The sequence below is a fragment of the Ruditapes philippinarum genome, unplaced genomic scaffold (assembly GCF_026571515.1).
Source record: "Ruditapes philippinarum isolate M1 unplaced genomic scaffold, ASM2657151v2 ctg1505_1_1_1_1, whole genome shotgun sequence".
Classification (NCBI taxonomy): Eukaryota; Metazoa; Mollusca; class Bivalvia; order Venerida; family Veneridae; genus Ruditapes; species Ruditapes philippinarum.
In genome coordinates this window covers 117623-189711 of record NW_026856412.1, presented here as the reverse complement: position 1 = coordinate 189711, position 72089 = coordinate 117623, and the positions used below count along the sequence as shown (strand labels likewise).

At 31.2% G+C, this 72089-nt stretch overlaps 1 protein-coding gene across 3 annotated transcripts; it reads right to left on the bottom strand.

Annotated features, from left to right (window-relative positions):
* Positions 1-21137: 21137 nt before the first annotated feature.
* On the bottom strand, positions 21138-53188 carry LOC132746426 (uncharacterized). 3 transcript variants are annotated; one of them, XM_060735555.1, is made up of 2 exons: positions 52897-53161; positions 21138-25470 (listed from the first exon to the last, which is right to left on the bottom strand). In XM_060735555.1, exon 2 carries the CDS (start codon positions 25467-25469, stop codon positions 23370-23372), a length of 2100 nt encoding a protein of 699 aa, XP_060591538.1. In that variant the 5' UTR covers position 25470; positions 52897-53161; the 3' UTR covers positions 21138-23369. The 3 variants fall into 3 exon arrangements, with proteins under 3 accessions (XP_060591538.1, XP_060591537.1, XP_060591539.1); XM_060735554.1 differs by lacking the exon at positions 52897-53161 and adding an exon at positions 33262-34054; XM_060735556.1 differs by lacking the exon at positions 21138-25470 and adding an exon at positions 48770-52055 and having other exon boundaries at positions 52897-53188.
* Between the last annotated feature and the right edge of the window lie 18901 nt (positions 53189-72089).

The window sequence follows — 72089 nt, the reverse complement described above, 5'->3', positions numbered from 1 at the left end:
GCATCTGTAAGCAAATATCCCTTTGTCAATCTAAACAGTTCATTATTGGAGTTATATCAAACAATTATTTTGTTGGTTTGAGGGTTTGTGTGTTTGTTTCTCTATGTATTTATACCAAATTTGGATATATCTCGGTGGTAGGTCCACCAAACCGGCTTGTCTTGATAATAAACTTATAATTACCAACTTCCGCACAAGTGTTGAACTAACTGTGTGAGAGCATTGACCATTCCACTCAATGTCCGTGATCAAAGAGGATCTAACCAGCGACCCATTGAAGATTAATCCGATCCTTTTGCCTATTTTGCTCAGATGGCGGCTTTTAACAAACAAGAATTTTAATAAGTAAACTTCAGACTTACTATGCACTATAATCATGACATTTGTTAATATTTTTCAAGATTTCTTCCGTCCTGTTTTTGTGTAGTTAATGATTTAGTTTTATTAAAATGATGACATAATTCATTAATATATACTATTGTAGAGCATTGATAATAAAATGATAGGGAAGTAGGTTAAGTAATTTCCTTCCTTGTATTAACTCTTGTATTCATTTTAAAATGTAACAAACAGTTTTATACAATAGTGGGAAAATAAATAAAAATGAACAAAACCATATAATTAAAATTAAATTATCAAAACTATGTATATGATTTGTATTTTTAATATGGTTGAACATTATACTTTTCTCCCACTAATGCGGAAGAAATTAGCCATTATGTTCTTTCTTTATACGAGTCTTTGTGTTCAACGTCGGGTACGGTGTCATATCATGTGATATAGACAATTCAGCAATATTGTGCAAAATATACCTTTAACATGATTATCTTAGATTGTATGATTATATAAAGGTTATGTTTGGATTATCTGTTATAGATACCAAGCGTTAAGATAGAACTATTTTGTTCTATTTCATTTTGTTTACTGACAGGAAGGAAATACGTTCAATAAATACATGAAACCGAAAGTAGGAATTTCTGAAATTAAGGACACGCAAAAAAATCACATTGAAAACGAATGATTTAAAGGGAGACAACGTTTTAGTTAATTCTATATGTACTTAAATTACATTACCTTCCCGCTTTACTACATGTGTATTTAATAAATATATTGAGAAATGTACAATGAGCCCAAGTACACACACACACGAAATATCTGTATCAGCATAAATGTATAATATAACAAGTTATGAATTATGACGGCGTTAAGAAATCCGTAGACAACTGATAATTCCGATAACTGCAACGTACGTGTTATAAAAATAACTCTTGAAACTTTTAAAGACGTCATAAAACTGCGAAAAAAAGTTGTTTGTGGGGACGGAAGTGGGAAATTCATTAAATGATTCATATGCATTGACATTTTCCAAACTTGTTAATGTATTAATGATTTTAAATCTCTCACGCTCATAGATATAACAAATGTGTTGAAACAAAACTTTAGGATATATTTTATTGAACTGAAATTAAAATAATTTAACCAATTGTATGCGTATCTTTCATCGATCAGTAATTTCAAATTCATTATACCAAAATTATTTTAAACATTAAAGATAACTTTTTATTTTTGACACATTAACAAAAATTACGTATTTTTGTACTGTTCTTTTTGTTCTTTTGTAACAGGTTCTTTCAAATGAATGATGGGATCAAATTAAATGATATTGTCACAAACGATTTAAGTATAAATACCTATTCATAACATTTGTTTAACAAGAAGAATGACACTGTTTTAATTTTATTGCAAAGAATCGAACACATTTTATATCATATGATCAAGTAGCGATATAATACCGTAATATTTATACAGCGCACATAATATACACACAACAAGGATTTAAAGATATTAATGCGTTTAGGTATGGTTATGTGTATAGTCACAATACGTTTTACTTAAAACGCTTATACATGGTATTGTGTAGTCACTCATTATGCTCAATATGTTTTTGCTCAGTACGTTTATATATGGTATGTTGTAGTCACGCATTATGCTTAATACCTTATAGATTAATACGTTTATATAAAGTATTGTATAGTCACATATTATACACAATGCCTTAATGCTAAACAACAAGCACATCAATGTATTTAATGCTTTTATGTATGGTATTGTGTAGTCACAATACGTTTCTCAATACGTAAAAATAAAGTACTTGTATTGTGTAGTAACACATTTTTCTCTAAACGTTTATGCTCCAAACGTTCGTATATAGTACACTTTTTATTATGTTGTCACTAATTATGCTCTGTACATTTAAACTCCATACGTACATTCATAAAACGTATTGTGTAGTCACACACTATGCTCAATATGTTTATGCACAATACGTGTTTATATAGTATAAGGTAGTCACAAATATGCTCAATCATCTGATGCAAAACTAAATAAACATGTTTACTGCAAACATATTGCAATTTTTCAAAAATCTTAAATTTCTAAAATTCATGATTAATGAATAATTTATGAGAATTGAAACTCCAATATAAAATAAATATCAGAAAAAAACAACATAACTTCAAACTTGCATATGTAGAGTATATTGTCTTTTGTATTTATACTAATGATTTAAACGATAGAAATTCATAGGTTTTGCTCATACAATGAACAATAAAAATAAAAGTTTACGCTCATAATTAATAGAATCCTTTGTTTTCAACAACTTATCAATTCATAAATTATTGATTTAAAATTAATCACGTTGATGATAAGGTCACAAATACGTTTTCCCCAAATTATTCCGTCCTCGTAACTGCATTAATAGCAAACCTATTTTTTCTTTCAATGTTTAAATACACTGTTTCAAATTTAAAGGGCTGTATCCTTATTATGTTCAAAACTTGGTACACAATAACGGTTCTTGATATTGTACAAGTTTAGAATGGTGTAACAATTTATTTCCTTGAGGACGCTTTAGATTGATAATGATACAATATTTCTTTTCCTGTAAAGTAAGTAAATACTAGTTATTGATCAATTTGTTTAACAGCTTACAGATATGGAGTTTTGCCGAATTATTGTGTCTTCTAATCTGAAGGGAAAGCGCATAACATTTGAAAGCATTTTCAACATTATTTTCTTCTTCCATACACTGGCCTAAAAAATTGAGTGCTGTTTCTCTATGTCCGAGATTTGGTTCAACATCAATGGTTCTGGCAATGTTAGAGAGAGCCTTTTGTTTATCTTCTTGTTTTCCAAGGCGGGAATATGTCTTGTACTGCAAGAAATAGAGGTAAGGGAGAGAATCTACAGCAGCAATGTCCATCCAATTATCCCATTTATCATCTTCACTTCTGTAAGCAAAACCTTCCTGTGCTGACCTAAACATATCATGTTGAAGTTCCAATGGACAACAGTTTATTTCACATCGAATAAAACAGACACATGAAGCTGTTAAATGTTTAAGTAGTGTGCATTCCTCATTTGATTCATAACATAATCCGTTAAATCTTTCTTTTCCTGGGGCATGTTTGTAATCGTAACATTTACACACTGGTTCAACAACACTTGTATCATAACACTGCTCGATATTTTTCAGGATGAGTTCAGTCCTCTCAATATCTCCGTTACAATAGAACATTGATGCTAGTTTCAGTTTACCAGATGCTACATCGGAGTCAAGTCCTAATGACATGAATGAAAGTGCCATCTTGTATGTAAAATGGTCTTGTTGGTTTATGTTTGAAGATGCTAGAACAGATCCAAGTGTAGTACATAAATGTCGTCTAAGCAAACGGTAAGCTTCGTTTGTAAAAACGCCATTATTGTGATGTGACATAAATGTCAAAAGTGTTTTCATCATAAGTCTTGGCGATAAATCATTCATTTCAAGTAGGAGTACTTTGAAAAGTGCATTTATATTTTGGGCTGCGTCACTTAGTAATAGCCCAGCAATGAGAGTTTGTTTAAAGTGTGCATTTATTAGTACAAAACCGTTTAAACTTGACTGCACAGATGAACCAAAATTGTCGCATTCAATTTCGAGAAATGCCCTTCCATAACTTTCGATTACATATCTTAGTTTTTCAAGTATAAACGGTTTCATTTCCGGAGAGAAATTCCCGCTCATCAAGTTATTTTGTGTGATGATAAAATGAGGACAGTATTCATTTTGAACACAGTTGTAAAGTGTCGATAAACAAAATGATATACAAGTAAAAAGGGTATTTTCCTTCCATGTATCAGATCTTGTAAATGAAATACAGTGCAACAAAACTGTTTTACACATGAAACTTGAAATACTGTCGGGATATCTTTGAGTAATAAATGTTTTCACAATCATTTTCATCAAAACATAACATTTTATTTGTGTTATATTAAGATTAAACATAAAACATCTCTCTGCAAGTGATGTTGATATTCTCCATTCAAATGCTTCATTTATACTTCCCTTTCTTCCAACGCCAACAAGAAAACACCCTGTGTTCCTACAAAACTGTATCATATCATTTGTAGGCCAATGTCCTTCCCTATGCTGATTTAACCAGTGTGGTAAATGCACTGATCCTGACTGACTCACTACAAAGGCAGGAACTAAATCATTATCGCTTGATCCAGGAAGGCCCTGTATAGTTTGAGCAGGGCCGTGTAGCACACAGTCGTACCCGGCATCATTAAAACATGTATTTTGTAACAGTATATTCCCCATTCTGTCTCTATATGAATGACTTATAGCTTCAACTACGTGCGGTTGTGGGACATCAGATCTTAATATTTGTAACAAACAGTAACCTGGTGAGACATTTTCATCTTGTATCATCAACAAATTACATTTACCATATTCCCATTCACTCCAGTCTTGTATCACATTGAATGTGTTAAAAGATATAAGACTATCTGCGTCAGAATTTAATCCTTGTGTTGTTGTACCTTCTATTTGACTACCGAAAATGAAGCAATTCGAATCAATACCCTGTAGATGTATAGATAATGTAAATAGTGATTCATTCAGAAGCAATACTTTTCTTCTTTTTATCACTATCTTCTCATTAACACCAATCTCATCCATCACTTGAGACATTTTAAGTGATAAATTTTGATCGTAATCTGGTATTCTCGACATTCTGAAATAGAATAAAAATTAAACAGTGTTATATAACTTTAACTTTATTACTTCATTCTAAATAAACTTTATGTGTTTTTATATGTTTTCACAATAAATATAAAACAATTTTATGTTGATATGAATCAAACGTATTTGTCCCAGTAAAACATAGAATTGGCATTTTCAAATAATGTATTCATAAAGTACAAATCTTATGAGTGATTAAACTTTCTTTATTTAATTTATAATGTCAATAAAAAAGGAAATAAAAGTTATAATTTTTACCTTAAGTTTAAAAATTCACAATATTCTAATGTTTCGGACCTTAATTTGGCTAGACTTTGTTTAACATTTTTCATATTTTACACAACACTATCTCCTTAACATTTATTAGTTTATGTTTCTCAGATTACTTCTAGGATTATGGTTAAGGGTTGAAGTTGGTGTTTTAGGTTAATTCTAGGATTATGAAACATGGATTTTGCTGCTGTTAGATTTAAAAAGCGCTCACCTAATCATATAGGTTAAATGGCACTAAATAGTGGATCAACAAAGTACTTGATATTAATCTTATCTTACTTTGTGGTAAAATTCGACCTTACTTGTGAGTTGAATCTTACACACCTTACACAAACAATTTTACAGAAATAGCTGCTCTATGTAGGCATTGTTCAGAGGATCAAATTATAATTGTTGGACACTTCCATATACAAGGTCTACAAACATGTACTTGTAACCTTAACATATATACCTGTATTTAAATTATTTCTTTTACGTGTATTTTTACTTTGAAGACAGAAACAAGATTATCAAATTACAGAATGACTCTTCATATGTAAATAAAGAATGTCAAACCTTTCAGGCATTAATTATAAATATTGTATCTACATTTGATTGGTTGTATACCTTTAGTACACTACGATATTTTCATAGTAACGGGTGTTGCATTTCGCGCGTACACATTCTACCTTAGGCAAATAAGCAATAACGAAATATTACATTGTATCAGTACTCAAAATCTTCATAAACAAACTGATAAAATCTAAAAAGATGAACCATTAGTTTTGAATAGTTTATTTTGTTTAATAACTGGTAAAGGTGTACGAAGGTTTCCAAGCGATATTATTAAAGCCAAAAACACTTAAATAAGAGGTCGTGAATATGAAATTAATGGGCAATATTCCCTTTCTATTGTTATACCTAATGGCTTTAAAGGACATGCTTTTAAGTAATGTCACTGGAAAACAGTACTTTTTGGAGGACTTAAAGCGGTATGTGCGAAAACGTGAATTTATATTTATAGCAGATATACAAAAATATGATAATACATGTACTAATAATTCAATGATCAAAAAGCGCATACAAAAGTCCTCTGTTTAGGCTATCATTTGACGATTTTTTTATCCGTAATTCATAACTGAAACAGCAGGGTGTTAAAGATAAATGTTTATTGACCCTGTATTACATAATATTACACAATTGGTAATGTTCTCTTCCTTTGATTACCGGTATGTGGATTTGGAAGGAGGTAAGTGTCAAACAGATTGACAAGTGACCGATTGTTTTGGAGCTTGATTACAAAATCATTTAACAGGGAGTTTTAGAAACATAATATCGTTAATCACTACAATCAATTAAATATATAACAATCACATCGATATTATAATTAAATTATAAAACATTGATATCAACCAAGTGTATGTTTCGCATTAAACATAGAAGTGGCATTTTTAAACAATATATTTATAAAGTGTTATTTTTGTAATTGAGTTAACAATGTATCTTAGTTGATAATAACAAATGAAGACAGGAAGTAGAGATAATAGTTTGACCCCCTAAATAAACAAGAGCACCGCTAGGCTGAGCATTATATGCCCAGAAAGTGTTAGCCTTGAATAAATAAACAAAAAATAATTGAAACTTCTGTAAAACGCTGTCTTTCATTGTACCTATTTATGAAGGAAATACAATGTTTACATAAATTAAAGAAACTGATACATAAACACATCAAAATAAAGTATTATCTCCTTCAAAAAGCAATCCTCCTTTATAACTGAAAAACCTTGATATATATATTCAGTTCCTGTTTCCAAAGCACCACCATCAAGTTGTTATCTTTTAAGAAAAATGCTAAGACGGGGGTATAACATAATATAAACAATTGTTTAAAGGCAAATAATTAATGGACTCAATATAAGTTATCATCCTATGAAGTTTGACAGTTGGTAAACTGTTTACAATATAAAGGTCATTTGATATTGACCTTTGACCTTGTGACCCCATTATAGATATGGATCTTTTATTCAATATATGCAATCATTCTATGAAGTTTGATCACTGCTAGTCAAATGGAACTGGTTTAATGCTCCAGAAACCACTTTTTTCAGTGTTAAGGTCTTTGTGATCCTTACCTTTGACATTATGACCCTCGGAAAAATAACGTCATAATGGGCGTGACCTATCTTCTTAATATCACATTATTACCCTGATATTTGTAAATAAAAATGTATCAGGCAACGGTTTTTCAGGCAGTAACCATTGTAATTGCTTGATAGTGATATCAATTTTAACGAAACACAATATCTTTTTCACTTAATCAGAAATATTGAAAATATTTCTTTCATTTTGATACAATTGAACATATCATGAAAAAATATAGAGGTTGTAAGCACGATTATATGATATGATTTGTTATATAGAAATTATTTTCTTTTGTATTGAATATATGGATACGGTACCTAATTTAAAACCTAAAACTCTACCTTTAAAAAAGATATGATTAAAAATAAAACTCGCTTTTTCTTCCTTTAGATGTGTTTAAGGTCACGTTAACCGGAAATTATAATGGCCCAATGTTTCTTTTATATAAATAATTTCATGATATTATTATTTAAATAAAAATATAGATTAACATGTTATGTCTTGCTATTATATGATTTGCCAGCTCGCCAATGCACAATTATGACTAAACAATTAAGTTTTTATTTCAAAATACAGAAGTTCCGATTGGTTGAGCACTAATGAATAAAGTGTATTTGTATGACGTATAATCACCAGTAGCGGTAATAAGATCTTCTTTCATTTAGACATGAAAGACTTTACCTTACTTTATGCAGTAGTTACAGAATATTCCCGAATTTATTTGTGCACAAATATTTATTTTCCTCTAAACCTTTTGTTAAACGTGAAGAATGACACTGTTTGCATTTTTAAATTTTGTTTTTTCAAAAAAGAATATATTTTATATCCATTCAAAGCAAATCACAATTATTAAGACTTAAATTTTCAATTATTTAAAAGAAGCATTTTCTTTAATTTGGGCTTCCAATTTAGAACTTTTTTTTATTTTTGCTCTTGTAAATATTGAAAACTTCTAGGCTTGATTTTTGTGAAATATATTCAATGGTTTCTTGAATGTACATAAGATTTTGTTTATTATTTAAGAAAAGTTAAAATAACAACAGTATATACGATTATTATTGAAAAACAAGATATAGTATAATACTGGATTTTGATGCTTATTTCTTTGAACGTAAAATGAAAAATGTTTTCAAAGAATAATTTGCACTTACTTCCCTTATAAAAATTAGGTAACTTTAATGTTCTATTTAAACTGTGACTCTTCGTTTAAACCTAAAACGCCTTCTAATGTAAATTTTGTGATTAAATTGTATTGAAAAAGTTTAGGTAGAAAAGCGTGAGCAAGTAAAAGAATAGCCATCTGCCTAAAATTGAATGCATTTAGAAGTAAACAGGAATTGTATAGTACTTTAATACTGTTAACAACATTTAAAAGTAAATGTCTCATCAATTCGCTTGCAATCGACAATATTGATAGGATCACGACGGAACTAATAAGTCGCAAATAAAGATTTCACGAGCACATTGTTGAACCTATGACTGATTATTGAATTATTTCCACTGCCATTTATAAATGTATTTGAGAGATTTCCAACACATGTAACGCATTCTGTATAAATGTTACTGAAAATCGAATCAAAAGTAAAAGTTCATCTAAAAATATATATGTCAGCAATGAAAATGCACAACCCACATTATTGTAGAGGTCGATTTAATGCCGAAATCATTAGAACCAGTCTACAAAAAATGTTCTGCACATGCTCCGCTTCAAAGTACAACTTTATGTGAAAAAAAGATTATTTTCGAAGTTAATAAATTGGTACAAAGAAAAATAGGAAAAAATCATTCACGTTACTTAACAATACGTTATTACTATAAACTGAATAAATCGATAATTGTTTTCTGAATAGCGTTTTACCATTTCATGTTCCGAAAAATAGTAATAATGAACATTATAGCTATAATATCACTATGCCCTATTATATGACCAAGTGAACCTTGTACCGAAATTTTGCTGCTTTTTTTACTTTTGAATCGGTATGATTAAATTACGCAACGGAGATTTTTTGGGGGCAAATGGCACAATTTTTACTCAATTGAAATTTTCTTGAAATATTGTGGTTTGGGCAGCTTTATATACTGTTTATTCCAATCAAATGATATAAACATACTGTAAATCTGGGACTTCAAATTGTTTACTTTATGCCCGAAAAATCTTTGTGGTAGAAAAAGTGTGTCTATATACTTACCAAAACATTAAACGAAAATTTGATTTTTGAATTTTATAAGAAACTTTTATTTTGATACTACTTTTGATATACATAATTTATTTTTTATTTAGTTTGATGACATAACATAAATTGTTCCCTTTGTAGAAAAAAACATCCATGATGCGCCAAGAAAATGTCCATTTTTCCGGTATATAATCTTTCAAAACATTAACAAATTTGAAGTGGTAAACAACATTTCATTGTTATACTATATTCAATTTATACAATAAATTATATTTCGTTAAATAATTGTAACTTATAAACATTCATTGTGTCTTTTATGCAACACTATCAAAGAAACAAACTTGTATTGCATTACAGGATGAAAACACTTCAACAATTTTGTGCAAAACGTATTTTTAAAGCAGAAAAGTATTTAAAGTTGTATAATAAAAATTGCACTGTTCAATTATCTGTTGCAAGTAGAAAATGTTTGACAATCGTTTACAGGACGGTAGTTTGAACTTGACAGTACTGTCAATGAACAGTCTCAATCAAATCGAGCCTGCAACATTTTTAACTATGCCGTTTTGGCCTTTCTTTAAGGATTCATATTTTCAATATTTTCTGTTATTTATTATACAGGCTTACCAGATATTTGAGCATGACATAATAGTATTTTCTGCCTACTGTTTGCTAATATTGGCATCAATTATTATTTTTTACAAAAATGTAAATAAAGGGAGGTAATTAGAAATTTATTTTCTATAAATTCTAAGTCAATTCTTTCAATAAGAAATGAATGCATATAATTTATTGATTACATATAATGTGCACAAATATTTGCAGTACATATTTTACATATTCTTCGATGTTTGAAACTTGTTTTATTTGCATAATTATATACATATCACTCTCTCTCTCTCTCTCCCCCTCTCTCTCTCTCTCTCTCTCTCTCTCTGTATATATTTATATGCATTAATTTATGCTATTAGAAATTGTGAATTAAGTCGGTGTTGAAAAACATTATCAAACAAACAAACAAAACGTAAAATACTCTAAAACCCCTCTTATTAATACATGTATTTTAAATCAATTTAATTCTGCATACAAAGAGAATGAAACTGTATACACACGTTTTCAACATTCATAAAAAACATGGTCATTGATTTTTGATTACTGAAAGCTGCTTATTACAAACACTTTGTAAAATTTGAATAAATATATCTAAATGATATATATTGTTTTGAACACTATGTATCATTTAAAATTACAAAATACTGCTTTACATATCATTTCATAAAATAAATGAATTCATGAAACATGTATGAATAAACGAATGAAAGAATAGATGGATGGATGAAAGAATGAATAAATTGATGATGCATTTATGGATCACAAATAAGAAAGAATACACGAAAGCACAGATATAATATTGGTTAAAAGTAAGCAAGATATCATTAGCATTCCATTTATCATTTGAATATGAAATCAAGACAGCATTTAAAAGCCATTAAAAGGAAATCATAGGCAGCATTAAAAAGCCATTAAAAAGAAATCATAGACAGCAAATTAAATGAGGAAAAGCCAGTTTAAAGAACTTAACCGATTCTGACTACATAAACTTGTCTCTTTTTGATAATATCCTAAAATTGCTTGCACAGTTCAAATTAAAAAAAATATCTTTGTGTCTTTGTCCATGCAGAGTTGCAGAGTATAAAACATGTTTTACAATATAAAAACAGTACTCGTGTAATTTTTGAAGATAAAAAATGTAAAATTTGATATATTTTAAACAGAATAGAACAATTTTGATTTTAAACTAAGCATATACAGCTCGCCTTCATATACAACAATAACGCAACACAAAAACGTATTCATAAAATGTAACAACACGTTTATATCCCCATCCCATATAAAGACATAATGGATCATTATTTATCTTTATTGCTCTCTGCCATAGAATGTCCTGTATTAATAGATTTATATTATCTGATAAATAAACGACCCCCCTGTCAGAAATATTTTTGAGACCAAGAATACAGATGAACCTAAAATGTCAGAATTTTGTAAACTTTTGATTGTTTATGATACTTTTGTATAAACAAACAAAGTCAAACAGTTTGTGATTTTAAACTATTGAGTTTCTGTGTAAGTCTATGTTGGCTCTGTGCATGGATTTACGTTTTTGCAAGTCTCAGAACCATAGAGTCGAAACTAAATATTTGACATACTCTTACTTTTTTACATATAAAATATTCGCAAAAGACTAAGTTTATGTGCAAGTTCCTGTAATTTTATTAGACATGAGTTTTCAACAAGCAAATATTTTACAATGTCCCTCTTAGCTGTAATTTGACATTTTAAGAGTTTTTAAAGAAGCAGTATAGGCCAGTGTATCTATAAAGATAATATAGAAGTATTAAAACAATCTACAAACTATATTTTTTTGAATTTGTGTGGTGTATCTTAGTGCGTGCATGCAAAATGAAGTTGCTATATCCTTTTAAGGCGATAAATAACTTGCTTGTGTATCGTACTTCATTTCTAAAATTTATAATCAATGTTGTTTTTTTATTTCCAATAATTTGCTTGTGTTGAATAAACTCAATGTTTGTTATGACATGAATTAATCTTTTAATAGTTCAACTGAGTAAAGTTTACAACTAAGCCAGTGCCGACTTGAATAACCTGGCGTCAGTTGGAATATAGACGTCATACCTGGCATCATTAACAAATAATTCATCGTTCCCATTTAATACACATACGACACTTACTCAACTTTGTCCATACGCCAATCATAGTAAAAATACCGTTAACAATACCAGTAATCAATCGAAGATAATAGATAAACAACAAAGAAGCATGACAAAAATATTTTATTAGTATTGCCGGTTTTATTCCTCATTATGTAGCACATATATTGTATACATGAAAATTCTGTCAGCAATTAAAGCATCGGACACGGTCATAAATGTAAAAGGAAATAAGATACTAATTAACATTTACGAAAACATATAAGGACGTCTAAGGCTAGCGTAGACTAAGTACATTGATGTGACACACACCCCCCCAAAAAAAGAAATTTTGAGTCGATATATAGAAAAGGCGGAAAAATACTGGAAGGGTAATAAAAATATACATAGTGTTTGCCTGTAAATATTCATTATTAGTTAAAATGTTTATTTTTATTGTTTAATTAAAACCGTTGATTTTAACACCTTTAACCGTCAAATTATTTAAACAGAACACACAATTGCATTAAAGTAGTTTTTTTGGAAAATAATTAAAGAACACGCACAGCGTGTCAATGATTGTTACAATACACATGGCTTTTGGAATATTTTTCGTCATCGATTTGATATATAATAGATGTAAATTTATATCACAATTAAACCGATATTATGTTTCGAAAAAAGGAGATATTCCAATAGTGTATTTCATACAATACATACGTATTGATTTGTAAAGAGATAAAAATGGGACCGCCGATCTACTTCAATTAAGGATCGTTGAATAACCAGGGTCGAACTGTATTAAATTTCATTCGACGAGTTAAAGATATTGTTACAAAGACAGCTTAGGTACATATCGTACATTTCATTATAAAATACCATTTAAACTGACTGTACATTTATTTATAGTATTTAATTTTGGGTCATGACCTACCCGGTACATTTACTGTGTATTTCTTTGCAAGATTCAGACAAAACCGAGGTCCGCCGCTCAATGGTCAAAATCACACTTGGGGGTTCAGCGCAAAACCCGTGGCCGGAGCGTAACTTCTACATGCATGGAAGGATTCATATATAACTCGGGATAAATATTCTCCATAGTGACCTCTGTCGTAAAAATGTGGTTCCCGGCTTCGATTAATTATGTCAAAATTATTACGAGAACAATCAAATTTTGCTGCAATCATTTTTATGTGGATGATTATATGTTAGATAATGTTGGACTTCATATGCATATCTTTTCTGGAAACGAATATATGTCTGATAATGGTTTTAAAAAGTTAGCAAAATATATTTGTCATGGTTGTTAAGATTAATTGCATATAACGCACATTAAATCAATTATAACTCAACGATTTTTATATACTTGGCATAATAAGCAAATCTAACCCTTAATAATTATAAATATATCTGCAATAAAAATTTTTAAAGGGGAAAAATTATAAACATCAAAAACTGGTCGTCAATGCAAAAAAAAATATTTTTAAAATTTAAAATTTTGAAAATTTCCATACAAATAGGGACAAAGCATTTTAAAAAAAACCAAACAGGGGAAAAATAAATTTGCAGCGTTAAAAATGACATGGAAATTTGAATAATAATAAAAATAAAAATATAAAGGTGGCAGATATCCCCTTTCAACAGACAGTTCTTTTAAAATAAAAAATAAATTGTATTCATAATGCATGTGTAAGTACAGTCGACTCTCGTTATCTCGAAGTCATCGGGACCGTCCAAAAAGTATCGAGATAACGAAATGTCGAGATAAACAAATTAGGGATTATATAAGGCAGAAACTGATTTATACAAAAGACAAGTGCATACCTTATGTCAAATAAACTATGATATCCCCATGTCTTGGTTTCACAGGCCTAATCAATATTTTACAAAGAAACATTAGCGGATGTTTACTAGCGACAATACGGGTGTCTGTGATAAAAACACATAGTGAGGTTTACTCAGTAATACACCAATATAGTGAAAACATTGTTTCAGGGTGGTTGATCCGGATATCCTTCCTGGTTATTTATCGGAATCTTTTCTCGAGATTGTTCGACCCCTGATTGATTTGGTGGTGATGTTGTGAAACAATATTGCAACGATAGCGTTTCTATACTTTCACTATTTCATTTGCATTTAAAGTCATTAATGAAATACAGTTTTCGAATATTTTTATAAAGAAAACTTAAAATTCACTCATTTAGACACAGTCAATCAACACGCTAAATAGATTAACTTTTATAAAATCAGCTAAACTTGTAACAAACATAATCATCATTAAGACACGCGCTATTGAGCAATTATCGTCTAGTTTGTGTTTTTCACACGTCTGAAGGGAACAGATGAACGAAAACTATTAGTCGAGATAAACAAAGGATAATAGTGTGAAAAAAACTGTTGGGACTGAAATTTTACATCGAGATACTGAAAATATCGAAATAAAAATATCGAGATAAACAAATATTTCCAATATAGATAAAGAAGGAATTAAATCGGGACTTTCAAAATTTCATCGAGATAACGAAATATCGAGAAAAGCGATGTCGAGATAACGATAGTCGACTGTAGTTCGTTTTATGACAAAAGAGGTTTATTGAAATAGACAAAGTGTGGTTTCTTTTAACATGCAGTCGGCAGTTGTGTGTGCTTAAGTAAAGAAACTTTATAATTACTAAAAATTAGCAAATGAATTAATATCGCATATAAATTAAACCAGTCTGTGACTCTAAGGTTTTCATTTATGTTTTGTCGAGCATTCAAGTACATAACTGAAACACACACACACACACACACACACGCACACACACACGCTCACCAACACCAACACTCGAACGCGTACACGCACGCACGCACGCACACACACACACCAGAAAAAAACACAAACAAAAGCAAAACCACTTAGTCTTATGTTTCCTAAAATTAGGAAGTGATTATTACGTCGTTTCGAGTAGCTACTGCTATTTAGCAAATAAAATTTTGCAACTATCTTTTTTGTCGGATTAGGTCTATATCTTTGTTTTAAAATACCTTTTGATGTCCGTAGGTCAGTAACTATGTTTTATTTTTGAAGATATTTTTCTAATAAATATCGTTAAAAACAATGACATCAATATTTGAGGCAACATCTTTGAGTTGCATTCCGTAATGGACGCCTATATTCAATTTTTTTTAAACAATTCCCAACAATTTTGATATGTTTCTGCACTTCAGTTTTTTTCCAGAAATATTAATATCTTAATAATTTATAATACCTTCGTCTGGAATGAATAAATATTTACTTCAAAAAAAAAAAAACTAAAAAAACTTAATTAAATTTTTTTAATTAAAAATAATAACAAACCACTTCCAAAAAGGCTAGATAATCGCTTCTACTTAATAATTTTGTTTAGAGTATAATAAAAATGATACTTACCCCACCTTATTTAACACATTTTTTTTAGCTTTTTCGTGCTAGAACATACGACCGTTAGTTTCAATTTAATTGACAGTATTAGTCTGCTTAAATACAATTCAATGCGGGGATAATCTTTAAAGAGTGTTATACATTAAAGTCTATAATTAGTCAATGTGTTAAATGGCTTTGAAGGTGTTGACTTAGGTAATTTAAAGATCTTTTACTGTTATATGCAGATGCTATAGTGTTTATGTCTGAAACAGAGAGGAATGAGATTACTAGGAAAATATGGTGACAGGTGGCAATTAAGTGATAACTGTACAAAGACAAAGGTTTTGGTTTTGTTGCCAAGTCTGATATTTAATTATATTACATTATATTATAACTAATATTTTTATAGAAGATACAAATATTCTATAACAAAATAATTTAATTTATCATATAAATGCCATAACTAAATCAATGAAAACTTAATCTTTTTAAACATTTTTTTTTAATAATATCCAAATGTTAATTTTTTATTGTTTGTTATTTCGAAAAAGTATGCTTCATGAACACCCCTGAAAACTGCAAATTTTAGTTTTCTAAGATGCTAAGGTACAAAACATATCAATTTACACCTGAAATAATTATTCTTTTTTTATTTTGAATTTCGTTGCTTTAAAATTTAAAATGACTTACTTAACATTAAATAATTACCTTGTTGTTTATCTTCACAAAATATTTACCGCTGGTATCACATATTACATCTAAAATTAAAAGACATAACTTTATTACTGCAAAATTCCGTCATTTTCAGTGTGATATATCTTTTACATCTTTTACAATTAAATTATTGTTTTTGTATTCGCAACTGTTCAATACTCCACCACCACCAGATTTAAACCTATAAAACCTGTAAATAATAAACTGTATTCTTCAGTGTCTGTTATTTTGGCATTGACGTTTTGTATAATGATTTGAGTCTGTCAAATAAATGAATTTAAAATGAAGAAAGCGTCCGTCTATGAGTGAAGTATTTACTTAAACCGTTGTTAAATACATATTTGTTTGTAATTCACCAAAGAGACCAAAGAATTGAATAAAATCATTATGCTATGCATAACAGCTACATGCAAAAGCCTTAATAAAAGCGGAACTTAAGTCAACATTAAACTACTTCATAGTTGCGTGCTAACATTTATAAAAAAACAACATTACATCGGATTAGCTATTATATTTACTTTAACCCTTGTTGAAAACATATTTGTTTGTAATTCACCAAAGAGACCTTAGAGACCAAAGAACTGAATCAAATCAATATGTTATTGGTAACAACTACATACAAAAATCTAAATAAAAGCGGAACTAAAGACTACTTTATAGTTGCGTGCTAACATTATAAAAGAAATATAATTACATCGGACTGGCTATTATATTACTTGCAGTGATAGAAAGGGCTTAAAACTTGAACTGTAGAATGATTGAATCATTTCTTTCAAATATCTAATTGTACTACACAGTTCATCCTTTGATTAAACTACAAAAAAAAAGATGTTTATTGAACACTCTTTTGTGCTTGAAGATTAATATACTTTTAATTTATAGCATTTCATCTCCAAAAAAGAAGAGTTTGCTGTTGACTATTTAATACATTTTACAGAGACAGCTTTATAGGTTATTCCTTAAGACTAAAATACAACTTATTTTTGTCCCTTTACACTTCCTTTGAAATATACAGTAAAACTTCATTGGCTCGAACTCAATCACTCAAATAACACCCTTCGCTCTCGAACTCATCGCCCAGTCTTCCTCGGATCGCTCGAACACCGATCGCTCGTACTCTCAAACCTGATCTCTGGTGCCTTCGGTAGGAATATAATGAAACTCACACCTTTGGATGCAAATTTTGGTGCAAATCTATTAAACAAACACATATTCAGCAGTTCAATGGTTAGATTTATTGAATAATAAAAAGTATACACAATATAGAAACGCAAAGCCAGAAGCAAAAGTAACTTTCACTTTCATAGCATATCTGAAATATCAACATTGTTAAAAGGATATTCAGACAAATTAATAACTAAAATTTCAAATTATCTTATGTACTTAAATCACGCTAAAATGACATTTGTAAAAGTCTCAGAATGAATTTTGGTATAAATTCTTTATATTTTGGGTTTGAAGCGTAAAATTTATCTTTGTTTTTTTTTTTAAAATTAGCCGACGACAGAATCGCCGAGTAGTTTTAAAACTAGTCATATGACTTGAACAAACCCAAGAAGTTACAGTAACAGATTTTGTGGATATTGTATGATTAAAACAAACCTTTATCGTTCATTTGACGTGCTCTTTAACGTTTCCAGGGTTCACTGCGATAACGTATGTGAAATATTAAGGTTCTATCTTGACCCACGTGGATCAAGTTAGAAAACTTCCATTTTATTCTTTATAAGGAGAAAAGTTTTGTTCCTAAAACTGCCTAGTTCATACATTTTTAGGACATTTACAGATTAATTAATGAAAAATTCAAAACGAAAAAATGAAAATTTTGTCTGATTCTCCCATTAAATGTTCACTTTCATAATAAATTAATAATGATTAAATTATGAAAATCTAAAGCATGTTCGGACAAAACACTTATTCATAGAGCCACACAGATAATCTTAAATAGATAACTCTCGACCACAAGCATAAATTGTACAACAATACAAGTTGTTTCCCTCACATTTCAAACACATTGACATAATATTATATTTTTACGATAATTCAAAATGAACAATGTAACGTTTTGTTGTTTATCTAAATGGACACATGTTTTGTAAGATGTTACTTTCACACAGATAAAAATGTTACCGTATCTGATATGACATCGATATTACACCGTGTATGAAATGACAGTTTACCCATTACTTCATGAGCATTTTGTGAAAAATGGCTGTTTTCATTGAAAAGTCTCCCGTTATGTGTTCAAATTGCTATAAAACTATAAAAAACTGTTTCAATACTAATCAAACATGGCACAAGTGTTGACTGGACCATTGCCTTTGCAACAACATGCTCAGGCTTAAATTTCCTGTTAACATAGCAACGAAGGGACATCTCAAAATTGCCAAAAATTACTATTTTGCGTTGATTTTTTCCATCAGAATTGACTTCAAAGTGCTGCAACTTCTCAATGGATTGAGATACAGTCAAATGCTTTTCAGTGTTGGTTACACGTTACCCTATTATCGATCTGGGGTCATTTTTAGACTTTGTCCAAAATTGTCTTGGCGATGAGGGCGACTCCGCCCCCTTCAACCACCCCCCCTTACAGAAGGGGCACATCCCCCTTCTGACAACCCCCTGATGTATCTTTTGGTTGGGGGCTGCGCCGAAAATGTCGTCACTTTTTTTAACAACATTTCTCAAACAGAAACAAGTGTTGGAGGCCTAAATAATGCATTTTTTTCACCATTTGAGACACCAAAAGGGGGGGTGAAAAAGGCGTTAAAAGACGTATTTATCGAAATAATTGATGATTGGGGACATTTGCTTAAAGGTCCTGTAACACATTTTATTTATACAATGTAGTTTTATATAATAAATATGATGCTCAAATTAAAATTTATCAATTTTGAAAGTTCCAACAAAGCATTATTGATAAAGATATAAAGATATTACCGTATTTAACAATTCAGATCTGTAAACAATTAAAACCTGTATGATTTGATATTGAGAGCATTATCTATACCAAAATAACATCTGTACGAAAATAAGAACTTCATGAAAAAAGGAGTAGGAGGAGCTGACAAAATATGGTAAACAAGTCAGCTTGATGAAATAATATTGGCTTGAGAGTGGAATATAGAAACTTTAAGTTGCTTGAATAAATATGTTTCAACTAAGTCAGTTTTCTTCATAAGAAAGCGATATATGTTTATTTCGGAGTAAACATTACACCAGTTTTAGAGAAGCTGGAGACACATTGTGGGTTAGGTCATTCATTGTTGAAATGTGTTTGGAACATTTAGCATATTCGTTGTTGGCTATCCTGAGAGTTCAAAACATCTTTAAAACTTTCAAAGATAGCACTGAGTATTGTATTTCAAATTAAACAGTAAAATAAAGAGTATGCATTTGAAAACAATGCAGATTATCTGAATAGTGAACACCATTGAACAATATGACAGAAATAAAATCTGACAGCTGTAAAATAAGGCCACATTCATCATTTCCATGTTGTTATATTTATTTGTTCCACGAGATCATTGATTCTAACAATTCACAATTTGATATGTTATTTAAGCCTTAACCTACTTAAGCCAAAAGTGATCCGCCTTTTCCACTAGTATTGAACCAGCTAGCCTGCTGAAATCAAGTGTGATCAGCCTTTGGAAAGAGTCAGGCCAGCCTTCTGAAACAAAAAGTGATCACTTATTGCCACCAGTAAAGAGCTAGTCCAACCTTTAGTCAAAACCAAAAGTGATAAGTTATTGTCATTACGATAGAGCCAGGTTTGACTTTTCAAAAAAAGTGACCAGTTACTGCAAACAGTATAGAGCCAGTTCAGCCTGCTGAAATCGATAGTGTTCAGCCTTAACCACCAGTATAAAGGCAGTCTAGCCTCCTGAAACAGAAAGTGATCAGCCTTTGCCACCAGTATAAAGGCAGGCTAGCCTCCTGAAACCGAAAGTAATCAGACTTTGCCACAAGTAAAGAGCCTGTCCAGCATTCAGAAACCGAAAATGATCAGAAAATACCGCACATATAGAACCAGACAAGCCCGCCGGAACCGCAAGTGTTCAACCTTTGCCACTAGTATAGAACAAGGCCCGCCTGTTGAAACCGAAAGTTGTTAGCCTTTGCCATACGTATAGAGCCAGGCCAGTTTGCTGAAACCGACAGTGACCAGCCTTTGCCATAAGTATAAAGTCAGGCCAGCTTGCTGAAGCCTAAAGTTGTCAGCCTTTGCCATAAGTATAGAGTCAGGCCAGCTTGCTGAAGCCTAAAGTTGTCAGCCTTTGCCATAAGTATAGAGCCAGGCCAGTTTGCTGAAACCGAAAGTTGTTAGCCTTTGCCATAACAATAGAGTCAGGCCAGCTTGCTGAAGCCTAAAGTTGTCAGCCTTTGCCATAAGTATAGAGCCAGGCCAGCCTGCTGGAATCGAAAGTGATTAGCCTCTGCCACAAATATAGAGCCAGGCGTGGGGTATGACCAACCTCGATCTATGTTTGCATTTCATTTAGTTTCAAATGAATTGTTCATTATTTAAAGCAAGGTAAATCCATTTAACAAACACAAATTCAACAGTTTAAGTGTTATAGTTATTGAAGAACCAGAAAAATATACATTTACATACACAATATTAAAATTGAAAAAAAAAACGGACCACTTCTGACCGGAGCAAAAGTAACTTTCACTTAATTGTTTAATCATATTTTATTGCTATATACATGTATATACAATACAGATACAAATTTCATATGTATTCTAAACAGCAAAAGCAAACGGGTTGGGCCCAAGTTCTTACAACATTAGCGGTCGGCCCTCCCCTTCACTTTTATGATGTATCTGAAATATCAAAACTTTTATCCACAAGTAATGAAATAAATGATAAAATTGTGAAAATCTAAAGCATGTTTGGACAAAATACTTTATCATAGAGCCACACAAATAATTTTAAACATTATAACTCTGGAGTACTTGCATAAATTATACAACAACTCTTAATTGTGGATAACTGACTTTTTTAATAGACTCACACAGAAAATCAGTAACAGATCAATTTGGAATACAGAATACTTGATAGAACAGTACACGTTGTGTTCCTTTTATTTAAAATACATTATATTTTCAGTGCTGATAAATTATCAAACAGGAAATAAGTTGAAAAAAGTATGTACACTTATATTATGACACAATGTTAAAATATTGTCAACAAACTGGAGCTTAACAATGTCAATATTGAAAATAATTAGATTGAACTGTTTGTAAAACACAGATAATACAAAGGTAAACTAGCAATTTTATATGATTTCATAATTAACATCTGACACAAATACAAATACTGACAATAATTGGTAAATAACATTTATTACTTATATTTCTCGTTCCCCAGTGCCTGACACTACTTAAAGCTACATATTTCAAATTGGTTTGTCCTAAATCCTTCGTTGGTCAGAATATTAGTAACCATCTATTATGTGTAAAATTTCGCTGTCTTCTTTGTAAGAAATCCGTTACAATGCCAGTGCGTTACTTGAAAAAGTGAATATATTCATCTAATATTATTTATTTACTCATGATATTTATGCAACAATGTAATGGTTTGTTATTTATCTAAATGGACTTTTGAATTGACAGATTATTGGCAAAACACCCCACCATTAATAAAGCACTCTTGTGTTGCATAATAAAACACTGAAAGCTTATTTAAATTTAAAATGATAATAGAAAAACCATAGAAAAGTGACTAATATCAGATAGTTAATGGGCAAACATTGCGAGTATTAAAATGTCAATGCATAATACACACTGTACACGAAGGTTCAATGCTTATGTCATATGTCCTCGATGTCTATCAAAGTATTATTATTTCTCTGTTTATTGTTATATTTCCTATTTTATCCCACGATATCTTGTTTTGCAGAAAATAAAATTAACTAATTCACAACGGCCATTTACATCCAAAAGGCTTCTTCCCTTCTGTATGTAAAGTCTTTTTATGACAATCAAAGCATATTGCTTGTATATGAATAGTTTATCGTAACCATACATACGCTGTTGTTACGAAGGTAAGCTTTGTTTGCCCTTAAGGTATTAGGACCCTAATGGGCACTATCAAGGACTAAAAATATTGACATCATAGGTCAGATGTATACCTTAAAGTACACCTGTATGCAAAATTTAAACAAAGTTTACCGTACGGAAATCAAGTTATGGCCCCTTTTCTGAACGCAAGCTAGGATGTTATGAGGGCCCTTTTTAAAAATTATGGTTTCTACTTAAAATTTTAACTTAAAATCTTTTATTTATGAAATCTGTATACCCTACCCCACCCATTTTTTACCACATGTCTGACAATTTTTCTACTTAGGGAGCCTAATTTAAAAAATTCTTAAAATTTACCCAAATTAGTGCCTGTTTTCAAAGTTTCCCTAAATTTTTAAAAATGTATATTGGTTGATCTTGTAAAATATGAAATACTTTTACCGTCTAGTTTTGATTATATTACACTTTGAAAATATCAGGTACCATATTTATTACTAGATTTAGCATAATTTAGCCAATAAATACATATATCAATTAAAAAATCAAAATTAAACACTTTTTTCTTTCCAAATGGGACATGAGAGATACATAAATAATGTTAAAAGAAAAAAGAAAGAAAAAAAAGTTGACCCTTCTGGGGATTGAACCCATGACCCTCATTTTCAATGTAGTTAACAGTAGCTCTAGCCTTTTTGAATACTCTTCAAAGCGGAGGTAATGCATAAGGGTGCTAATACCTTAAACATATAACTTTTGGTTCTAATTATAAACGGATGCTAACAGTCTAAATATATGACACTTTGCGGAATTGGTCTACTTTGTATCTTTAAGAACATAAGGAAGCATTTCGAAGTATCTGCCTTGCGGTATTCTTGTTCCAAAATAAGTTATAACTAGTTATTGATCAATTTGTTTAACAGCTTACAAATATGGATTTTTGCCGAATTATTTCGTCCTCTAATCTGAAGGGAACGCGCATAATATTTAAAAGCATTTTCTACATTATTCTCTTCTTCCATACACTGTCCTAGAAGATTGAGTGCTGTTTCCCTATGTCCGAGATTTGGTTCAACATCAATGGTTCTGGCAATGTTAGAGAGAGCCCTCTGTTTATCATCTTGTCTTCCTAGACGGGAATATGTCTTGTACTGCAAGAAATAGAGGAAAGGGAGAGAATCAACAGCAGCGAAATCCATCCAATAATCATCTACTCTTCTGTAAGCAAGATCTTCCTGTGTTGATCTAAACATTTCATGTTGAAGTTCGAATGGACAAGTGTTTATTTCACATCGTATATAACGGACACATGATGCTGTTATTTGTTTAAGCAGTGCCCATTCTTCATTTGATTCATAACATAATCTGTTGAATATTTCTCTTCTTGCATATTGTTTGGAATCGTAACACCCACACACTGGTTCAACAACACTTAGATCATAACACTCCTCAATATTTTTCAGGATAAGTTCAGTCCTCTCAATATCTCCACAACAATAAATAACAGAAGCTAGTTTCAGTTTACCAGATGCTACATCGGTGTCAAGTCCTAATGACATGAATTCAAGTGCCTTCTTGTATGTTAAATGGTGTTGTTGGTTAATGTTTAAAGATGCTAGAACAGATCCAATTGTACAACATAAATATCGTGTTAACAAACAGTAAGCTTTTCTATCTATGTTTGAGAAATTCTCATTGTGGTGATTTGACATAAATGTTAAAAGTTTTTGAATTGTAAGTATTTGTGATAAATTGTACATATCACGTAACAGACATTGGAAGTTCACGCTTTTAGCATGGGCTGTATCTTTGAGTAACCGTCCGGCAATCAGTTTTGGTACACAATGTGCATCTATTATGTTAATACCGTTTAAACTTGACTGAAGAAATAAACCAAAGTTGTCGCATTCAATTTCGAGCAATGCCCTTCCATTACTTTCGATTACATAACGAAGAGTTTCAAGTATTAACTGCTTTGTTTCTGGAGTAAATCGCCCGCTCATCAAGTTATTTTGTGTGATGAAGAAATGAGGACAGTATTCATTTTGAACACAGTTGTAAAGTGTTGATAAACAAAATGATAGACAAATAAAAAGGGTATTTTCATTCCATGCATCAGATCTTGTAAATGAAATACAATGTAACAAAATTGTTTTACATATAAAACTTGAAATTCTGTCGGGGAATCTTTGAGAACTTATAAATGTTTTCAGAATCATTTTCATCAAAACATAACATCTAATTTGTGTTATGTTAAGATTAAACATTATAAATCTCTCTGCAAATGATGTAGATATTCTCCATTCAAGTATTTCATTTACACTTCCTGTTTTCCCAACGCCAACAACAAAACATCGTGTGTTACTACAGTACTGTATCATATCATTTGTAGGCCAATTCTCCTCTCTATGTTGACATAACCAATGACTTGCTTGAACTGGGTATAACCGAGAGGGAAAGGCAGGAACAAAATCATTATCATTGACCCCAGGAGCGTCTTGAACAGAATGAGCTGGGCCGTTTCTTACCACTTCATTATGTAAATCATTAAAGCATGTATTTTTTAACAATATTCTTCCCGTTCTGTCTCTATATGAGTGGTCATTAGTTTCAACTACGCGTGGTAGTGGAGCATCATCTCTTAATATTTGTAAACCACAATATCCTGGAGAGACATTTTCATCTTGTATCATCAACAAATTACGCTTACCATATTCCCATTCACTCCAGTCTTGTATCACATTAAATTTGTTTATAGATATAAGACTATCTGCGTCAGACTGTAATCCTGGAGTTGTTGTACCTTCTATTTGACTACCAAAGTTGAACACATTTATATCTTTACCGCGTAGCTGTTGACCTAACGTAAATAGTGATTCATTCAGTAGCATTGACCTCCTTCTTTTCATCACTATCTTCTCGTTTACACCAATCCTATCCATCACTTGAGACATTTTAAGTGATAAATTATGAGCGTAATCTGGTATCCTCGACATTCTAAAATAAAACAGAAATTCATTTTAGTTCTTAAACATTTCTGTATTTCCTAATAAAATACATTAGAACATATGTTTTCACGATAAATAAACATCAATTTATACTTTGAAATAAATCCCTTCAAAACACAGAAGTGACACATTTAAGCAATGTTTTATTACGTATAAATTTCATAAGTGATTTAACTTTTAATAAGAGGTCATAATTTTAAATGAAATAGGGAAATAAAGTTATATTTAATACATTAAGTTGCAAATTGTACAATAAGAAAACGAAAGTTGGAATTTGTAATGCTTCACACCTTAATTGGACAGATTGAATGGCACTAAATAGTGAATAAACAAAGTACTACTTTTTGGTGAAATTAAACCTTACTTGTAAATTGAATCTAACACAGACAATTTAAAAGTTATATTCTAACACTCCCGTGAATTTGTCACTATAGACAAAGAAGGGAAAAACCGGTGTTAAACTGCCAATAAACACTCGTTAGGGACTACTTGTATATGCGGCTGTTATGTTTTCACCCTCGATTATATAGTTAACAAAGGCTTTTAAAGCAACAATAAAAAAACATTTTTATTTATATTTACAGTTCTTATATAATGTTTTCGTTTCATACAATACCGAAATAATATCTCACATTCACTAACGCCACATATTTGATTCATATCAGTTAATAAATATTTTAACAAAACGGCGGCAATCCGTAAGCAGCGTAATGACGTCATACTAAGTAAACAACTCCTTCATAAACAAGCTGACGTTATTTCATACATACAAGAATGATAACTGGGGCACTGGTGTAAACCCAATACGACGTAAGTTTTAATTGTTGAAAACTTGATAAAATAACGTTTTCTTCTTATTATTTCTTTTGTTTAATAATTTCTATATCTTCGCAACAGTAGGGTGCGAAAATCGAACAGCGTTATACAAAAATCGGCACCGGAAGTTATTTCCGTTTGAAAAAATAACATTAGTGATCTTCCTTATTTTATCGTGTTAGAATCGAAATAACATCGGCCTGAGAGGTGTATATCGGCTATTTAACACCGGTTTTGTCGTTTTGATGCGAAAAAATTAACCACTCAGGCCTACGGCCTTCGTGGTCAATTCCTACGCATCAAATCTCCAAACCGGTGTTAAATAGCCGATGTTATTTCTTAAATCGCTCTATGGCGGCCATTTTCAGAGGATGAATAATATTGTTGGACTCTATCATATATAGTGACTTTAAAACTATTTCTTAAACATATAGAATCTAGACATGAATGAATACAAGTATTCTATTTCGAACTTGGATTAAAGAAACCAGATTATTAAATTTAATAAAGATTCTCATCATATGGACAAGGAAGTCAAATCTTTAAGGCTTTTATCATAAAATACTTATATAACTAATACTTATTATAAAATAACTTGTATAACTAATATACTAATTACTCAGATAAGTATGAAGTGACGAACGAAGCTGGATAAAAGTTCAAATAAATTGTTCTGTGGTTCTACAAGTAGAATTTAATGAGATGCCTGGAAAATCTGTAAAAATTAAATATCAAGTCTATGAACATTTGCCCTTTTATTTTATTTTACAAAATAGCTTATAACGCCTCTTATTGTCAGGACATCTAGCATTCATGTCAGCATGCAATATTGTGTTATTATTCCCGTACACTTTTGCTTTCTGCAAGCTTTTCCTTAATGGAGTAGCTTTCCGGACAGCACTTACAATATATCAGTCTTATGCAAGAGTTGTACGCCTAGACAGACAATCACTGTGTGCATCTGCTACATTTCTTTCAATTTTGTAACGGTTCCATTTTATTCAGATTCATTTAACTACGGGAAACATTCAAGGGTGCTGACAACCTGCTATTGAGCATACACCTTGTCAGGCATAATCTGCCTCTTAAGATTTTTATTCATTATATTGAATGCGTTCACACACGTTAAAATAAAAAATTCTAAAACGAAGCACAAAAATTCAGATATACACAATCAGCATTAATGCCGTCAAAATCTTGATTTTCGAGGTTCACAAAGTCGCCATAAGTGTTCAAATGAGGAAAGTCCCTCGCATGGTTGACACAAAACGCTTTAAACTTTATTTTGGTTCACCTGCTCCTGCTCATCCTAGTGTTTGAAATTGATTCTAACACTCACGTGATTTTGCCACTATAGACAAAGAAGGAAAAAACTGGTGTTAAACTGCCAATAAACACCGGTTAGGGACTACTTGTATATGCGCTGTTATGTTTTCACCCTCGATTGTATAGTTTACAAAGCATTTTAAAGCAACAATAAAAAGCATTTTTATTTATATTTTCAGTTCGTATAATGTTTTCTTTTCATACAATACCGAAATAATATCTCACATACACTAACGCCACATATTAGATCCATATCAGTTAATAAATATTTTGACAAAACGGCGCCAATCCGTAAGCAGCGTAATGACGTCATCCTAAGTAAACAACTCATTCATAAACAAGCTGACGTTATTTCATACATACAAGAATGATAAATGGGGCACTGATGTAAACACAATACGACGTAAGTTTTTATTGTTGAAAACTTGATAAAATAACGTTTTTTTCTTATTATTTCTTTTGTTTGATAATTTCTATATCTTCGCAACAGTAGGGTGCGAAAATCGAACAGCGTTATATACGAAAATCGGCACCGGAAGTTATTTCCGCTTGAAAAATAACATTAGTGATTTTCCTTATTTTATCGTGTTAGAATCGAAATAACATCGGCCTGAGAGGTGTATATCGGCTATTTAACACCGGTTTTGTCGTTTTGATGCGACAAAATTAACCACTCAGGCCTACGGCCTTCGTGGTCAATTCCTACGCATCAAATCTCCAAACCGGTGTTAAATAGCCGATATACACTCTCAGGCCGATGTTATTTCTTAATTATGTTTGTCCAATAGAAATGCAACATTTCTTTGGTAAATCGGCTAAATTGAATTAGTGTACTTAATGGACAGTTTTATAACAATAATATCAAACACTTCATCGATTAGTGTTTTTCCCGTTCTTGACAAATTTAACTTTGTAAATACTTACTTTATTGTTGGATCGTTTTCACAATACAAAATAGTATTCTGGAAAATAAGAGTGAGCGAATGATCTGAAATTTTGCAATAAACTGTTTGACTAAAACCTACAAACCATAAATTATTATTTAAATATCAAATTTTCACAGTAATGTCCGTTTAAGCAGCCGCAATTCGTGAGAATTCTATGTACAAACAAGAAGACAATGGTTGCCCTGGATTCAATGGTACCTGAGATCACACTGCTAGAAAACGTTACGTTTTTAAATGTCACTCTCATTTTGTCATTTTGTATATAAACATCATATTTTTTCAAATATTTATAATATATATATAATTATCTAAGATGTAGACATTGCAGTTTCACAGAAGACATACATGGAAATGTATGTTCCTATGCAAGTTATTATAAGCCAAGCAATCTTCGGGATGAGGTCAATTTTTATCTAAAGGGTCATGACTTTTATTACTTTCGTAGACGTCTACAAGCAAAATACGACCACAAGCAAAATATCGTTTGGGGTTGTAGTTGTTAGGAAAAATGTAAATTATTTTGTTTTTACAAAAAGAGACCTAACTTTATTTTCATATACAAGTCTGTATAAAATAAGTGACCTCAGGGTTGGTCATATGAGATCATTTATATTTGCACACTTATAAGATGCATAACACTTTGTTTTAAATGTTCTTTGTCAGAACACAAATCAAATATTTACATAAGGCAATGGTCAATTAATCAAAGTTCACTATTTTACCTAAAATGTCATCTTCAATTCAATTTCCTATTTTTTTTTTATCCCAATAACTTATAATGTAAAAGGCGATTATAGCAAATAAGCAGTAAAATTAAAAAAAAAAATCACGTCATTCACGAGTCAAGGCCAAATGTAGTTCGATTTTTGTCAATATGTTTAAGAATGAAGACAGTCAATTTATAGAAAACATATTATAACAATAAAAGCACAAATAAAGTTTTTTTATTATTTGACTTGAAGGCTGAATGACTAAGGTCATTTATGTCCAAACGTAACGGTAAATTTGATCTACTTAAAGGTTTTGCCTGTACATTGTTTTGTGTCCAAGAATAAAGACAACGCATATATAAATAAGAAAGCTAATGCCTGTTAAAGAAAATAATTTAAAAAAAAAAACTGAAAAATTTGACACTGAATGACCAGGTCATTTATGAATTAAAGGTCAAGTGAAGTCCGATAAACTTTAAGGTCTTGTCTAAAGTACTTAATTTATGTAACGAATTTGTGATTTCGTCCATTTGGAACAAGATAAAGTTATGAATATTTTGAAGCAAAACACATATAAAATAGCTCAACTATTAGTTTATGGACCTTTTCCAGAAAATAGTGACGTAATTAAACATAGCAAGTGCGATGGATAACGAATGCATTGCAAAAAGATAACTGCATAAAATAAAATAAAAATATTACCTTAAACCCACATTAAGTGCATTGGGTTTCTCTGACTTCCTTTATAAATCTTCGCAATGAATCTTAAGCAAACATTTTCTGTTTATTCAAATTCATCTTATTATCAGTTTGTGAAATTGTTTTATTTACCGATATCAGTGAAGTTTAAAGTAAAATTAAAGTTTGCATTTATCCATAGATAGATAGATTTTTTTTGTCGGTGTATATTACATATAGATGGACATTTAAGCAATATGTATGGTACTTATGTATGTATTTAACATATTTGGGAATAAATAATGACATGCACACCCGCAGCAAGGATAGCACAAAAAGAGATACTCCGTTGTGTGTTTGAGTGTTCAAGACTAAAGTAAAATTTGTTATTTAGATTAGTTGATTAAGTAAGGTTAATATAAGTTATGTTAAGTGAGACAGCTGAGTTGGTAGTTAAGTACAGAAAGAGTAAGTAGGATAAGTTAAAGAAAAATGATGTTAAACGGATTTCTTTTCAGTAAGTGGTGTATGTTATTGTAGATAGTCCAAATTTGTCGTCCCTTTGTGTTTTCGCATTAACGCATTTTGAGGCGAAGAAGCGAGAATACGACATGGCATAAATCAGCCACCATACCATGCAAAGTTTAAGTTGAAAGCAAGAAATAAAAATATTTACCTGATGCGTCTTTGTCCTGGCAGATTAAAAATTAATTGTTTGTGTAACTTTTGAATATAAAAAAAAAAACAAAAATTGAAAATTTGTTGAAATTAATTTTAGTAAATTGACTAAATGGAATCAGTGTGGTTCATCAACAGTTTTATTAAAATAATATCAAACACAAAAATGGTAAGAGTTCTGCCGTTCTTGACCAACGTAATTTTGTAAATGCTAACTAACAAACACTTAAAAGCGCCATTTCATTTTTGGATCGTTTTCGCAATACAAAAGAGTATTCTTGAAAATAAGAGTGAGCGAATGGTATGATATTTTGCAAGAAAGTGTTTTGACTTCAACCTACATTCAATTATAAAAAATATCAAAAATGCACAGTTGTGCCCATTTAAGCAGCCGCAATTCGTAAGAATTTTATGTAAAAACAAGAGGACGATGATGGTCCTTGATTCTATGGTACCCGAGATTCCAACGCTAGAAAATGTTACAATTTTAATAATATTAAACTGGGTTTGTCATTGTTTTACTAAAGCGTCATACTTTATAAGGCTATGGTCATTTCATCAAAATTGACTCTGTGCCTAAAATGTCAAGATCAAATAAAGATTAAAATCAACTTCAATTCATTTTATTTCTCTATTCATTTATTGTGTCCAAGTACAAAGACAACCCATCTTATAAGAAAGCTACAGCCTGTAATAGGAAATAATTTCAAGCAAACTGAAAAAATTGACATGGTCATTTATGAATTAAGGTCAAGTTAAGTCTGATATACGTGCTTGAAAGTCTTGTCCAAAGTACTTAATTTTGAAAACGAAATTGTGATAAAGTCCAATTTGGAATAGGTAACAAATATAAAATTAAACATTTGCATTGTATTTAGCTCAACTTTCAGTTTAGGAACATTTTACAAAAACTATTGACCTAATAAAACGGATAACGAATGTCTTTTTTATCTTTTCAAAAAAGTAACTGCGTAAAATAAAAGTAATTTATTGCTTTAAAACCCTCATTAAGTGCGTTAACTTAGGTTTCTCTGACTTTCTTTATGAATTTTAAACAAATATTCTGTATAATAAATTCATTCATCACCAGTTTGTGAAATTGTTTTGACATGTTTTTTTATCCGATATCATTGAAGTTTTAAGTAAACAGACACTTGGCATTTATCCATAATAGACAGGAAGGCAGGTGTGTAGGTAGGTAGATGATAGATAAAATTATACAGGTTAAAATTACATGGACATTTAAACAACATGTAGGGCACAAGTACATGTATTTAACAGATGTCGCACGGTCATATTGATGTGTTTATGTTATATGTTGTTTTTCAATATATGTCTCTTATTGTACACCGTAGATTGTTATTTACATGTCCATGGCTTGTCTGTTGTATTTGTAACTGTATATATCTTGTGAAGACCAATATTTATGTCCCTTCTCCTATATCTCATGCTTTAATCCGTTGCTTCATTTACTGATTTATTTATTTCTTCATTGATTCATTTATAATCAAGTATGTACTAACCACTGGTACGGGCCTAAATGTAAATATTCTATTCCCGCACTAAATAACTTCATGCATTCGCACACATACTGAAGGTTTTCATGGCGCGAGCCAGACTTTCCTTTCATGATAATGAATATTTTCTGTGAGCGCGTCTCTGCATTTTTGCAGCAACCCTCAAGCAGCAGCACCTTTCCCAGTTAGTAAGAGTGGACTGCAACACATATATGAGAATAAATAATGACATGCACACAAGCACCAAGGATAGCACAGAAAAGACTATAGTAAATTAGTTAGTTATTTAGATTAGTTAATGAAGTAAGTTAAAGGTAAACTGTGTAAAGTATGACAGGTAAGCTGGTAGGTAGGTTAGTACAGAAAAAGTAAGTAGGATAAGATTAGGAAATAGTGATATAAAACGGATATATTTGGTGTATGTTGTTTTAGATGGATACATGTATACGATTATATATAACATTATCCACAATATCCTTAAGCCCTCTTAATAATACATGTTTTTTTAAAATCCATTTAATTTTAGATACAAATAATTTATAATGAAAACGTTTCAGACGTTTTCAAAATTCATTAAAAAAAACATGTTTATCGTTTTATGATTACTGATATGAAACTGCTTGACTGTTACAAACGCTTTATAGAATTTGAATAAGTATATCTATGTGTTGCATATTGTGTTGGAACACTATGTATATTTTTTTTTACAATATACTGCTTTTTCATTTAAAAAAAATAAAAAATGAAATAAATATGAATGAATGAATGAATGATTGAATGAATGAATGAATGATAAATTAGTGAATGAATGAAAAAAAAAGAATGAACAAGTTCATGCATTGATGAATCACAGATAGGAATGAATAAACGAAATCACGGATAGAATATTGATAAAAAATGTAGGCAATATATCAAATATTATTATAAAAATGAAATCACAACAGTATTTAACAGGTAATAAAATCATTTGTAAGAAATCAGAGTCAGCAAATAAAATAAGAATAAGCTAGTTTAAAGAAACTTAACCGACGCCGACTACATAATTTTGTCTCTTTGATAATATTCTAAACGTTCTAGCAAAGTTCTTATTAAACAAAAATATATTTACCTTTTGTGTTTTTGTCCGTGCAGGGTAAAAATACATAGATTAATGAAATTGTCCTTGATGGGTAAAAATACATGGATTAATGAAAATTGTACTTGTGTAACTTTGAAGATTAAAAACGAAAATTGGAAAGTTTGATAATTTTGTACGTGACACAAGCAACGTATTTATGAAACGGAACAAAACATAAGGTGTCAAAGGTTGATACTATAATTCCATTTATTTCACATGTCTATACCATGTTCATGTTAAGACATTATGGACCACTTTATATCTTTATTGCTGTCACCCAAGGAATTTGTGGCATTAACAGATTTATTTACTTTGCTAAATAAACAACCCCCTTTCGAGACATTTTATCAGGAATACAGATGAACCTATACTGTCAGAATTTGTAAACTTTTGATCGTTTCTGACACTTTTATTATAAAAAAAGAAGAATGACAAAGTCAAAACATCTTGCAATATTAAAGATTCCGTGTTCTTTAAGTTGCATACATGGAATTACATTTTTGTCTCAAAAGAGTTTAAAGTTATTATTTAATTATGGCCTTACTCTTTCACTAGTATATGTAATATTCTCCAAAGAGCTACTTTTTGGGCAAGTTTCTGACATTCTTTTTCGACTTGACTTTCAATAAGATCACATTTTACCATATTCTCTTGACTGTAAGTTGTCATTTAAAACTGTTTTTAAATATGCAGTATAGAGCAGTGTATCTATAGAGATAGCAGTATTTCAAAAAACAATCTACAAACTGTATCTTCATCAATTTTGTGGTGAATCGAAGTGTGTATATGCACATTTAAATTGCTATACCCTTTTTTAGTTGATACATAACTTGTGTGGGGTTTTGTACTTCATTTTTAAAAAATATATAATCAATGTTTTCAATAATTTGCTTGTGTTGAATAAACTCAATGTTTGTTATGACATGAATTTAATCGATCACCTGAGTAAAGTCTACAACAAAGTCAATGCCGAGTTAACTAACCTGACGTCCTTTGGAATATAGCGACATACCTGGCATCATTTAAAAGGATTCATTGTTTTCATACAATCCACTTACAACAATTACTTAACTTTGATCATACGTCATTCATAGCAAACACATGTCTAAAACACAAGTGTCTGTTTGAACAGTTTTCGTCAGCGCGTTGATCAGCGCCAAATAGTCTGGCATCGATTAAATTGTGTGAATATCTTTTATAATGTACAATGGTGACCGATATTTTGCTTCGGAATATAGTAGGTATTTGGATAATGCATTTTGAATAATACATTCGTATTTATGTTATTTTTTATAGAGATAAAATAGGATTGCCGATCTTCTTCGGATAATAACGAGTATTCGAATAAAGGACGTCGCATAACCGGGGTCGGACTGTATAAAATCTCATTCAACGGGTTCAAGTTGTCGTTAAGACATTTTAGGTGGATTAGGTATGATTTGATAAATGATGTTATACAAACGCTTATCAGTGTAAAAATTTGCAATGCAACCCGACATGCTAAATGTTGTACATTGTACTTTAAATTTGCGCTTGTTATTTTAGAATTCAAAAGTATAAATGCAGTCAAAATCAATTATAATTTAATTAACAGAACTGGACATAATTTTATTTTGGATTTGTACTCAGTATATCATTGCTACATTCAAGATCCATAATAATTTCATGAATTAAAGTCTTCGACATTGACTTAAAGGCATAACTGACATTTCCATCAAATCTAACGACAAGTTTGAGTACAGTGTATTTTCTTTATAAAGAATTTTCGTTGTGAATCTTAAACGAACAATCTATAACTTTTAGGTTATTCTTATCACATATTTAATGTATTTGTTTTTAACATGTTTTTTTTGTAATACATTTAAAGTTGACGTTTTATCTATAATTAGGGAGCTAGTAAATGATTGAGTGTTTAAGCGAGCTATAAGTGAGTGAGGGTCTGTTTGTCAGTAAATACCAGTAAGTAAGCAAAGAAAATTTAAGTAAAGAAAGGTAAGTATGTATAGATGAATAAATATGTAAATAAGTATGTAAGTAAGTAAAGTAAAGTAAGAAATAGTAAGTAAATAAACTATGTGGAAAAGTAGATTAAGAAAAATACCCTGAACTGCCCGTTACCCTAATAAGTTAATTTTCATGAATTAATGTATCTTAAATGTGTAAGCCGCGTCGATGTAATTCTTCATATAAATAAAATTGAGATGCACTTAGCCGTTATTTAATTTTTTTTAAAAATCTAATTTTATTTACGATGATTTTGTGTATGCGTGAAGAAAATGTGTTCACTAAATATTAAAATGAAAAGATGAATGAATGAATTAACAAATAAATGCATTAATAAATGAATGAACTATATGAACTTACAAAATATCAAAAGAATGCACGCATACAAGAACAAATAAATATCGGTAAAACATTACGCACAACATTTCTTAAGTACTTGACATATTCCGTCCAAACGAAATCACTCAAATATTCAGCAGGTAGTATATTTCACGACTCAAGTATATTATTGCTCGACTAGTGAGAATTAAAAATGAAATTGCAATATTTGTTTAGTTTAAATGCAAAACAAGCAACACAGTCCTAAGGGATTAAGTTCATCAGAACTTAAGTATAGTAAAATATTGTATAGTGCAAATATAACATAAAATTCGAAATTAATGTAAATGTTATGTATATCTCCCTTTCATGTTTATTGTTCCCATTAAGATCGTTGAATTTCAGAAAGATGTAGCCGAGAAATAGCGCGGGAACAAATTATTTTACTCTATATACATATTGAAAAAAATAATCAGGGACTATAACATCTGAATGTGTTGAATGGAAATACTATGATATGAGGAGGATATGCGATTGAATGATTTCTATAAAGACTTAGCTGTGGTAAAATCAGTCAGTAGCTGCAAAGAAATAGGGTTGAATTTTTTTTATGTTCTCTTTACAACATACCTACCGCCTCCGTGGTCGAGGGGTTAGAGTCGATGACTTCTAATCCAGATACCTCTCTGGCATGGGTTCGATCCCCGGTAGATGCTTTGGTAGTTTAGCACGGAGAAAGGTAGTCTAGTACTGGTGTAACTCTCCAGGAACGATGGTTAGGAAACTAACCGCCTATATGACTGAAATACTGTTAGGAAAAGGCGTAAAATGAAACAAACAAACAAACCAAAAAAAAACCCCAACAAAACATACCTATTCGGCGGCTTTAACTCAATTAATATGCGCATCTTCTGTTAATAATAAATTTTTCTACAAAGTTTCAGTGCATCAGCAGCTGCTTAGGAAAAGCGCAGGAACGGTCAACTTGCTGAAAAGCTATTTAGGGTCCATAACTATCTGTTGAACGATATGATAATATGTATAATTTAAGATGGCACATTCATGTTATCGGTTAAAAGGATATACACTACATCTTAACAGACTCAATCAAACCGAGTCTGCAATTCGCTTGTTATTTTGTTGTGATTAATGCTTCAGAGGGATCACTTTGTTTTATACTTCACAACAGCAGGTGTCAAATGCTGTGTTGCAGCTGTAAAATGTTGCCCGTTCTTCACTTCAGTGTTGTTATATTTTTCTGATTCTTCGGATCATTGATGCCAGCACTATTGAGTGTTGAGAAATGTGTACCGCTCAAGCCGGGGCTAGGGCTCGTGAGGGATGTTTGACGTATTCATTATCCCGCATGTATAGACTCAATCAAATCGAGTCTGTAATTTTCTTGTAATTTTGTTGTGATTAATGCTTCAGAGGGATCACTTTGTTTTAAACTTCACAACAGCAGGTGTCAAATGCTGTGTTGCAGCTGTAAAATGTTGCCCGTTCTTCACTTCAGTGTTGTTATATTTTTCTGATTCTTCGGATCATTGATGCCAGCACTATTGAGTGTTGAGAAATGTGTACCGCTCAAGCCGGGGCTAGGGCTCATGAGGGATGTTTGACGTATTCATTATCCCGCATGTATAGACTCAATCAAATCGAGTCTGTAATTTTCTTGTAATTTTGTTGTGATTAATGCTTCCGAGGGATCTCTATGTTTCCAAATTATCATAATTATAACATATTCTGTTTATCCGCCTTTTTCTTAATTATCAAATCGAAATTTATGACAGACTAAATGTTAAGTTTGTGTCATAAAAAGCTACTGGCTTTAAATCGTTTATGTATATGTATATCCTACAATGATTGCACTACATTTCATAGACAAAGTTATGGATAAACTTAAGTTTAGACTATTGTAAATACCCGTAGACAACTGAAACTTCAGATGACTGAAATTGACTTGTTATGAAAATAGACTTATTATGAACATTAAAAGACGCAATAAGCATAAAAATATTTAAAGCGAAAGCCGATGTCCTTCAGTACAGGAGTTCGGTACACTATCAATAAGTTAATGTATGTATGGACAGTTTGCAATCTGGTTGATGTATAAAAATGTAATATGATTTTTATTCTCGTTTTTTCTCGACCTATAGAAACATTAACAATTTAACAGAAAATACGCATATATATTAGCTTTTTAATGCATGCAGTATTTGCATTGTTCCTCGAATTCAAAAACTTTAAATACAGTTAAGAAAACTGTAAATAAGAAGAAATCATAAAACCTGTATACGTATTTTGTGTAAAATATTTTCAATTAAGATATATGCCTCATGTCATTTGAAAAAAAAGAATAATGCATTTATCTTATTCCTTATTCGAAGTAGATCATCGACAAATAAAAAGTAAAACCTAAAGTAGATCATTTTGCTTAAATCAGGAAATCAAAATGATTTAAAAAGGGAGGCAACGTTTTCGTTTATTCCATATGAACTAAAATACCATTACTTTCCCTTTATTCTAAAGGGATATTTAATAAATTTATTGTGAAATGTACAATAAGCCCATGTACACGGATAAATATCTATATAAGCATTTAAATGTATAAATTAGAAAGTATGAATTATGTCGGTGTTAAAATATCCCTAGATAATTGATACTTTCGATGATTTAAATTTATTTGCTATATAAACTAAAAGAACTATTGAAACATTTAAAAACGCCACGAAACTGCGAAAAAAGTTGCTTGTGAAGGCGAAAATGGAGATTAAATGAGTTATATGTTTTGACATTTACCAGTCTTGTTAAGCAACATTATTAAGCCATTGTATGTGACATTTTCATCGTCCTATAAATTCTAGCAAAAAATAGAAAAATACTTTAATACATGTTATAGTCTCATGTTTTTGACCTGTCATACATTATAACACTCAATTAAACATTCGATATCACTTCAGTTCTGTCCGTATAGTGTTTGAGAATTAATATCTAGAATTAACTTACGTTTGGAAAAGTCACAATAGCTTAATGTATAGGTTTTCATAGCATCTGCAATAGCACAGTCGGTTAAGTGATAACCTAATATACGAGAGGTCTGTGGTTCGATATCATCTTTTGCCATTGTTTATTCTTTCTTTATTTGTATTGCCAAACACTTGCAGAATTATTCACACGGATATGAAACAACTTCTAGCACGGAATTGTCTCGTTTTGTATTGTGATTTACGGCACTAAATGACATGTATTGATTTTAATCAGAAAGTTAAATTAAATTTTTGAATATTAACTCTTAAACAATGTTAATTAAAAAGGATAATATTTACAAAATAAGTGCAAAACATATCAAAAACAAAAAATAAAACCATAGCTTCAAAAATGTTGAAAATAGTTGTAAATAAGCGAAAAAATAACTTGACATACGCGGTATCGATCTTACAACACGTAAAGCATTGAGAAATTATAAATCCATACATTATAACGGTCAGCGTAACTATATCATAGAAACAAATCAAATTTAATAGTTCCTTACTTCGTACATTTCACGGATTTTCCGAACGTTTATCGAGTATGAATATATTGTGTGCATTGATTGTGTAATCAGTATGGAATTGACAGGTTAATAAAATCAAACAATAGAAAACTGTTTATTTTAACAATTAAACAAACAAAAAATCAGCAGTTTTATAATCTATATCGTAACTTTTGTTTCGTTAATTATCGAATAGAATTTAATTTAAACGATTCAAGTTTCATTTCTGTTATAAATAGCATTCATTAATACGTTTTGGTAAAAAAAGAATGACGCATTTTGTTTGTTTACTTTTATTTGGCAAAAACAAGGACACGTCTCATATCGTTTAACACCAAAAAATAGATAAATACAGAATCCTTAAAGAAAGCCCAACACGGCAAAATTGAAAATGTTGCAGGCTCGGTTTGATTGAGCCTGTTCAAGGACAGTACTGGAAAGTGCAAGTTACCGCCCACGCCCCCTAGCACCGGCTTAAGCAGAACGTGAAATAGTAAAATTTTGAATTTAGAAACATCCGCAGATGTGTTCATACGGCGGTTATCATGGAACCTTCAATGTGACACTTCCGTGCCATTCCATGAAAAGCGGCGTATGGTCCCCAAGTAATAAAAAGCGTGTGCCCTAAACGAGAAAACAATGGGCGGAACTAAATAAAATGGAATTTTGAAAGGGGATCAGAGGTTATGAAGCCTGCGTATCACAGATAAGACGTCAAGTTTCACAATTCTAATCACAATTATTGAGAAAAACATTTTAAATTATTTACAAGGAGTCTTATTTTTTTAACTGTTTCTTTAAGGTTTACTACTTTGATTTATTTCAAAAATTTAAAAGTAGCAGTGTTATACCTTAATATTACCACAGTGTATAGAATGTACATATAACAAGGACTTCAAGCCATTAACTGCGTTTAAATTTAGTTTTGTGTAGTCCCATATTATGCTCAATACGCTTATGCTCAATACGTTTATATATTTATTGTGTAGTATCGCATTACGCTCAATACGTTTATATATTATGTCACTCACTATGCTCAATCATCTGATGTAAAAATAAACAAACAATAATTAATATGTATACAGCATACAACTGCAATGTTTCAAAAATCCATAAAATGTTTGATTTAAAACGGAGAGTGTCCTTTGTATATGTACTAATGATTGCAGCGAAGTTGAGGATTTTTTCCATACACAAAGCAATTTAAATAAAATTTTAAAATCACAATTGATAGAGTCCAACATGTATGACAATTTTAATCATACAAACAGTTAAAAGTAAAACATAGCCTTCTTTTAACATGTATTTTATTATCTAAACACTGTTTCAAATTGTAAAGTACTGCATCCTCTTATATTTTAAAAAAATTAAATGGTTCAGGCCATTGAATAAGTGTAGCATGGTATAGAATTATATTTTCTTGAAGACGCTTTTGATTGATGATGATGCAATAATTCTTTTCTTGTAAATCACGTGAATACAAATTATTGATCAATTTGTGTAACAGCTTACAAATATGGAATTTTGCCGAATTATTTCGTCTTCTTATCTGAAGAGAACGCGCATAACATTTGAACGCATTTTCTAGATTATTCTCTTCTTCCATACACTGTCCTAGAAGATTGAGTGCTGTTTCGCTATGTCCGAGATTTGGTTCAACATCAATGGTTCTGGCAATGTTAGAGAGAGCCCTCCGTTTATCATCTTGTCTTCCTAGCCGGGAATATGTCTTATACCCCAAGAAATAGAGGTAAGGGAGAGAGTCAACTACAGCCGTGTTCATCCATTTATCATCTTCGCTTCTGTAAGCAAGGTCTTCTTGTGTTGATCTAAACATTTCATGTTGAAGTTCTAATGGACAACAGTTTATTTCACATCGTATAAAACGGACACATGATGCTGTTATATGTTTAAGCAGTGTGCATTCTTCATTTGATTCATAACATAATCTGTTGAATCTTTCTCTTCTTGCACCGTGTTTGAAATCGTAACACCCACACACTGGTTCAACAACACTTAGATCATAACACTCCTCAATATTTTTCAGGATAAGTTCAGTCCTCTCAATATCTCCGGTACAATAGAAAACAGATGCTAGTTTCAGTTTACCAGATGCTACATCGGAGTCAAGTCCTAATGACATGAATGAAAGAGCCTTTTTGTATGTTAAATGGTCTTGTTGGTAAATGTTTAAAGATGCTAGAATAGATCCAAGTGTACTACATAAATATCGTGCTATCAAAAGGTAAGCTTTTCTATCTATGTTTGTGTAATTCTCATTATGGTGATATGACATAAATGTTAAAAGTTTTTGCATCGCAAGTCTTGGTGACAAATCATTCATTTTACTTAACAGAAATTTGAAGTGTGAGCTTATACAGCGGGCATCACCTTTAAGTAAGTGCCCAGCGATGAATGTTGGTATAAAATGTGGATGTATTGGTATAAAGCCATTTAAACTTGACTGTAGATATGTATCAATGTTGTCGCATCCAATTTCGAGCAATGCCTTTCCATTACTTTCGATTACATAACGGAGAGTTTCAAGTATTAACGGCTTCGATTCCGGAGAAAATTTCCCGCTCATCAAATTATTTTGTGTGATGAAGAAATGAGGACAATATTCATTTTGAACACAACTGTTAAGTGTTGATAAACAAAAAGATAGACAAGTAAAGAGGGTATTTTCCTTCCATGCGTCAGATCTTGTATATGAAATACAATGTATCAAAACGGTTTTACACATGAAACTTGAAATGCTGTCGGGAAATCTTTGAGTTATAAATGTTTTCAAAATCATTTTCATCAAAACATAACATCGAATTTGTGTTATGTTGAGATTAAACATTAAAAATCTCTCTGCAAATGATGTTGATATTCTCCATTCAAACGCTTCATTTACACTTCCTTTTTTTCCAACGCCTACAACAAAACATCGCGTGTTACTACAGTACTGTATCATATCATCTGTAGGCCAATGCTCTTCTCTATGTTGATTTAACCAATGACGTGCTTGAACTGGTCTTACGTGACAAGGAAAGGCAGGAACGAAATCATTATCTATGACTCCAGGAACATCTTGAACAGAATGAGCAGGACCGTTTCTTACTGCATTATCGAAAACATTAAACATTGTATTTTTTAACAATATTCTCCCCATTCTGTCTCTATATGAATGGTCATTAACTTCAACTACGTGTGGTAGTGGAGCATCATCTCTTAACTCTTGTAACAAACAATATCCTGGTGAGACATACTCATCTTGTATCATCAACAAATTATGTTTACCATATTCCCATTCACTCCAGTCTTGTATCACATTGTAATTGTTGAAAGATATAATACAATCTGAGTCTGACCGTAATCCTGGAGTTGTTGTACCTTCTATTTGACTACCGAAGAGGAACATATTCCGATCATAACCGAGTAGCTGTTGAGCTAACGTCAATATTGATTCATTCAGAAGCATTGATTTCCTTCTTTTCATCACTATTTTCTCATTAACACCAATCCCATCCAACACCACTTGAGACATTCTAAGTGATAAATTGTGAGCGTAATCTGGTATTCTCGACATTCTATAATCAAACAGAAAATTATTTAGTTCATAAAAAGTTTTTTTTTTAATTTTAATACAATACTTTAGAAAATATGTTTTTACGATGAATAACAACAATTTATACTTTGAAATAAAGCCCTGTCAAATACTGAAGTGACACATTAAAACAACGTAATAATAAAGTGCAAATTTTATGAATGATTGAACTATTTATAAAAGCTTATAATTTCAAATAAAAAGAAAATAAACACCAATCCCATCCATCACTTGAGACATTCTAAGTGATAAATTGTAAGCGTAATCTGGTATTCTCGACATTCTATAATCGAACAGAAATTCATATATATTATTGTCAAATATCTTACAAATTTCGTTATAAGCTGGTATACATTTGAGAGACCCGGTAAAAGAAATAATAAAAGATAAAAACATTGATCTTGGAATATTTGAATTATAGTTTGGTTAATAGGACAGTAGTCGATAAGTCTCTAAAATAATGAATAAGGATCGTATTTTGAAATCGTTGCTTTTATGAATAGCTGTCAAACAGTTGCGACTTCGTGCATTTAACTAACCCGAAGCAGCTCAAGACCTTCTTAAATATTATCTAACATTCACGAAATTAGAGGTCACTATGATTGCGCGAAAGTTTGTCGCCGCTAAAACGCCATCCTTATGAAGACCGCGAAAGATATTTTCCGCGAAAGTTTTCTAGGAATACAGTATATGGTGATACAGTCAATGATTTTTAAAAAAATTTCTAGCCGATAGGATTCCGCGAAGTTTCGTCTGCTTTTGATGTAATACCAAGTGGACATTGTAACATATGGCAGTATGTCATGACCCGTAAGAAAAACACACTTTCTACAAAGATGAATTATGTTACTAACTGAAAATTTGTCGTGAAACATAAGCCTGAAGCGGGAAAAAAATATTAACCTCGGAACTAACCGTTAAACATCTGATGAGCATACATATCAAGGAACTGAAATATGTTTCTTTTTTTTGTTGTTGATATTTTGCGGCGCAATCTTTATAATAATAATAATAATAATAATAATAATAATAATAATAATAATAATAATAATAATAATTACCGAATAATAATAATAATAATAATAATAATAATAATAATAATAAATAATAATAATAATAATAATAATAATAATAATAATAATCAATATTAATAATAATATTAATAATAATAATAAAAATAATAATAATAATAACAATAATTATAATAATAATTAATAATAATTATAATAATAATAATTATAATTGTAATAATAATAATAATAAAAATAATAATAAATGAATAAATAAATAAATAAATAATAATAATGATGATAATAATTACAATTAGGGTCACGCCGTTTTTATTGCGCATTGTTATGTAATTCAGGCATGCTCCGGGAAGTTGCTAGGTTGCGTAGATGGTTTCAGTATCGTCCATGAACAGACTGAATCAAACCTTGCAACATTTTTCAATTTAGATCACCATTCGTATATACAATACAATTTGCAAGTTTTTATCTTATAATTTATGTGTTTGATTATAATCATGTATATATAGCTGTTATTTTGCTTTAATACATGCGCGCATTACTTTAGATACGCGGACTTACGCCTCATATATTGTTATCTACATATATGTATCATATAGATGCAAGGGATAAACCAGATAATGTATCTGTGGTATATTTGCAAATAACTATACAGATACGTGCATCAAATGTATTTATAGCAAAAACAACTTCATTTAACGAAACTCTAAATGAATTTACATCAAATATGCAACGAAAAGTTATCTAAAGAAACCGTATGAATATTTTGATGCGATTTTGATTTCATTTGTACACCTATGGTATTATTCTTCCTTACCCAAGTTTTAATGCAAACAAAAAATCATTCGAAAAAAAAGGAATATCTTTGTTATGGTAAGAATATGATAATTGAAACAAATAAAATATCTACGCTTAATTGAAGATAAAAGCAATCAGCCGACTTTGATTGTTGCACATTTCGGTACACGTTTGATAATAATAAAAAAAAACTTGTAATGAATTAAAACGAAACTGAGAATTCTTTAAGCTTTTTTTAAAGATTTTTTTCATATTACATGTATTGTAAGTATTTTCCTTTCTAATACAAAGACTTATGTTTTAAATTTAATTTAACAAAATGAATTGCATTAAATAATATTAGTGAGCATTTTTGTTCAAGAATAATTGAGAGATTGAGAACAATAGAAATATTCGTTTGGAAAATTACCCCCCCCCCCATAAAAAAAAACCTTACAAAGTTAAAACCGGTAATTGGCGATTCATATGATTCCAATGTTATCATGATATGAACGTTAAAAGAAATAAGCAGCACCTTATATAAAATTATTAAGGTATCTAAAATCCTTTAAGGCACTTGATAAGTTCAAAAATGGAATGCTTAATGGTCGACAGTGTTTGCATGCAAACTTGCAAACTAAGATTTGAATGGTTCATTTAAATACCAATTTGATTCCAGGACATAAGTGTTGAAGATTGCACACCGCTTAAGACGGTGCTAGAGAGGGTATGGAATGTTGCATTGTAGCAGTATCCACTATGGACAGCCTCGGTCAAACATCGTCTGTAATTTTCCTGTCTGTTTGTTTGGTTTAACGGTGCAACAGCACAATTTAGGCAATGGCACCGAAACGAACGCAATGATTTAGGATAATCTTTGATGTTAAAAACTTCAAATCATAAGCTTGAGCCAAACCCATCTCAGCAGCTTTAACTTAAGAACAGCAACAACAAAAAAAGATCCATTTTTCATTAAATTGTTTGGAAAAGGGTCGAGTGTAAAATTTTAGACGTCAGTTATATTTTGTTATAATCCAAACACGAAAATTATTCTACGTATTTATGAGGACTTTAACAAAATTTCGGGAAAAAAATCTTTAAGTCAAAATTTACCTACTTTGATTTTCAATTTCACAATTCTACACCGAAAGTTAGATGCCCAATAAAATGTTATGCTGTCAGTATTTTTCCATTACATTCATACATTAAAACGAATTTAGATATCTTGTTTGTCCTTTGATAACAGAATGAAGCAGATGTATCAAAATATGATAATAGTTGTTATACAGATAGATATGTGAGAGTTCAATTTCGTGTTTTAACTTTGTTATCATAAAATATGCCTAAACAAACGTAAATAATAAGAATTTGTCCTCATATTTCATCAATGCTAAAGGAATTTAATAAACTGAGTAAATGAGCATAAACTGAGTAAATGCTTAAATTAATCGTATTAACTTGTAAAATATTGTAAATTACTCAGAGACGGTCTGATTAAAAATAAATTGGAAACTAGCAAAGTCCTTGTTAACTATGTTTTCTCTGTGATAAAATGCTTCCCTTCATATATGTTAACCCAACCTGTGTTGTAACAAAATATTTCCCTTCATATATGTTTATCTATCCAAACCTGCGTTGTAACAAAATGTTTCCCTTCATATATGTTTATCTATCCAAACCTGCGTTGTAACAAAATATTTCCCTCCATATATATTTATCTATCCAAACCTGCGTTTGTAACAAAAATATTTCCCTTCATATATGTTTATCTATCAACCTGCGTTGTAACAGCATATTCGATTCTAAACAAACAGTGTAAGTTACATGGTATATTTGAAGAAATGTTTGGAGAATGTATTTACAGCAACCATTATGAACTAACTATAGTAAATATTAAAAAAATAATGCTGAACCACAGTGAAGAATTTAAAAAAAATCATGCACTATAAACTGATGTATTTTCTATAATTTTTGCGATATCCCTATTTTTTCTTGAATATATGTATACAACACTTTGAGATAAATGTTCTTTCAAAGTATTTTGCAGCAGATCCTTGCTTTAATATAATGCATATTGTAAAAATATTTACATTGCACACATTAAAAAAATATGTCTTTCAAGTAGTAGTTTAGTTTTCGTTTGCTAGCCGTTTGTAGATTTAAGAAAAAGAACGAACAAATCATTAGGATTGGCAATTGTGAGTTATACAATTAATTTACAAGTATACTGTCACAAATGGCCATTGTAGTGTTAAACATTATGTTTAGTTGTTTAATGAAGAGTAAAAAACTATTTTTTATAGTCTTGTCTTCCTCGGTTGGTATGTCTTTGAACTGGGAACAAAAAGCCCAATGACGAAAATCCGAGTACAGCCAGTTACAGCAACAAAATTTCGCATCCGTAAACAAGTAGCCCTGTGTTGGATCTAAGCAGTTTCAATAATTCAAGATACTATCAAACAATTGTTTGTGCTATTGACTGTTTGTTTCTCAAGGTATTTATACTGTATTGGTCATAACTCGACGGTCGGTCCACCTTTAGCTATCCAACTCGGGTTGATAACAAACTTATTAATTACCAATTTCCTCCAAATGCCCGAATCAAGCAGTGAAGAGACAGAAGTGACAGAACTAGACTAAATGTCCTGAGATCAATTTGTCACGGGAGATCTAACCGGCGACCCATGTAAGATTAATCCGATCTTTTTTACCTATTGTGCTCAGTAGGCGCGCTTCTAACAAACAAAGAATTTTAATAAGTAAACTTTTTAGACTTCCTATGCACTATAATCATCACATTCGTTTAATATTTTGCAAGATTGATTCCGTCCTGGCTTTGTGTAGTTTGAATGATTTATTTTATTGAAATGATTGCCATAAATTCATTTGAAAATATATTGTAGAGCATTGATAAAAAATGATAGGAAGTAGGTTAAGTCATTTCCTTCCATGTATTAACTCTTGTATTTATTTTAAATGTGACACAATAGTTTTACACAATAGTGGTTAAATAAATAAAAATAAACAAAACCATATAATTAAAATTAAATTATAAAAACTATGTATCTGATTTGTGTTTTTAATATGGTTTAACATTTTACCCTTTTCCCACTAATGCGGAAGAAATTAGGCATTATGTTCTTTCTTTATACGTGTCTATGTGTTCAACGGCGGTATTGAACACTAAAGTACAGTACCATGCCCTACGTTATAGACAATTCAGGAATGTTCTGCAAAAATATACCCTTAAAACATTGATTATCTTAGATTTATTATTTTATAAAGGTCTATGTTTGGAATTATCTGTTATAAATAACAAGTGTTAAGATAGACCTTTTTTGCTCTATTTTATTTTGTTTACTACACAGGCTGACAGGACGAAAACACGTGCAATAAAAACATGAAACCGAAAGTAAGAATTTCTACTAAAATTAAGGACACAAATCATATCACGTTGGATTTGATATTACAAAACGAATTAATAATTTAAAGGGAGACAACGTTTTAGTTAATTCTTTATGTACTTAAATTACATTACCTTTCCGTTATGCTTCATGTTTATTTAATAAATATAATGAGATGTGTTAATAAGCCTTAGTACACCCACGAAATATCTCTATAAATTTAATCATAAATGTATAATTTTACAAGTTATGAATTTCGACGACGTTAAGATACCCGTAGATAACTAATGATTCCGATTACTAAAATTTAGGTGTAAAAAAACAAATTTTTGAAACATTTAAAGAAGCCATGATACTGCAAAAAATCGTTGTTTTTGGGACGGAAGTTGGAAATTTATTAAATGATGTATTGACATTTCCAATTTTGTTGATGTTTTATTAATTTCAATTTTTTGTCATACCCATAGACAGATAGTTATTACAAATGCCTTGATTAAAAAATTTAGGAAAAATTTATTGAACTGAATATAAAAGTAATTAAGCAACTATATGAGTATCTTTCATCGATTAAAAATTTCAAGTAAATAATCGCGAAAACCCTAAATACATTTTAGTTAACTTTATTTTTAAATCATTAACAAAAAGCACGTACTTTTGTACTTTTAAACAATTCTTACAAATAAATGATGGGATCAAATTAAATGGTATTGTCACAAACTATTTAAGTATATACTTTTTTTCATACCATTTGTTAAACAAGAAGAATGACGCTGTTTGTTTTACTTTTATTGCAAAAAATCGAACACAGTTTATATCATATGATAAAGTGGCGATATAACATCGTTATATTTAAACAGGAAACATAATATACACACAACAAGGATATCAATATATTTAATGCGTTTATGTATGGTATCGTTTATAGTCACAATATGTTTTACTCAGTGCGTTTATATAATTATGATATTGTCTAGTCACACATTATGCTCAATATGTTTTTGCCCAGTACGTTTATATATGGTATCGTGTAATTACTCATTATGCTTAATACCTTATACATCAAAACGTTTATATAAAGTAGTGTATAGTCACACATTATGCTCAATATCTTAATGCTAATATTCAAGGACATCATTGTATTTAATGCGTTTATGTATGATATTGTGTAGTCACAATACGTTTAAGCTCAATATGATATTATAAATTATCGTGTAGTTACACATTTTGCTCAAATCATTTATGCTTCAATCGTTCATATATAATATATTGATGTCACTTATTATGATCAGTACATTTATGAACCATACGTTTTTAAAATATATTGTATAGTCACACATTATGCTCAATATGTTTATGCTCAGTACGTTCATATATGGTATTTGGTAGTCACTCATTATGCTCAATTATCCGATGTAAAAATGAATGAACATGTATACTTCAAACACATCGCAATGTATCAAAAAATCTTAAAAAATCATTATTTTAATAAAATTCCTGATTGAGAATTTGAAATTCAAATGAAAGATAAAAAACATGGAAACAAAATGATCTCTCGGAAGCATTAATCACATCAAAATTGCAAGAGATTTGCAAACTCGGTTTAATTGAAGATAAACATAAGAAAATAATAATTTCAAACAAAGATACATTGAGTGTAGTTTCTTTTGTATATATACTAATGATTTATTCCATAGAAATATGTTTATTTAGGACTATTTTAATAATTTCCTCATCAAATCATATATTAATAAGTTAAAATCAATAACTGTGATGAAAAGATCACAAATATGACTATTTGCCAAAATATTCCGCCCTAGTATCTGCAGGGATAGCAAAACATGTTTATCATTGTTTAAAGATACACTATTTAATAATTTAAAGGGCTCTATTACTTATATGTTCGAACCTTGGTTTGCATTAATGAATCTGGCAATTGAACAAGGTAACACTGGTGTATTTTTTCCTCAAGACGTCTTCGATTGGTGAGGATGCAATTATACAGTTCTTGTAAATCACGTGAATATTGTCACGTATTGATCAATTTGTTTAACAGCTTACAAATATGAATTTTTGCCGAATTATTTCGTCTTCTAATCTGAAGGGAACGTGCATAACATTTGAAAGCATTGCCTAGATTATTCTCTTGTTCCATACACTGTCCTAATAAATTGAGTGCTGTTTCACTATGTCCGAGATTTGGTTCATTATCAACCGTTCTGGCAATGTTAGAGAGAGCTCTCTGTTTATCATCTTGTCTTCCTAGCCGGGAATATGTCTTGTACTGTAAGAAAAAGAGGTAAGGGAGAGAATCTACAACAGCCATGTCCATCCATTCATCATCTTCACTTCTGTAAGCAAGGTCTTGCTGTGATGATCTAAACATTTCATGTTGAAGTTCAGTTGGACAACAATTAATTTCACATCGTATAAAATATACACATGATGCTGTTATTTGTTTAAGCAGTGTGCATTCTTCATTTGATTCATAACATAATCTGTTGAATCTTTCCCTTCTTGCATTGTGTATGAAATAGTAACACCCGCACACAGGTTCAACAACACTTAGATCATAACACTCCTCGATATTTTTCAGGATAAGTTCAGTACTCTCAATATATCCACCACAATAAAACACTGATGCTAGTTTCAGTTTACCATATGCTACATCAGAGTCAAGTCCTAATGACATGAATGAAAGAGCATTTTTGTACGTTAAATGGTCTTGTTGGTAAATGTTTGAAGATGCTAGAATAGATCCAAGTGTACTACATAAATATCGTGTTATCAAACGGTAAGCTTTTCTATCTATGTTTGTGTAATTCTCAATATGGTGATATGACATAAATGTTAAAAGTTTTTGCATCGCAAGTCTTGGTGACAAATCATTCATTTCACTTAACAGAAGTTTGAAGAGAGAGCTTATATCAAGGGCAGTATATTTAAGTAATTGCCCAGCAATGAGAGTTGGTATAGAATGTGGATGTATTGGTACAAAACCATTTAAACTTGACTGTAGATATGAACCATAGTTGTCGCATTCAATTTGGAGCAGTACCCTTCCATTACTTTCGATAACATATCGAAGAGTTTCAAGTATTAACGGCTTCGCTTCCGAAGAAAAACGTCCGCTCATTAAGTTGTTATGTGTGATGAAGAAATGAGGACAGTATTCATTTTGAACACAGTTGTAAAGTGTTGATAAACAAAATGATAGACATGTCAATAGGGTATTTTCATTCCATGCATCAGATCTTGTAAATGAAATACAATGTAACAAAACTGTTTTACACATGAAACTTGAAATGCTGTCGGCGAACCTTTGAGATATGAAAGTTTTCAGAATCATTTTCATTAAAACATAACACCTAATTTGTGTTATGTTAGGATTAAACAATAAAAATCTCTCTGCAAATGATGTAGATATTCTCCATTCAAGTATTTCATTAACACTTCCTGTTTTCCCAACGCATACAACAAAACATCTCGTGTGACTACAGTACTGTATCATATCATGTGTAGGCCAATGCTCCTCTCTATGCTGATTTAACCAATGCCCTGCTTGAATTGGTCTTAAATGACAGGGAAAGGCAAAAACATGATCATTATCACTGACCCCAGGAACATCTTGTTGTGAATGGGCTGGACCGTGTCTTATTAATTCGTTATTTCCAAAATTATTTAAGAATGTATTTTTTAACAATATTCTTCCCATTCCGTCTCTATATGAATCGTTATCAACTTCAACTACTTTTGGTAATGGAGCATCATCTCTTAACTCTTGTAACAAACAATATCCTGGTGAGACATTCTCATCTTGTATCATTAACAAATTACGTTTACCATATTCCCATTGACTCCAGTCTTGTATCACATTAAATTTGTTCAAAGATATAACAAAATCTGCGTCAGACTGTAATCCTAGCGTTGTTGAACCTTCTATTGTACTACCGAAGAAGAATATATTCTTATCATTACCGCGTAGCTGTTGAGTTAACGTCAATAGTGATTCATTCAGTAGCAGCGATCTTCTTTTCATCACTATCTTCTCGTTTACACCAATCCTATCCATCACTTGAGACATTCTAAGTGATAAATTGTGAGCGTATTCTGGTATACTCGACATGCTAAAATAAAACAGAAATTCATTTGTTTTATAAAATTTTCTGTATTTCTTAACGATAAATAAACAACAATTTATACTTTTAAATAAATCCCTGTAAAACACAAGTGACACATTTAAACAATGTATTTAAAAAGTGTAAATTTTATAAATGATTTAACTATTTATAAAAGCTCATAATATCAAATAAAAAAGGAAAACCTTAAACTGAAATTGTACAATACGAAAACGAAAGTTGGAATTTCCAATGCTTCACAACTTAATTGGATATGTTTAATGGTACTTAATAGTTAATTAACAAAATACTGAATATAAATCCTTCTCCCGGGTGAAATTAAACATTACTTGTTTATTGAATCTGACACAATTTAAAATTAATAAGCGATTATGGCGGCTATTGTCAGAGGATGTTTTTAAAGATGTTGGACGCTTTCATATAAAAAGATTCCAAAACTATCTTTTAAACATATAGTCATGTATTTCATTTCTTATCTATACATGCATTTTATTACAAACGATCAAAGAATCCAGATTATTAAATTTAAGAATGATTTTTAACATTATGAGAAGGAAGCATAATTTTTAATGCTTTTATTATAAATAACGATTTTACACTTTATTGGTTATATTATATTTTGTCCTATTTGGCAGTGCTCATTCTTGGATTACTAAGATATTTATGATGTGACCAACGAAGCTTGAAAGAAGTTTCAAATAAATCGTTGTGTGGTTCTACAAGTAAAATGTTATGAGATGTTGGGAAATATGTAAAAATAAAATATCATGTCTATGAACAATGTTTCATTTATGATGATAGTTTTCTTTTATTTCACAAATTAGCTTACTTTGTCTCTTATTTGTCAGGACGTCTAGCATTCATACTATCATCATGCAATCTATTCCTGTTGGTTCCCGTACAATTTTGCTTTCTGCCAACTTTTTATTAATGAAGTAGCTTCCCGGGCAAAATCAACAAAATGTCGATCTTGTGCAAGTGTTAACCTAGAAAGACAATCATTGTGTAAATGTCATTCATTTCTTTCTTTCCACATTCATATTACAACAATAAGGGGAACATTCAAGGTGCGGGCCACCTGCCTCTGAGATATGCCTGTCTGTAACATTCATACCTCTATTTATCTCGTCAGGCATAAAATGCCTCCTTAGATTTTGAGTCATTATATTGAATGCTTTCAGACACGTTAAAATGAAAAATTCTAAAAAAGGAGCACAGAAATTCAAAGTAGTGCCCATTTAAGCAGCCGCAATTCGTAAGTATTTAATGAAAAAAACAAAAACAAGTGGACAATGATGGCCCTTGATACCATGGTTCCTGAAATTCCACCACTAGAAATTGTTACAATTTCAATAATGTTAAACTGGGTTTGTCATTGTTTTAGTAAAAGCATCATACTTTATACAAATATTTGTAGATGTTCGCTACTATCAATAATTCATGATAAATATCTAAGATGTAGGCAATTTTGTTTCACAGACATAAATGAACTTTCCTATGCAAATTAACATAAACTAAGCAATCCTCGGGATAGGGTTAATTTTGATCCTAGGGTCAACACTTAAATTAAATTATGTAGAAGTTCACAAGGTTACATGCAAAATATTGTTAGAGTTGTAATTTAAACGAAAAAAAAAGAAACTTCATTTCTTTTGCAGAAAGAGGCTTCATACAATAAGTGACCCCGGGATGGGGGTCATATGAGATCATTTATATTTGCACACTTATTAGATGCATAACACTTTATATGAACTGTTTTTCGTCCAAGCACAAATCAAATCCACAAATAAATGATCGCTTCATCAACATTCACTTTTGTACCTAAAATAGGTCGAATAAAGATTTAAATCAACTTCAATTCGTTTTTTTGTCTATACATGTATTGTGTCCAAGTACAAAGACAACCCATTTATAAGAAAGCTACAGCCGGTTATAGGAAATAATTTCAAGCAAACTGAAAATATTGACACTGAATGTTATGGCCATTTATGAATCAAAGGTCAAGTTTAGTCTGATATACTTGAAAGTCTTGTCCAAGGTACTTAATTTTGAAAACGAAATTGTGATATAGTCCAATCTGGAATAGGTAAAAAATATAAAATTAAACAATTACATAATATTTAGTTCAACTTTCAGTTTAGGAACCTTTTAAAGAAACTATTGACGTAAGTGCAATGCATTACGAATGACTTTTCTTCTTTTTCAAAAGAGATAACTGTGTTAGATAAAAGTAATTTATTGCTTTAAAACCCACATTATATGCATTGGGTTTCTCTGACGTCCTTTATATATTTTGGTAATGATTCTTTAACAAACATAGTACAAAGAGAACCATTTATAAATAAGAAAACTTAAGCCTGTTATAGAGAATAATTTCATACAAACTGAAAAATTTGACACTGAAGGTCATGGTCATTTATGAATCAAAGGTCAAGTTTAGTCTGATACTAGTATACTTAAAGGTCTTGTGAAAAGTAATTAATTTTGGTAACGAATTTGTGATTTATTCCCATTCTGAACAAGATAAAGTTTTATAATTTAATTTAGCATTGCAAGTGCGATGGATTACGATTGTTTTTTCAAATAGATAACTTTCTGAAATAAAAGGAATGTTTTGCTTTAAACCCACATTATGTGCATTGGGTTTCTTTGACTTCCCTTATAAATGTTCGTAAAGAATCTTAAGCAAACATTCTGTACAATCAAAATCATTTATCACCAGTTATTGAAATTGTTTTTGACATGTTTTTTTTTTTCAGTGAAGTTCTATGTAAACAGACACTTTGCATTTTCCATGATAGATAGGCAGGTAGGTAGGTAGGTAGATGATAGGTACAATTATACCGGTTAAATTACATGGACATATAAACAACATGTAGGGGGGCAAGAGTACATGTATTTAACAGATGTCGCACGATCATATTGATGTTTCTATGTTATATGTTGTTTGTCAGTGTATGTCTCGTATTGTACACCGTAGATTGTTATTTACATGTCCATGTCTTTTCTGTTGTATTTGTTCCTGTATATATTTTGTGAAGTCCAATATTTATGTACCTTTTCCTATATTCCATCCATTCATTCTTTAATTCATTTACTGATTCATTCATTTCTTCATTCATTCATTTATTAACAAGGATGTACTAACCACTGGTACGAGCCTGAATGTAAATATATTCTGCTCCCGCACTTAGTGACTTCACGCCTGCGCACATGTAATGAATGTTTTCATGGCGCGATATTTTCTGTGAGCGCGTCTCTGCATTTTTGCAGCAACCTCCAAGCACAGAACCTATCAGCACTACCTTTACCTTTTAGGAAGAGTTGACATGAGAATAAATAATGACATGCACACAAGCAGCAAGGATAGCACAAAAAAGACTATAGTAAATTAGGTTGTCATTTAGATAAGTTAATAAAGTAAGTTAATGGTAAGCTGTGTAAAGTGTGACAGGTGAGCTGGTAGGTAGGTAAGTACAGAAAAAGAAAGTAGGATTAGTTAAAGAAAAATGATATAAAACGGATATCTTTGGTGTATGTTATTTTAGATAGATACATGTATACGATTATATATAACACTATCCACAATACCCTTAAGCCCTCTTAATAATACATGTTTTTTTAACCATTTAATTTTCGATATAAATATAATAAAAACGTTTCTGAAAAGTCATTAAAAACATGTTTATCGTTTTATGATTACTGATATGAATCTGCTTGACTGTTACAAACGCTTTACAGAATAATAAGTATATTTGATTGTTAAATATTGTGTTGGAACACTTATGTATATTTTTTTACAAAATACTGCTTTTTTATAAAAAAGTGAAGAAGTAAAAAATATTCACGAATGAATGAATGATGAATAAATGAATGAATGAATGAATGAATGAAAAAAAAAACGAATGAATAAATGAATGCATTGATGAATCACATATAGATATAAATAAACGAAATCATGTATAGAATATTGATAATAAAAATAAAGGCAATATATCATCAGTATTCAATTATTATCAAATGAAATCACGACTGTATTTAAAAGGTAATAGAAGTATTTATAAGAAATCAGAGACTAAGCTAGTTTAAAGTAACTTAACCGACTCTGACTACATAATACTCTACATGCAATCTCATGCAAAGTTCTTATTAAACAAACAGATATTTACCTTTTTTGTCCTTGCAGGGTAAAAATACATGGATTGATGAAATTGTCCTTGCAAAGTAAAAATACATGGATTTATGAAAACTGTACTTGTGTAACTTTTGAAGATTAAAAACGAAAATTGGAAAGTTTTGTACGTGACACACACCACGTATTCATGAAACGGAACTAAACATTCGGTGTTAAAGTGTATTACTCATATTCAATTGAGTTCACACGTCTATACAATGTTCAGGTAAATACATTATGGACCACTTTTTATCTTTATTACTATCACCCAAAGAATTTGTGGCATTTACAGCTTTATTTACTTTGATAAATAAACGATCCCCTTTCGATACATTTGATCAGTAATAGAGATGAACCTAAACTGTCAGACCATTTTAAACTTTTTATCCTTTCTGACACATTTATTATAAAAAAGAAGAATGGCAAATCAAAATAGCTTGCAATATTAAATGATTTATGTCCCGTGTCAATGTATTATGGTAACATACATTGAAATACGTTATTGTCTCAAAAAGAGTTGCAATTTATTATTTGATTATGGCCTTACTCTTTACCTCTTATATGTAAAATTCTCTAAAGAGCTACTTTTTGTGCAAGTGTCTGACATTCTTTGTCGTGACGTGACTTTCAGTAAGCAAACACGTTATCTTATCCGTCTTGACTGTAAAATAGAGAAATTAATATTCCCTAAAGAAAGCCCAATACAGATTTAAGTTGACATTTAAACCATTTTTTAGATATGCAGTATAGACTAGTGTATCTATAAAGATAGCAGTAATCAAAACAATCTACAAACTTTATCTTCTTGAAAGTCTATGGTGTATTGAAGCGTGAACATGCACATTGAAGTTGTCATACACCTTTTTGAGTTGATACATAACTTGTGTGTGGTTTCGTACCTTATTTTTCAAAATATATAATCAATGCTTACAATAATTTGCTTGTGTTGAATGAATAAACTATATGTTTTACATCACATTAATTAATCTTTTAATCGTTCACCTTGATAAAGTCTACAACAAAGCCAATGCCGATTTTACAAACCTGACGTCCTTTGGAGTATAGCGACATACCTGGCATCATTTACAAGAATTCATTGTTTTCACATAATACACATACGTCAGTTACTAAACTTTGATCATACGTCATTCATAGTAAAACACAATTGTTTCCAGGAATCAATCGATGACGGTAATTATGTCAGTTAAAGCAGAAGCAAAGCGCAATTATAACGATTATACACACGTGGCTGTTTGAATAGTTTTCGTCAGCGTGTTGATCAGCGCCAATTAGTCTAGCATCGAAAAATAGATGTGAATTTCTTTATAATGTATAATCGTGACCGATATTTTGCTTCGAAATATAATAGGTATTTGGATAATGCCTTTCGAATAATACATTCGTAATTATGTTAATATATATAGAGATAAAAGTGGGACCGCCAATTACGAGTATACGAAAAAAGGGTCGTCGCATAACTGGGTCGGACTGTATCAAATCACAACGGGTTCAAAGAGTTGTCATAAAGATATTTTTAGGTTGATTGGGTATGATTTGATAATACGCTTATCAGTGTAAAGATGCGTAATACAACCCGACATGCTTGATCTTGTGCATTGTACTTCAAATCCGAGCTTGTTATTTTAGAATTCAAAAGTATACAATGCAGTCAAAATCAAATAAAATTTAATAAACATAACACAACAGGGCATAATTTTATTTTAGATTTGTACTCAGTATATCATTTCTTCATTAAAGATCCATAATAATTTCGTGAGTTTATAATCTTCGACATTGATTAAAGGCATTCCTAACATTTACATCAAATCTAAAGACAAGTTTGAGTACAGTGTATTTTCTCTATAAAAAACTTTCGTTGTGAATCCTCGTCAAACGTTATGAATCTTAAACGAACAAGGTTATTCTTATCACATGTTAAATGTAATGTTTTGTAACAATCGTTCGAAATGGGAACCTTGTTTTGATAAGAAAATGGTTATTGGACTATTTCAAACAAATTCTGCACTTATAAGCGATAAAAGCGATCAGATGGCTCTAATTGTTGCAGAATTTGGAATACATTTGATTATCAAAAAGAAAGAAAAAAATATCAACACTACACCAAAAAGCAAAAAATTAACAAAAATCGCAGAATATTTAAGCCCTCAGAAATAAGTACTTATACGGTATTTCGTCTCTTATTTGTCTGGACGTCTAGCATTCATACCAGCATCATTGCAAAATATTCCTTATAATTGTGTTATTGTTCTCGTAGTTTTATTTCTTTCTGCAAGCTGTTTCAAATGAAGGAGCTTCCAAGAAAAAGTATCGCCGAAAATAATCAACAACATCGGTCTTGTGCAAGAGTTTTTACACTTTACCACCTTCTATGATTTTGATTAATTATTTTGAATGCATTTTCAAACATTGAATTGCAAATTTAAACAAAGGTACAGAAATTCGTACATGTACATTAAGTAAGCGTTCCGCCAAGATCTTGATTTTTGAGGTTCACGTAGTCCTCGTTCTTTAATCTGTCGCCATACGCGTTCAAATAAAGAAATTCCCTTGCATGATTATAACAAAACGCTTTAAACTTAATTTTGGTTCAAGTGCTCCTGCTCATCTTTATTTTGGAAAATCGGCTAAAGAAAATCAGTGTTATTAATCGACAGTTTTATAAAAATGATATCAACCATTTAATTGATCAATGTTTTTGATCAGTTTAATTTTGTTAAAGCTTACTAATAAATACTAACATTTCTTCTAAATGGTCTTTAATTTTTGATCGTTTTATAACAAAACAAAAGAGTATTCAATAATTTAAAACTGAGCGAATGATCTGAAATTTTGCAAAAAAAGTGTTTGAATACAATATACATATAATTAGTAGAATATCAAAAATTCACAGTAGTGTCCATTAAACAGCCGTTATTTGTGAGAGAATTATATGTAACAAAAGGACAATGATGGCCCTGGAATCAATGGAACTTGAGATCACACCGCTATAAAAAGTTTCAATTTTGATAATGTCACATTGGGCTAGTAATTCTTTACAAAAACATCATAATTTTGAAAATATTTGTAGATGTTTGCTACTAACAATGATTCATGACAAATATCTAAGCTTTAGCATAGCAGTTCCACAGAAGACATAAATGTTCTTTCCTCTACCAGTTGATATAAGATAAGCGATCCTCGGGATGGGTCAATTTTGATCTATTGAAGATTTATCACTTTGGTGTAAATTGTAAATTCGTTTTTTTACAAAAGAGACTTAAATATGTTTTCATATACAAGTGAGTGACCCCGGGATGAGGTCATATGAGATCGTTCATATTTGCACACTTATAAGATGCATAACACTGTATCTTAAATGTTCATTGTCCAAGCACAAATCAAATCCACAAATAAGACTATGGTCAGTTCATCAAAATTCACTTTTGACCTAAAATGTCAAGGTCAAATAAAGATTAAAATCAACATCAATTCGTTTTTTTTGTCTATACATTTATTGTTTCCAAGTACAAAGAGAACCAATTATAAATAAGAAAGCTTAAGCCTGATATAGAGAATAATTTCAAGCAAACTGAAAAAATGACACTGAAGGTCATGGTCATTTATGAATCAAAGGTCAAGTTTAGTCTGATTTACTTGAAGGTCTTGTCAAAAGTACTTAATTTTGGTAACGAATTTGTGATTTATTCCCATTTGGAACAAGATAAAGTTTATGATTTAATTTAGCATAGCAAGTGCGATGGATTACCAATGTTTTTCAAATAGATAACTGCGTAAAATAAAAGGAATGTTTTGCTTTAAACCCACATTAAGTGCATTGGGTTTCTTTGACTTCCTTTATAAATGTTCGTAATGAATCTTAAGTAAACATTCTGTATAATCAATATCATTTATCACCAGTTTGTGAAACTGTTTTTGACATGTTTTTTACTGATATCAGTGAAGTTTTAAGTAAACAGACACTTGGCATTTATCCATAGATAAATAGATTTATTTCGGTATAAATTACATGGATATTTAAACAACATGTACGGTACAAGTACATGTATTTAACACATATGAGAATAAATAATGATATGCACACAAGCAGCAAGGAAAGCACAAAAACACCATAGTAAATTAGTTAGTCATTCAAATTAGTTAATTAAGTAAGGTAATGAAAACCTGTGTAAAGTGTGACAGGTGAGTGGGTAGGTTGGTAAGTATTATAGCAAAAAGAAAGTAGGATTAGTCAAAGAAAAATGATATAAAACGGAAAAACTTGGTGTAGATACATGTATACAATTATATATAACACTATCCACAATATTCTTAAGCCGTCTAAATAATACATGGTTTTTAAATCCATTTAATTTAAGATACAAATATAATGAAAACGTTTCAGACATTTTTCAAAATTCATTAAAAACATGTTTATCGTTTTATGATTACTGATATGAAACTGCTTGACTGTTACAAACGCTTTATAGAATTTGAATAAGTATATCTTATTGTTACATATTGTGTTGGAACACTATGTATATTTTTTACAAAATACTGATTTTTATAAAAAAAATGAAGAAATAAAAAAAATATTAATGAATGAATGAATGATGAATAAATGAATGAAAAAAAAAACGAATGAATAAATGAATGCATTGATGAATCACATATAGGAATAAATAAACGAAATCATGGATAGAATATTGATAATTAAAATAAACGCAATATATCATCAGTACTCAATTATTATAAAATGAAATCACGACTGTATTTAAAGCAGCATGCTTCCAGATTCACGCTAATTTTCAAGGAAAATTTAAAAGATGTATTTAAAAGTAAAATACATGTATTGTGATGTGAACAAAGAAAATAATTTATACGTTGCAAACAGCTCTTGCAATCCACTAAGTTACCAAAAAGAGGTCAAAATAAGCCAGATATTAGCCCTTACTGCGTTAGTAACGCAGTAGAAATATGGTGAAAAATACCGCAAAATCGCCCTTAACCGCATTTAACATGTAAATTATATCTTGAATCTTTAAACATTTTACTTTTTTTTTTTTAATTTTAGCACATTTTTCTAAAATTTAATTTTCTTGAAATATTTCGGCTCATCTGGAGGCATGCAGCTTTAAAATGTTATAAAAATATTTGCAAGAAATCAGAGGATAAGCTTGTTTAATTTTACATAATTTTTTCTCTTTTGATAATATTCTAAACGTTCATGCAAAGTTCTTATTAAACAAAAAGACATTTACCTTAAAGTGTGTGTTTGTCCTTGCAAAGTAAAAATACATGGATTGATGAAAACTGCACTTGTGTAACTTTTGAGAATAAAAAACGAAAATTGGAAAGTTCGATCATTTTGTACGTGACACACACGACGTATTCATGAAACGAAACTAAACATTAAGTGTCAAATATGATAAACAAGATCAACAAGGAAGGTTGATACTCTAATTCAATTTATTTCATATGTCCCATGTACCATGTTCATGTAAAGACATTATGGACCACGTTTAATTTTTATTGCTATCACCCAAAGAAGTTGTGGAATTAACAGATTTATTTATTTTAAAAAATTAAACCCCCCCTTTTCGATACATTTTTTTGAAAAATACAAAATTAAAAACCTATACTGTCAGAATTTGAAAACTTTTTGATCTTTTCGACCCCTTTTATTAAATACAGAAGAATGAAAAAAGTAAAAAAATCTTGCATTTTAAAAAAAAAATTTCCCCGGTTCTTTAATTTAAATTTAATGGAATTATGTTTTTGTCTCAAAGTTTTTTAAAGTTTTTTTTTTAAATTATAGCCTCACTTTTTTACTCAAAAAATTAAAATTTTTCCCAAAGGGACCCTTTTTGGTTTAATTTTCTGACTTTTTTTTTCCCGACATAAATTTTCAGTAAGCTTACATTTTATCATATCCCTCTTGTCAATAAGTTGACATTTGAACTGTTTTGAAATTGGCAGTATAGACTTATGTATCTATAAACAAAGCAGTATTTGAAAAACAATCTACAAACTTTATCTTCTTGAAACTTTGTGGTGTATTGAAGTGTGTACATGCACATTAAAGTTGTTATACCTTTTTGTAGTTGATACATAAATTGTGTGGTCTTTCTTACTTCATTTTTAAAATGAGTAATCAATGATTATAATAATTTGCTTATGTTGAATAAACTCCATGTTTGATACGCCCTGAATTGGGTCTTTAACTTTCTTTAAAATTTCACCCAAAGTCCCGATTTTAAAACTAACCTGACGCCCCTTTGGCAAAATTTGGGCATAAATTTACAAGGATTCATTTTTTCCATAAAAAATTCCCAAAAAGGGGGAAATTTTTACTTAACTTTGATCATTTTCATTCATAGCAAAGCACACGTGCTTCCAGGAATCAATCGATGGTGGTAATTAAGTTAATTAAAGAAGACTTAAAGTGCAATTATAACGATTGTCTTAATTATATTCTGTTTGAATAGTTTTCGTCAGGGCGTTGGTCAGCGCCAATTATTCCGGCATCGATTAATATATAGGTGTGAATATCTTTCATATTGTACAATCGTGACCAATATTTTGCTTCGAAATATCGCCATAGTGTAGTCAGGTACGGTTTGTCAGCGTACGGTATGGTACGGACATATACAGAACATGATTGTAAAAGAGTTGTTTCCCTTCGTATTACATGTACGCCATTTGTTGCCGATTCTTTAGGCCCAATATTAATAAACTACAAAACTCATATACTTGTGTGTTCTCTATACGTTAAACCTTACTGGCGTGGGGCAGCAGGAAAAAAGGAACTCACTCTCAATCTGCAACCCCCAGTAATTTGCGGGACACCTGGTTGTGGACATTTCAACGTCAAAATAAGTGCAAAAAAACGGATAGTTCTACTCTACTGCGTAGTGACAAAAACATAAACATTTACAATAATGGCTCAAGTACGTGCACCCAAGCAATGGTGTTTGACCAAACAAGAAACTATTACATCGTTCGAGTCTTGGAGACAAAAATTTACAATATACTTTGTCCCTGGATCCCCAATTTTGCACCGTTCCTAGTTGAGGGTTTCAGTGGGAGCGAAAAACAAACACAAAACACAGAACGCGGATTTACTGATGATGGCGAATCAGTTCCTGAGGCAAAGAGGCGCACAGCTGCACAAAAACGTGATTTATCTAGAACTCATGTTAGGCAAATTGCAAACTTCTGCCCAATAATTTCTCGTAACACTATCGTGAAAAACGCAACGTCAATAAAAACTATTTGGCAGACAATTCGTTTACATTTCGGATTCCAGTCAACAGGAGCCACATTTTCTGGATTTTGACAGTATACAACTTCAACCAGGAGAGAGACCAGAGGATTTATACCAGCGTTTATCAAGTTTTATCGAAATAACACATTAAAGAAAGATGGATGGCCTATCTCATATGGGAACTGTACCAGATGAAGACGAAGAGATTACCCCAACAGTCGAAAAACGTTGGTTGTATTAACATGGTTGAGATTAATAGACAGTCGTTTGCCGGCACTAGTAAAACAGCGCTACGTAAACAGAAACTTCGTTCAAGGGACTTTAGCCACACTTAAGCCTGAAATTTCTCTCGCTTTAGACAGTTTGCTAGACGAAATACAGTGCGTAGGCTGATGCAAAAGTCATGCGTTCTGCTTTTAAAGGTTCTAAAGACAACGGAAAATTTCGATCAATCTCTCGTGCCACCCCTTCGTGTCCCTTATGCTAAACAAGCTGGCCGAAATCATTCAATCATTTCTCAGCAAAATGCAAATTCTTACCTTGAGGAAGACAAGCGTTTTCTTTCAATCGTGTTCGTCAAACTGTCTCGGACGAAACTGGGGGGGACCCAAAATGGGATCAAAGCCCTTTACGAAGATGACAATCAGAAATTTTCAATGCTAGGTAAAAACATTCGTTTACTTCTAGACGGGGGAAGCACCAAACAGTCCCCAAACCCAAAAAAAAAATTTTTAAAACATTTTCCTCTGAATGTTACCCTAGATAGGAGCAAAAATAAAAAAACCCCAATTTTTTAAATTTTTTCTTTTTTTTTTGGGCCCCCCCCCCTATAGGGGGTTTACCTATTAAAAAAAGCAATAAACGTGACCCCCAGGAAGGGGTTTCCCAAACCCCATTAAAGGTGGGGGCAAAGGACACATATAGTTTCTTACCCCGGGGGCCAAAACAGAGTTTAACTGTTGGGGGCATTAGGGGTTAAAACTTAGATGGGGATTTACTTGGTGGAATACCTTTCAGGGCAACAAATAAACATTATGGTTAGACCTGCAAACAAAAAATTTTGTTTTTTCCAAGGGTTCTGATACAGTTTTTTTATGACCGGGAGGCCCCTGACTCCGGTTTCTCACAGGGGTTGGGAAGGGAAACCCAAAAGTTTTTGCCTTGGGTTTCAAGTTCCAATTTTTTCTTTTCCCAGGGCCCGGGTTTCTTACCTGGGGGTCACTTTCCCAGAAACTTTGGGATCCAGAGGGCACACTTCCCATAGACCCCAAGTTGGGAGAAATCCAGAAAACCAAAAAAGGGACATTTTCCACAAGTTATTAAAAGCAGGGGTTGGGAAAAGTAAGACAAAATTTAAAATTAAAACGACAACCCCATCCATGTGCATAAAAATGAACATGTTTGTAAAGGGCTCCCCACAGTTGACTCTTATGAAAAAAAAGTCTTTGATTTTTCAAACACACCCCTGGTTCTACTTTTCAGGGAAAAAGGGACTCCCAATAATTTTTTCTCTGATCCCGGGAAATCATTTTGCCCCCAGTTTGCTATACCCCCTGAAAATACTCGCCAGTTTTTCCCAGAAAATTTTTAAAGAGCCTTTTGAAAAAAGTGTTTTTTGAAAAAACTTTTGTCTGGATTTTTGGTTTTTTCTGGGCCTTTTCAAAGCATTTGTTAACATGGGCCCTTTTAAAAACCCACCTAAAGCGAAAAAGGACGCCTCCCCTAAAATATGCAGAATAAGTTATTTTTGAGTTTCAAAAAACATTTGGGATGTTTTAAAAACAGAAAAGGAGTGTTTTGCGCCCAGAAGATACCCCCTTTTTAAACAGTTGAAAAATTTAAAACCCTTCTTTTTTGGTAAAAAAAGGTCGGGGAGGTTTTGGGTTTTGGTAAACAGCGTTTGCTGATGTTGGTCGTTATGCTAAACCTAAAGCCTTCACTCATGCCAAAAACGTAGACCTATACTTCGTCAATAGGTAAAATGGAAAACAAAAATAGAAACCCTTGACCTAAAAAAGCGAAATTTTTCCAAAATTTCCCTTTGGGTCGAAGGAGTCCATAAAGTATTGCGGAGTAGCGACACCTTACAAAGGCATACGCTTTATACAAGTTTGGGGCCCAAATGGGTTTTCCCCAGGCTCGAAACAGCTTTGGGGAAGGGAACTAAATTTTTGTCGTGGGGGGTGGGTGATTTAATTGCAAAAAGGTTTTTGGGGCGAAATTTGCAAAATGTTTTGGGTACATCGGGGGAAAAATCCCGAGGGCTCCTTTGGGCCAAATTGGGGAACCCCGTGTATAAATTTTCTTTACAAAAAAAAACAACTTGAAAAAACCCACAAAAAACCATCAAATGCCCAAAAGGATCCACTACGATCCTTGGTATAGGGCCCCAAGGAAAATTTTCACAAGCCCCCATCCGAATAGCCTCTTGGGCGGTCCACCCCTTTAAACTGCCCCTTTGGGTTACGATCATACTTTGGGCGTTCCCAAGGGTTTTGGGGTGGGTTTTTCCCTGGTTGTTCCCGAAATTGATAGCCCCACTCGAAAAAACATTAAAGTGGGGGGAAACTCTTAAAAGACAAAATCGATTTGGGATAAGCCTCATTTAAAAACCTTTTAAAAACATTTCAGTCGGGGCACTAAATTTCCCAAAAAAGCCCAATTGTCCTTCCTAGACCTAAAAACCAATTTTTGGGATAGCCCACTGATGGGTCAGTTCAAGGAAACGGGGATTGGCCCTACATTAAAAAGGGTTACGCGGCCCCATGGAAAACCCTTTTAAACTCGCGGGATTCTTAAATTCCCAAAGTTAAAAAAACCCCAAAGGTCATTTGGTTCCCCTTGTGAATAGGGGCCCCTTTTTGGGCCCAATTCAGCCGAAAGAAAGCACTTCAGCCCCATACATTATAATTTCCAGTCAGCAGACGGGGTGCCCCCTAACAGACAGTAAAACGTGTGTTCAACAAATTGAAAAGTTATGTAGAGGCGGATTTTCTCCCTTTAGTAAAAAGGTGAAAATCCTTTTTTTTCTTTTTTAGCCGATTTTCAAGTAAAATTTAAACATCTTGCGGGTTTTCCCCAAATGTCCCATTCTTTTTGCCCGGGGCCGAACCCCACCAGAATTAAAAACCCCCCACTTCCCAAAAATATGTACTTTTAAATTCATATCACTGAGGTTTCTGTTTAGGGGCGTTTAACATAGAGGAGGGTACTTAAAACAGTAAAAACCCGTTTACCTTCACTTTCCAGATCTGTTTTGAAAGAAAATTCAGCGGGAGTCCCCAAACCCTTAGGGCGTTCATTCACTTTTAAATTACAAGGCACTGGGCCCTTTCAAAGAAACTAAAAAATTTTAAAAAGGATGTAAAAACGTTACCTCAACTCTTTATTTTTATTCCCCAAGGAGGGTTTTCTTGTGGGTTAAAACATACTGTTTCCTCTTGTGTTTTTTCTTTTTGACCTAATTGTCTACCCAGATCTGCCTTTTAAAGGGTTTTTTATCACCCCCTTTGCATATCAAACTTGACCATCCATCAAAACATAAATTTACTACGGGTTTTTGAAAAAAAATTTTTTTATCCCTTGGGACATGAGCCAAGCATTTTGAAAAAAGGGTATCTGACATGTTTCATAGTGCCCCGTTTTTAAACGAAAACTCCCAAACCCGGGGGTTTTTGTACTCTTTCCTCAGAAGACCCTCCTGAGGAGTAGGAATGATTTTTCGCTCCCAAAAAGGGGTCATAAAAACGAAAATAAACATTTAAAAATTTTGTGTTAAAAAATCATCAATTTTCAAAAACACTTTCCCCCATAGTAAAAAATAAAAAGAAGAGTACTAAAAAAGATTCCTTAGTAGCCTGTCACTGAGTTACATCCAATTCATGGACCCCTGTTTGGTCATTCGATTTTACGCTGCCCCATTTTTTTACATTTTGAGAGAGGGAAAAGGCCCATACCCCCGCCCGGTCTGAAATAAATTTAGATTTTGGGTTTCGCGTAAAAATGTTAAAAAAAACCTGTAGGAAAAAAAACCCAATTAAAAGAGCTTGAAAAATGAAAATCATAGGGATTAAACCCAAGATGGCGGTTTTCGCTCTTCTAAGGTTCAACTGGCGATTGCTGTTCCGAAACTGAAATTTGTCGCATCCCGTCGTGAAGGTATTATCAGCAGAGAGTTGTGGATGCAAAGAAAAATCAGTTTACTCATTGAACAACTTCGCTTTATTTCGGACAGAAATGTTATTTCATCACAGTAATCAGGCACGTTTAGGAAAATCACAGGTTGCAAGTGAAAAGTCCAAAAAGCTCTATAGTCATCTGTGAAAAGCTCTCATGTAGTGGTAGGAGATATAGTTTACTTATATTCTGACAAGAATAAAAATTAATTCCAGGCAAAGATACCGTTGTGTGTCAGAAGAAGATGCATTGGTTTTACATAAAGAAGTTCAATCGGTTAACCAGTTTACGCCCGCTTCCTCGTATAAAGTGAAACAAAACGAATGTTTTCGCGTTTTCCCACAGAAAAAACAAAATTTTAATTTTTTCTTTAAATGCAAAATTTCCCGCAAACAATGAACGACGATATAGGGCAGTGACATTTCTGTTTCCCCAGGAAAAATTCATATTCCGCCCTTTATTTAAATGCCCACTAGGAGCTACGAAATGCCTGGGAAATTTAGAGTCCCCCGATTTTTAGTGGGGGGAAATACAAAACATGAAAACCCGACCTGGGGCAAACAATTTTCTTAGTCCCTTTCTGACATTTCTAACTCTATTTTAAAGGGTTTAACTAATTTTAGGGGGCTGAATTACATTTGAAATTTTAAAAACGGGGAGGGCTTTCCCCAAGCCCCCCTTAAAACCTTGGATGGGGTTTCTTACTAGAACTACATTTTTAATTAAGTTACCATTTTAAATAACTGTTTATTTTGTTTTTAAACTTTTATGGAATTTGGGTTTAAAAGGAGTGTTTCCAATTTTTTAGACTAAAATTTCACACTTTGTTTTCCCCTTTAAAAGGATAAAAATTTTTTAAGGTTAATAAAGTTAAAAATTTCAAAAAGAAAGAAGGTAAACCCAATGTAGTAAGGTAACGGTTATTGTCAAAATTTTCGGGTAAAAATTTCGGAAATATTTAAAACATTTATTTTAAAGAGTTTTTTCCTTTTCGTATTACAAAGTACGGGCCCTTTTTGGCCCGAATTTTTAAAAGGCCAAAAATTAATTAAAAACTTTCAAAACTATTTTAAATTTGTTTTGGTTTCTAAAACCCCTTAAAAACCCTAACTGGCGTATAATTTTTTGTATTTTTTTGTAATTTTTTTAAACGCTTTTGAATAATAATTATTTCATTCCAAGTTAATTTGTTATTTGGTTAAAAGGGGATAAAAATGGGAAAACTCCCGATTTTACTTTCAAAATTTATTATCGAAGTTTTTTCGAATTTTAAAAGATCTTTGTCCAACCTTCCACCCGGGTTTTTTGAAAAAAAATTTTTAGGAAAAAATCTAAAAGGGGTTAAAAAAAGTTGTTTAATTTTTGGACTTTTTTTGGTTGAAGTTTTTTTTTTTGATTTGTTAATTTAATTTTTTTAAATAATACGCCCTTTTCAGTATGAAAACAAAAATTACCGTTAATTTTTTAACCCCCATTCATGAAATTCCCTTTTACAATTTTTTAAACCTTTAAAGATTGTTATTTGGGGAAAAGTTTAAAAACAATTCTGTGAAAATAATTAAAAAAATTTTAATTTTATAACAAAAACCAAAAAAAGGCCAAAAAATTTTTTTTTTTGGAATTTTTTTTTTACTCAGTTAATAATTTGTTTCAAATTAAAAATTTAAAAAAATTTCGTAATCCAAAAAATATTTAATTGATTTAACCTTTACCCCATGGGCTATGGTTTTGAGGCCTCAAAAAAGGGGGGGGGGGGGGGCAAAAAGCCGTCGAAACTCGCTTATATAAGGGAAAAAGTTAACAAAAATGATGATAAACCTTGGAATTACCAAAAAATTTGTTTTTCAATGTTAACACGTGCTGTTACACCTAATTTTGGTGAAAAATTGTTGTTTTTTTGAATTTTTTTATTTTTTTAATTAACCTTTTAACCCATGAGCCTATTGCGATAAATGACCTTTTTCATTGAAAAGCCTCCTGTAACAAGTTCAAACTGCTATGAAACTATGAAAAATGCTTCAATGCTGATGAAACATGGCACAAATGTTGACTAGACCAAAGCCTCTGTTACAGCATGCTTAATCGTAAATTGTATGTTACCATGGCAACGGGGGGACGTCTCAAAACTGCCAAAATCACTATTTTGCATTGTTTTTTCCATCAAAATTGATTTCAAAGAACTGCAACTTCTCAATGAATTGAGATAGAGTTAAAAGCTTTTCAGCGTCGGTTACTAGTTACCCGAAGATCGACCTGAGGCCATTTTTAGCCTGTCACATTTCCAAAAATTTCTTGGCGTTGAGGGGGACTTATCCCCCTTTCAACCCCCCCAACCGAAAGAAGGCACATCCCCCTTCTGGCAACCCCATGATGTAACATTTGGATTGGGTCACTTTTTTAACAACATTTATCAAACGAAAAACAGTGTTTGGGGCCTAAATAGGGCATTTTTTCACTGTATGAAGCCTCAAAGGGGGGAGGGTCAAAAAGCCGTCGCAACACGCTTATATAAAGTAAAAGGTTAACAAAAATGATGACAAACCTTCGAATTACCCAAAAACTAGTTTTTCCATGTAAACAACGTACCCTAACACCTAATTTTGGTGAAAAAATTGTTGTTTTTTAACATTTTTTTTAATTAACCATTTACCCCATGAGCATATTGCGATAAATGACCTTTTTCATTTAAAAGCTTTCTGTAACAAGTTCAAACTGCTATGAAACAATGAAAAATGCTTCAATGCTGATGAAACTTGGCACAAATGTTGACTCGACCATAGCCTCTGTAACAGCATGCTCAATCGTAAATTTCATGTTACAATGGCAACGGGGGGGGGCATCTCAAAATTGATTTCAAAGAGCTGCAACTTCTCAATGAATTGAGATAGAGTAAAAGGCTTTTCAGCGTCGGTTACTGGACTGTTGCCTGGCTCAGGCGGACTTTAACAGTTGAACAATAGCATTAAGATTAAAGAGTTTCAAAAAGGGTTTAAATACAGTCCAAATCTAAATGAAATACGAAGTCTTAAGCAGTGACATAAAAGCAGACTCAAATTCAGTTGTACACACATAGATTTGACTTTGAATACATTGTATTTTTTTCTAACTTTCTTGATAAAGTATCGTTAAACTTAATTCATCTAAAGAATCACCTCATAAAAATATCATACATTAAAAAGCGTAATTAAACGAGGGCTTGTGTGTGGTTAATTAGTTTTTGTTAAGTAAAGTCAAGTAAACTAAAGCCACGCGCTGCGTTAAGTAAAGTAAAGTAGTGAGATGAGTAAAAAGTAAAATTTTGTAAAGGAAATGATACAAGTAAGTATTTTTAAGTCATACATGTATATTAGCCCAAATTGTGCGCTTTAGGGTTTTTTTATTATATAGACGATGGTCGCCCTTCGCCAAACATCTATGAAATATCAGATTTTGAAATCGGTCGGTCTTGCAGTCGAAATATTGAGACTAACATGAATATCTATATCTACCTAAATTACTCTAAAGTCCTTATATCTTAAATCTATTTAATTTTGCATACAAAGAATGAATAAATAAACATGTCGTTTTCACCATTTCATTAAAATCATACTAATGTTTTATGATTACTGATATAAAACTGCTTGTTACAGACGCTGTGTAAAATTATATCTTTAGTAATTGATATCATCGCGTTAGAACATTATGTATCAATGTAAATTACAAAATGCTGTTTACTTTACGCATTTCATAAAATAAATAAATTTCAGAATACAATATATGAATGAATGAATGAATGAATAAATGAAAGATGAATATAAGAATGAATGAATGAATGAATGAATGAATTAGCAAAAGATGAGAATAAAAGAGCGAATTAAAACAGACAAAAAACAAACGATAAAATATTATTAATAAAAAAGGGAGTGATATATCATGACTATTCCATATATCATTTGCAAATGAAATCACGACAGTATTTAATAAGTAATGAAATTATTTATATGAAATTAGAGGCAGCACATTGAATAAGGATAAGCCAGTTTGAAGAACTTAAAATAATCGATTCTAACTACATTACTGTCTCAACAAAGCTTTTGATAATACCTGAAAAGTCCATGCAAAGTTTAAATGAAAGCAGAAAATAAAGTTTTTTACCTTCTGTGTCTTTGTCCTTACAGGATAAAAATTAATGCAAGGTAAAATTGTATAACTTTTGAAAATATTAAACGACAATTGGAAACTTCGATCATATGAAACACCACACAAAGTATTGATACTAGTTAATTGCAATTAAATATATAAAGATACAGGGGGAAAATCCAGGGAAATTAATTCACTGTGCAAGAATCAATAAACCTGATATTTATGACATACGGAGAGCATACAGAAGTAATCTCAATAAAACCATATATAACATAACTCAAGTATC

Excerpts from the sequence above, each read along its gene's own strand:
- LOC132746426 (XM_060735555.1), bottom strand. The coding sequence starts at position 25,469 with ATGTCGAGGATACCAGATTACGCTCATAATTTATCACTTAAAATGTCT.